At 39.7% G+C, this 72,089-nt stretch overlaps 1 protein-coding gene and 1 long non-coding RNA gene across 2 annotated transcripts; one reads left to right on the forward strand and one right to left on the reverse strand.

The window, feature by feature from the left end:
• Positions 1 to 8,881: 8,881 nt before the first annotated feature.
• On the reverse strand, positions 8,882 to 10,482 carry LOC104104831 (glycine-rich protein-like). The gene is made up of 2 exons (XM_009613018.4): positions 10,274 to 10,482; positions 8,882 to 9,301 (listed from the first exon to the last, which is right to left on the reverse strand). The coding sequence occupies exons 1-2, from the start codon at positions 10,386 to 10,388 to the stop codon at positions 9,003 to 9,005; spliced, it is 414 nt and encodes a 137-aa protein (XP_009611313.1). The 5' UTR covers positions 10,389 to 10,482; the 3' UTR covers positions 8,882 to 9,002.
• On the forward strand, positions 9,205 to 17,694 carry LOC138899412 (uncharacterized). Its single transcript, XR_011410998.1, has 2 exons — positions 9,205 to 9,324; positions 17,445 to 17,694. It is a non-coding gene; the product is annotated as an uncharacterized lncRNA (long non-coding RNA).
• The last annotated feature ends 54,395 nt before the right edge of the window (positions 17,695 to 72,089 follow it).

A 72,089-nucleotide genomic window follows, 5' to 3' on the forward strand; every position in this document is an offset into this window, starting at 1 on the left:
GACCTAGTCCTGAATATAATCAACTCCAAGGCTCCGTTAGCACATAAACGCCCTCTCAAAGAAGCACCCGGCTGAATCACCTCTCAGTACATCACATCTACACGAAGCATAAATCTCGAGTTTTCCCAAATCCTGAACATGTATTGATAAGGCCAATTATAGCACATATTCCTCATATCCTTTGCTCAATTCACCATTGACGTTATCTTTCCTTAGCCGTAATAACCCACCAATATGCCTATAACTAGAAACCTCACAAGTAGACAACTATGCAATCCAATAGTAGGCGGTGGGGCCCTCCCACTTAGCTTGAAGCTACCATTACATAACCCTAGAACCTACCAAGGTTCCTTATCCCCTATTGACATGACCTCACACAATCGACCCGCCAAATTCCTCGAAATCTTCTTGTTTACCATTTCATGAACATTCTGAATCACTAGCCATATTCACATGTTTGACCTCTCACCGGGTAACCAGTAAAATTCTTCGTAGAAGCTCCATCAACACCACGCAACCGTTAACCTGCTCAACGGAGATAAGCTACATGTGGAAATTCCATGCCGACACCTTCCAACAATGCCGCACCGAGTATAATTACCATGAAACCAATAAACCATCATGAGCCCGTGCTCATTCACCAGCTGTACAAGTCCGTTCACTCCTCATGGACATAAACTAAAGGTGCGAAAATACATTCCAATCCAAAGTCATGTTGTATCCTGCTTCCTATTAAACAACTCCCTCCTGTCATACCAATCTTCCTCAATATAGTAGCCAATATTCCAAATTAAGCCTGCAGACCTAGTCACTATCCACCATGAATCCCAAATCACTCCAAACTTTCCCTATGGCGTGTAACTATCATACCATAGAACTCATATGCTACTCTGCCACTCTTTCACTTTGGTCAAACCCTCTCCTTTAAGCAACTACTCGACTTTTGTTTCTCACACTTGGCCTTCTAGAATTTTAATCACCGCAAGACACCTCCCACATGTCCTTCCTCATCCTTCGCTTCCCAGTTGTTTCCTTAAATTAAAATCTATCTCTGTAGCACTTGACCCGATCGATCGCTACCAACTTTAAACCTTTCCGAAGATCATTTTTTCTCGAGCTATCAACCCTAGAAATACCGATTCGATCCCAAAATCGCTACACCCAATTATTTTTGACAACCGCTTCTCCGTCACCATTTCACAATACCTTGTCCCGAAGGCGAATTGAAGAAACTATAACACTAGCAAACTTAACACATTCAGCAAGGACAGCGACACCACATCACGGATGAAGATTCTAACACGCTCGAAAACACCAATTCTCGTTACTCCATCAACCCAAGCCTCAACATTTTTAGTCCGATTGCGTTTCAACAACAACAAAAACAACCCAGTATAATCCCACTAGTGGGGTCTGGGGAGGGTAGTGTGTACGCAGACCTTACCTCTACCCTGGGGTAGAGAGGCTGTTTCCGATAGACCCTCGGCTCCCTCCCTCTAAGAACTCCCCACCTTGCTCTTGGGGTGACTCGAACTCACAACCTCTTGGTTGGAAGTGGAAGGTGCTTAATCCGATTGCTTATCCTCCGCTGGAAATAAAACACTGAACCTCTAAATCAGGCATAGAGAAAAACCTCATTTCAAATCATTCACTGCCCCTACACATAGACAAGCATCCTATCATTACTTTAATATTATGCGATAATAACTCATGAACATCATAGCAATTGGTGCATAACCCCAAAACAATCAGAAAATACAGCTACTGAGCTGAGATGACAGAACATCCTTCCGCAAGGCGATGACATTAGCTCAATCGAATACGCAGGGAGAAACATCCTGCTCTACATCAGTAGTGCCATTAAAATTCCTCGATTCCAAATTTATAACAAATGCTTCACATCGTATAAGATCAAATAGGAAGGAAATGAAGGCATAATCCTCAAAGGATTCAAATCGCACGATGAGGAATCAAGAAAGGGAAGTGCTCCTAACAGTCCTGTAGCCTCTTGAAGATAAGTACAGATGTCTCCAAACCGATCCGCAAGACTCTACTAGACTTGCTCATGACTCGTGAGACCTACGTGAACCTAAAGCTCTGATACCATGTTGTCACGATCCAAAATCCATTAAAGGTCGTGATGGCGCCGGACACCACTATCAGGCAAGCCAAAAATAAATACTTCACTTGGTTCTCATTTTAATATTTTTGAAATCATATTTCCTTCAATTAAATGATAAAAGATGAAAATTACAAAATAAATAATAATATTTTTAACAATTCCAATACAGTGCAACCCATAATTGCCGCAAAATCAGTGTCACAAGTGCATGAGCCTCAACTAAGATTGTAAAATAAAATACAACATCTGTCCGAAATACAAATTGGACAAGAAAATATAAATATTCTGTGGGAGACTCTGCTGGCTGCGGACTCGTAATGTGGAATGCAGCTCACCTAAGTCCCCGCAATAACCGCGCCTCTGCACTCATAAGGCCACTAGACATATATGCACATGCACAAAAATGTGCAGCAAGTGTAGTATGAGTACATAAATCAACGCGTACCCACTAAGTATCCCGCCTAACCTCGAAGAAGTAGTGACGAGGGGTCAACTTCGATACTTACTATGTGCTATAAATAAATAAAATAATATAATTAAATTAGGCATGGATTAAATAATATGGTTGCAAGCCCAATATTTTGAAGTAAATAAGCAGTTCTTTTATAATTAAGAACTCTCCAAATTTATTTTCCATTATTTAACAATTTATCTCAGGCGAAGGAGGCAATATCATTTATTGTAAATTCCAAAAAAATCATTTAAATCATTCGCAAATCATGCTGAGGTCTTACGGCACGCTCCAACATAAATATTTAAATTGTGCACTGCCAAGGGTCGAATGGCGCGAACCATAGATGCATCTATTTAATCTGCTGAGGCGTTCGGCCCGCTCCAAAAAAGATAAACACATTCAACAGTCAATCAAGAATTCTTTAAGGAGCAATTATCCAAGAAATGTCAATTCTCATTTAACGGCCAAGAAAAGGGAAGTTTAACCTTTTAAAAATTCATTTACTAAGTTCAATATGTTTTAAGCAATTTATAACAATAAGGTTGCAAATATCACAAGTATAGCATGATTTGGGTCCTAAACTATCCGGACATGAGCATAATAGTAGCTACGCACGGACTCTCGTCACCTCGTGCGTACGTAGCCCCCACAAATAGAAGAACATATTAAATTAATTCACCTATGGGATTAATTCTCTCTTACAAGGTTAGAAAGGAGACTTACCTCGCTCCGAGATTCCATAATCGGCTCCAAAGCCCTTCCAACGGCTCACACCAATGCCCATCGCTCCAAAACTAGTCAATAAACGTGCAAATCCATAAATATACACTCTAATACTTATTATAATCCAATTTATAACAAATTCCTAACTCCGCTTGAAAAGTCGATAAAAATCACCCTCGGGCCCACGTGCCCGGATTTCAAAAATTTTCAAAGATAAACTTTACCCATGACACCACGAACTCAAATATATAATTTATTTCCCATTCCATGCTCAAATTCATGATCAAAATTCAAAATACCAAATTCTAGGTTTTCTACCAAAACCCCACAATTTCTACTAATTTTCATGCTTAAATCTTCATAGAATCCATGTATTTAACTTATAATAAGTGGGAATCACTTACCTTGCGATGCTTGATGAAAATCTCCCCTTGAAGCTCTCCAAAATCGCCCCAACGAAATGACAAATGAGAGAAAATGGGCCAAATACCGATTTTAAAAGAACCCTTCTTCCCAGATGACTTTCGCATCTACGGTCCACTAGCCGCTTCTACGGCTCCGCACCTGCGAACATTCTCCATCGCAGGTGCGGCTTTCCATCAAGCCCAGCCAAGTCCGCTTCTGCGGACAAAAACCAGCTCCTGCGGTCACGCTTCTGTGGAGATTTGACCGCTCATGCGGATGCACATCAGTGCCCCCAACTCCGCATCTGTGGCCCTTTTTCCCAAGTCGTCCAGGATCACTTCTGCGACCATAACGCCGCACCTGCGGCCCTTTCTCGCATGTGCGATTGTACCAGACACCAGCTGCTTCAGCTCTTTCTTCAACTCCAAATTAGATCCGTTAACCACCCGGAATTCATCCAGGCCCCCGGACCTTAACCAAATATACCAACATCTCCCAAAACACATTACGAAGTTAGTCTAGCCTTCAAATCACATCAAACAATGCTAAAATCATGAATCGCACCCCAATTCAAGATTAATGATCTTTTGAACTTCCAACTTTTATATCCGATGCCTAGACCTATCAAATCACGTCCAATTGGCCTCAAATTTTGCACACAATTCACATTCGACATTACAGACCTACTCCAACTTCCGGAATCGGAATCCGACCTCGATACCAAAAAGTCCACTTCCGGTCAAACTTCTCAAAAGCCTTCAAATTTCTAACTTTCCCCAAATGACCCCGAATTGACCTACGGATCTCCAAATCCACATCCGAATGCGCTCCCAATACCAGAATCACCATACGGAGCTATTCACAGACTTAAAAATCCCAAATTTATAAAATACTTCCAAATTTAAATGCACTCCAACCCAAATTTATAAAATCCTTCCAAAATGCCAACTTTCACAATAGGCGCCGAAATGTTCCCGAGTCATCCAAAATCCGATCTGAACATACGTCCAAGTCCAAAATAATCATACGAACCTCTTGGAACCTTCAAATCTTGATTCAGAGGTCGTTTACTCAAAAAATACCCTTTAGTCAATTCCCCAACTTAAAGCATCCGAAATTAGAATTTTCTTTCCAAATCAACTCCGAACTTCCCGAAATTAAATTCCGACCACGCGTACAAGTCATAATACCTGAAGTGAAGCTGCTCAGGGTCTCAAACCGCTGAATGACACCATTGAACCTCATTCCTTCCACCTAGTTCCGCCCATATATTAGTGAATTTAAAATACACTAACAACTACTTGTAAATTAGTTGTACTTTTTCCCAATGGTGGAGCTACATAGGTCAAGGGAGGCCAGTTAAACACCTTTCGCTTAAGAATTGTACTGTGTATATAGGTCAAATATTACTTTGTATACATTATATTGAATGTGGAATACTCCTTAACATTCTTGACGAAATTCCTCGCTTTGCCATTATTTTCTCTTATCTTTTATTTTTTGCTGAAAAAAGGAGAGTCTATTATTTTAAAAGCATAGGAACAATTTAGTTATTATATAGCATAGGGATACACCGCATTGCGGTTTTTCCTAATTTGTCTTTAATAAAAACTGGTTAAATAAAAGCTAGAGGTGTTTCCCAGTACATAATGTTATCGTCCTCCGTTGATACATGTTGTCTGGTGCTTCCATACTTGGCCAAGGTATCTGCTACAGTGTTGCCTTCCCAGTATACATGTGTCATTTCTGCCACTCCAATAGCATCAAGAAGAAAACTGCAGTCATGAAGAAGATATGAGTAGCGAAGTTGTTTGTCTTTAAATAAGTTACATAATACCTGTGAATCTGTTTCCACTACAGTGGGAAAGACTCCCTTGGTTTCACACATGTGCTAGAAAATTCCAAATAAGTACATAAAAGATGTCTAAGAGTCTAGACCGCTTAATTTCCACAAATAAGCCCGAGTACGTACACGTCACCTTGCATACACGGCTTCCACATGACACAAATAGCACAAATGACTCAAGTCCTAAGGGGTAGATCCACCACATAAAGTTAGGCAAGATACTTACCTCAAAGAAGCTAGACCGATACTCTAAAATGACCTTCTCGTGTGAAACAACCTCCGGATGGCTCAAATCTAGCCTAAATAACTTAATATTACAAATAAAAACCATAGGAAACAATTATGGATAATAAAGCTTCGATCTTTAAGGAAAACTAAAAAGTCAACCCCGGGCCCGCACCTTGGAACCCGATAAAATTTATAAAATTTGAACCCATTATGATACGAGTCCAACCATGCCAAATTTATCCAATTCCGACATCAATTCGTCCTTCAAATCATCATTTTACATTTTTGAAAGTTTTCACAAATTTTTATTTTTCCCCAACTTAAACCACTAATTTAATAATTTATAAAAATAAAGATGGAATCATGAAATAAAATCATATACGGGTAAATAACAGTTATCCCAACCAACAAGTGAAGAACCCCAAAATAATCGCTCAAATCCGAGGTCTACAACTCAAGATATGATAAAAATAGTCAAACCCTCGGAATAGAATTCTTTATATTCTGCCCAGTGAATTATGCATTGCGATCGGATCATCCATTGCAATCGCGAAGAGCAAAACATTCAATTGCCAAAACGTGCTTTGCGAATGTGACATAAAGGTCGCGAACGCAGTGACCAAGATCTTCAGACTCTACACGAGCGCGTCTGTGCACTCGCGAATGCGAAGAGAAATAATGCATGATGCTCCTTCTAGCCTTACCTCTGCGCGATCGCGGACCACTGCATGCGAATGCGAAGACAAAAGTCTTCCAACCTTCGCGAACGCGTTCTCCTATTCGCGAACGCGAAGAAGCCGATGTTACCCCCAGAGTGGAAATTGATTCTATCATAGATGATGTGGGTGAACACTAGAGGGGTGAGGATATTCCCCCAATTACTACACCGCATGGTTCTACTATTCCTGCTCAGGCTGCACCAGTTCCTACACCTGATGAGGGTGCGACAAATCCTCCAACTGATATTCCGGTTCCACCTCCAGCCCCAGCTTCTGGTCCCGGTGTTTCTGATGGGGATCTTAGGGAAGCCATACAGATGTTGGCTCAGATAGTGGCTTCCCAGGCCTAGAGGTCGAATGTTACTCCCATTTCTTCTAGTCAGCAAGGGGACTCTATTGGTTCCAGGGTTAACAGGGTTCTTCAGTTAGATCCTCCAGTGTTCACGGGTACTGATCCCGAGAAGGATCCCCAGGATTTCATTGATGAGATGCACAAGACCCTCAGAGTTATGCGTGGTACTAAAATAGAGGGAGTGGAGTTGGCCTCCTACCACCTGAAAAGGGTGGCCTATTCTTGGCTTGAGATGTGGGAGGACTCCCGTGAGGAGGGGAGCCCTCCAGCGAGGTGGACTGAGTTTGCGGGCGCTTTCATGGATCATTTCTTGCCTGCCGAGACTAAGGCAGCCCGTGTCGTGGAGTTTGAGAACCTAAAACAGGGTAGCAATAGTGTGTCGGAGTACCATATGGAGTTCGTGCGCCTGTCCAAGTATGCTATTCACATGTTGCCCACTATGGAGGCTAGAGTGTGCAGGTTTGTGCAGGGCCTTAGCCCCTTGGTTATCAATGAGGCCGCTACAACTGCGTTGAATTATGACATGAACTATGGAAAGATGGTAGCATTTCCTCAAGCTACAGAGAACCGTAAGTTGAAGAACAAAATAGAGCGAGATGGTAGCAATAAGGCCCGGTCCGTGGGAAACTTTGGGAATTCATTTTGTGGCGGTAGGTCAGCATTCGGGGAAGGGTCATCAGGGCTATCCCCGTCTTTTGCTCAGTCTTCAGCTAGTGCACCACCATCAGGGCCAGTCAACAACAGTAGAGTCATTTCAGGCCCATGTAACATGACTCTCTTGGCTTCAATATTGTTGCTTCAATTCGTTGCTGCATCAAAAGTTTATGTAGAGCATCGCGTTAGTCAATGGCGAAAGCAAACTTTTTACCAAGGGGATTCAAAAAATTTTAAAAAGTAAATACCTAAAAACGTTAAGGAGATTCAATACCTTATATATTGTATTTTTTTAAATCTTATACGGTGTAATTTTCGGCGAAGGGGGTTCTGCCGAACCTCATTCCCGCCACCAAGTTCCGCTCCTGTATAAGGGAATTTAAAAGATACTACAGAACTGTCACACCTAGTATTTGTAAATGTAATAAAATAACTTTTAAACCTCTTTTACCACTATACTAAAATCTTCTCTCATGTCACAAGGATTCAATAGTATATAGCCAGAAAAAAAATAATTTATTCCGTATTTGCACAATACAATTATTCGGCGAAGGGGATACCGTCTCGTGATATCCCTTTAGCTCCGCCATTAGTATTCGTTATAGGTTAATCTAAATTATAGGAGGAAAGAAAAAAAAAAAAAACAAAAGAGAATACAAAATTCTTTTATTTTAAATAACTTTTCGAGAAATGTTAAAGTAAAAATAACTACTAATAGATGGAGGAAGTAAATAGACTTTGGGTCAGTGGAGCAGGTGGCTCAGAGTACATCTCCATTGAATTCGTATCAACTCGTAATTAACATCCCATATCCGCCCTCTCTGTGATCTTCATATTAAAGGTCTTGGTTTCGATTCGAGTCTTGAATATAGAAAACTTCTTGATAAGAATCGTTTTGTCCTTAGTAAACTTACCCGACGTCAATCCAAATTTTTTAATGACGTGATATTTTGCCGCAAAAATTACATGCATTAAAACTTTTTCTTTTTCTAGAGAACCTCAAATCGACACCAGGGCTCGATCTTTTCGTCACAAATCAGAAGTAGTAGTAGATGCACGAATCCAATTGAACCCAATATTCTCGATTTTGAGCATAGTTAAAAATATGTTAAATCATAAAAGTTACTAAATTTTGGACCAATAATTTCAGAAATGTAATGGTGCAATGAAAACCTAAAGTCTGAAAATAATTAATCAGATTTAAATTCTGAATCCGCCTCTAATTAGAAGTCTTTGAATACATTAGTTATGTGTATATTTAACTCTTGTATGTCTTGTGCAAATTTTATATTTTAAGGAAGCTATGACCAAAGACAGAAGGGGAGGTTTTTTTTCCAGGAAATGAGAAAGAACACTAAGGAAATATATTATCACGCAATTGTGTAACAAACATATTAGATAATGGCTTTTATTCATACTTAATACAGCAAGCTCTGAAGTAGAAAGAGCATTACTATTACAGCTTTGCCATTACAAAGGTTTTATATATTACACGATGATCAGTGTTGAGGCTTCCCTTCAGTCACTTTATCCATGGCCTCACCTTTGTAGTAGCAACACCTGCTGCAGCCGTAGTAATTGCGGCGGCCGCAACAACCATAGCGGCAGTATCCTCCACGTCCACCACCGCGGCCGCCACCTGGGTATCCACCACGGCCGCCACCAGGGTATCCACCGCCACCACGGCCGCCACCAGGGTATCCGCCGCCAGGGTATCCACCGCCAGGGTAGCCACCACCGGGGTATCCGCCACCATATTGAGCTTCATGCACTTCATTCTTGTTATCGGATTTCTTTGCTGCATCAATTGTGTGAAAAAAGGTATGTTATTTTTATTAGCTGTTTTATTCTTGTACTAACTCTAAACTAGCAAAGGACAGCCCGGTGTATAAGGCATCGACATTCACGCAGAATCCGGAGAAGGGTCGCACCCCAAGGATGTGACGTAGACAGCCTATCCTAGTGCAAGTATTCGCGGCTGCTTTCACGGTTCGAACCCGTGATTTATAGGTCAAAGGGACAACTTCACCTTCTCTTTCAACTCTAAACTAGAAAATTAACACAATTTTGCCGTAATCCATAATCTTACAAGTTTAATTTCTACACGTCGATGGTGAAATTGTTTTGTAGTATTAGGTCGAATGCAGATCAGATCACATAAGATTCTTTTATACTGTTAAATCCTTTACTTATATGTAATTTTTCGTGATACAAGCACATTTATAATATTTGCTATGTTAAGGTCAAATGAAATACTATAAAACTTGCTAAGATTCATGATCAAGCTAGCATTAGGAACACCAGACGTGTAACTCTAAGGGGTCGTTTGATAGGGTGTATTAGGAAAAATAATACATGTATTAACTTTAGTACTGTTAATTTCTTGCTCTGTAGTGTTTTTTAACTTATATTTATATTAGTTATACACCATATTCAGTATTATTCGTATATATAACAAAAATCATAGCATTAGCAATACCATAGTCTTTAATACATAGATAAGCATGTATAAAGACAGAATTGTCATTTCAAAACCTTTAATACACCAAATCAAACAACCACAAAAAATAATCCTAACATAACTAATCTCAGCATTACTGATACACAATATTTAGTACTATTCTTATACACCTTACCAAACGAAACCTAAGTACTTGCTTTAGAGGAAATAATACCTTTACTACAAGTTGCACGTACGTTAACCACTAATTTGAAAGGTTAAATAATTATACAGATAATAATAGGGAGAAAATAATGAGAGGGTTCTTACAGTCCTCTTCTGAAGTGGTGGAAGTCTCAGACAACTCCCTAGCTAAAACCTCAGAGCTTATCATTATAAAAATGGCCAAACAAAGGCCAAGAAACAGAAATGCCTTGGAACCCATTTTTCTTTTTTGTAGCCAAGCTTAGTTATGATACTTTGAAATTTAAGGATGGAGAAACTGATGCATAATTGGTCTCTATTTATAGTAAGAATTGAATGCATTTCAGATAAAAGAGAAGGACATTATTTGGAGGTGTGAGGGGACAAAACAAAGGGGTGCATTTATGGAGTATATGGACCAGTATTTAGTTGGGAAGTGAAGAGAGTAATGAATAGTCTTGATTTCACAATTGAGTTGGACAAAAATTATTAGTAGGATATTACTCGTTATGTACACCATATATGAAAGTATAATATTGTTTCCTTTTGGATATAAGTTAGATACACGAGTAAAGAGCTGTGATTTGATCTGTTATAGAATATTATTTATCATTTAATTTGGATTCCTTTTGAATATAAGTTAGACACACTGTAAATAACTCTAATTTGATCTATTATAGAATGTTATTATCATTTAATTTGGATTACGAATCAATACTTATTATATATATAAATAACTTGCTATTACTTATTAAATGATCTGATCTACTAGTGGCAAAATTCGTTACACCGACATTGCATAAAAGTAAACACATTCGATTTTTTAAAATTAAAGTAACATGCAAATATGCAATAACATATAAATGTTTAGATAAAATTTTGGCAGAATACATTAATTGGAGACCCACAGAAGTTGTCAAAGTTTTATTTGTATACGTTATCTAGGAGTTCAACCTATTAATTAATAAACACCAGAAGTTTAGAGAAAACATGCCTACTAAACAACTCTTGCAATTTTGACAAGGTTAGAAGGCCGTCTATAAATTAGATCAATACGCTAAAATGCACAGATATGGTATATGTTTTACGGGAGAAAATCAAAAATAGTCATATTTACAAGTGGTCATTCAAAAATAGTCACAGTTTCAATATTAATCGAAATTAGTCACTTTTCATGTAAAGATAAATTTGAACGAAAATACAGTTCAAAATACGGAAAAATACTCCAGCATAATATACTGGAATTCCAGTATAAGTATATTGGAACTCCAACATATTATACTGGAGTTCCAGCATAAGTATACTGGACTTCCAACATATTATGCTGGAGTTCCAGCATAAATATATTGGACTTCCAGCATAATATACTGGGGTTCCAGTATAATATACCGGTCTAGCATAATATGCTGGAAGTTCATACACAGGTGCACCGATCTTCAGTATATTATGCTGGAACTTTCCGTGTTGTAACAAAATAGTAACTATTTTTCAATGACTTTGCAAATGCTGGTTATTTTTGAACGACCAGTTCGAAATCAGGCTAGCCCGTGCTATTTTTACAATTTTTACAGTATATATAAGTTAAATCATGTGTAATCAGATACTCAGAAGCCCAAGTCTGCTTTACCACTGTTCTCTTTCAAAATTCTAGGCCTCCCTATGTCCAAACTATTTGTTAAGTCGGATTGAACGCTAGCTTACTTGGTGAATTCTCTATTTTTCACACTTGAGATAAAAAGTTCAAACTCTGTCAGTAACGTAGCATTCCTTTCGGCTTTCCTTCTCCCCTATACTAATACATTAAATTTTTTATTTAAAAAAACTACAGGTTGGGTCTCTATTAGGGCCTGCCGCTTGCCAAATTGCAAATTAGATAATTAAGAATCCGTGGATCGGATATACTCCTAAATATAATATGAGACTATGAATTGTATGGGATCTGATTTAGACGCACCGACGTATAGCCTGTTTGGCGAAACTTCTAAAATCAACTTATTTTGTGAAGTATTTTTTTCAAAAGTACTTTTTAAAAAAGTGCTTTTGGTGAGAAGCAGTTTATATTTCGCTAATTAATTTGAAAAACACTTTTGAGTAGTAATTAGTCTTTGACCAATCTTTTGAAAACTGCTTCTAAGTTTATTTTTCTCAAAAGTACTTCTCAGAAAAGTATTTTTGGAGAGAAGCTACTTTTTTCTGCTTCTTAAAAACTGCTTCTGTTTCTCCTCAAAAATAATTTTTTTCCTTCTAAAAGTTTGGCCAAACACCTCAATTTTTGGTCAAAAGTACTTTTGGCGAAAAAAAATATTTTTGGCCCAAAAACAAACTTGGCCAAACAGGCTAGTAGTCTCTGGATCCACCACTGCATGGTGAATTAACATATAATATAAACCTTTTTAGTTTGGTAAATTATTATCTTGATAATACTTAGATAAAAGTTTTCATTCTTTAGTTTTAGGTGGCTGAGGGAAAGTATATCCTAACCTAGCTAGTATTACAAAGGTCTCCAATTTGAGACATGAAATATAATTGTGTTTGATACTGAATACTTTACTTCCAAAATAAAGATACAAATGCAAATCTAAATTAATCGGACCTAAAAAAAAAAAAACGCACACTAAATGAGTCAAAAAAGCCACGTACATATTGTTGCTGCCCGACGAATTAAAAGCATGGGACAGATTTGTCAGTTGACTTAGCAAAGTTTTCTTAGACCCACCACCCAACCACTTGTCATTAATACCCAAGTTACAAAATAAAAAACATTCTTTTAGAGAAATGTGATAAGAATTTGAACCCCATATTTGTATTCCTTCGGCCTCAAATTATATGTCGTGATTTCTAAAAATAATTATTTTAAATGATTTGTCATTATAGAAATTTAGGATAAAATTAATTATTTTTTTACATTTTACCCTTAATATTAATTATTCTTGAAGAAGGAGATGAACATAAATAGAATAAATATTTAATAAAAATAGATTATATTTTAAGATATAGATAAGGGTAAAATAATTCAAAATTCCTTCTAATTAATGTTTTAGGTTTGTAAAAGAGAAACATGATAAATAATTTGAGATGAAGTGAGTAGTAAAGTAAAACTCTGTATTCAATATAAAAAACCCTTCAATTCATACGTATCATATGTTTTATTGTGTAAATAAATTGCTAGCACTAGTGAATCAACACTTCTATGAAAACAATGTAAGATGCTCTTAAAGTAATATATTGAGGAGACACTAAATAACTCTAAGACACTAGGTTAGGTTTTTTCATGGAAAAAAAAATTTAAATGAAAGACAAAAGATGTTTGCTGATAGATAAATGCAAATATAGCATGATATGTTCAATTCTGAACCACATATGCATCGCCCCTCAAGAAAAATGCAACAGTTATTTAATTAATAGAGAGAACCACCAAAGATTGTGATGGTACGGGAACTATTCCTTCCTCTTTAGCTAGAGGTTTCATGTTCGAGCATGGCCGGATGGATGTAGTGTACTAGTAACGAATTCAATTGAACCCATAAATTTCGACCCGAAATAAAATTTATGTGTAAAAGTTCATTAAAATTATAAAAGTAGTCGATATGAACCTATGACTTTAAAAATATAATGCGTTCAACGCTAAAACCTTAAGGGTTCGTTTGGTTGCCGGTTAGAGTTATGCAGGTATTAGTTATGCATGTATTAATTATGTATCTATTAGTTATGCAGGAATAAGTAATGCAGGGATTAGTTATGCATGTATTAGTTATGCAGGGATAAGTTATGCAAGGTTGAGTTATGTTGGGATTAGTTATGCGATAGTTATATAAGGATTAGTAATATAAATGTAATGTGAGTGTTATTTATTATTAGCTTACTTTATTTTATTAAAATTGTTAGTATAGTTTAAATATATATTTTTAAACAAAAAAATACAAGTTTGAATAAAGGGTATTCTTGTCATTTTATGTTTTAATACAAGTATTATTAATACATGTATAAGTTATTCACCTTCTACCCTGCATAAATAATACATAGATTACCTCATAACTTATAGATGTATTAGTTATGCGGAAAAGAAAAATATGAACCAAACATTGTATTAGCAATGCTACATTTTATGTGAAAAAGAGAAAAAAACAATCAAACATTGTATAACTTATGCTAGCTTCTATGTGGAGATTATTTTTTCTCCTTCTTTTAACCAAACAATATATAAAGTTATCCTAATTTTAATAAATGGATAGCTTGTTTGAACTCCAATATTTTAGGCCCAACAAAACGAATACCATTTTGTGACGTCAGGTGGGCATGTGAAGACCCACAAGTTCATCTCAACTTTATGGCATATGGCATACGTCAGTTGTAACAATTCGGCCGGTCGTTTTGAGTATTACAGCCTCGTTTTCCCATTTACTGCTCCATTTGTACTTTATAGTTGTATTATGACCTATCAGATTAGTTAGTTCGGGTTCGGAGAGATTTCGGAATAAATTGAGACACATAGTCTCGTAATTGAAAACTTAAGTTGGAAAAGTTAACCGAATATTGACGTATGTGTAAACGACCTCGAATTTGAATTATTATGATTCCAATAGCTCAGTATGGTGATTTTAGACTTAGGAGCGCGTCCGAAAAATTATTTGGAGGTCCGTAGTAGAATTAGGCTTGAAATGGCGAAAGTCGAATTTTTGAAAAGTTTGACCGGGGGATTGTCTTTTTGATATCAGGGTCGAAATATGATTCTGAAAATTGAAATAGCTTCGTTATGTCATTTATGACTTGTGTACAAAATTTAAAGTCATTCCGGATTGAATTGATGTGTTTTGGCACAAGATATATAATTTGAAAGTTTCAAAGTTCATTAGGCTTGAATTGGGGTATGATTCATGGTTTTAGTGTTGTTTGAGGTGATTTGAGGGTTCGACTAAGTTCGTATGATGTTTTAGGACTTGTTGGTATGTTTGGTTGAGGTCCCGGGGGCCTCGGGTGAGTTTCGGATGGTTAACGGATCAAATTCGCACTTAAAACCAGTGCTGGAATTTTTGCTTTTGGTATTTTTGCACCTGTAGAGGTTTGATCACAGGTGCGAAGCCGCATGTGCGCACCAGCCATCGCATAAGCGACCAGACGTGAAGAGGGGCAGTGGTCACAGGTGCGAAAAGGAAAGCGCAGAAGCGGAGGGAGCATTTTGGGCGATCGCAGATGCGGATATTTCGTCGCACCCGCGAGACCGCAGATATGGCTAACTGGTCGCAGGTGCGACAAGCCCTGGACAGAATAAAATTGGAGGAGTTCCGAGCTTTTGCTATTTTTGGGCATTTCAAGCTCGGGTTGGGCGATTCCTGAGCGAGAAATCACGGAAAATCTTGAGGTAAGTCACTTGTGATCATTTCTACTCCATAATATTGAATTATCATCGAATAATCCGACTAGATTACGTGTTTTTGAGGTGTAAATCGGGGATTTGAACTTAGGGATTTGAAAATAAGATTTGAGGGTTTGGAGGTCGAGTTAAGGTCGGATTTGGTAAAATTAGTATGGTTAGATTCGTGGTTGAATGGGCTTTTGGATTTTGTAAGTTTTGTCAGATTCCGAGACGTGGGTCTCACGGGCAATTTTTGGAGTGTAATTTCCTATTTTGTGGGAAAATATTTATATTTTGATATAGAATTAATTTCTATTTATTATGTGGACTGAATCAAATTTATTGTGGCTAGATTCGAGCCGTTCAGGAGTTGATACGCGCAGGATGAAATTTCTAGAGCATTGTTTAGCTTGCTCGGCATTGGTATTGGCTTGTTCGAAGTAAGTAACTCTTCTAATCTTGGAGCTGAGGGTATAAACCCTGAATATATGTATTATGTGAATTGTTTGGAGGTGATGCACATGCTAGGTGACGGGCGTGTGGGCATGCACCATAGAAATTATGACGTAACAGTTTCCGTGGAATTTTGTAGTCAAATAATCTTGGCATTTTCCGTGCAGTTTTATGTGTTAAAGAAATTGAGTTGAGAATCATATTAAAAATCATGCCAAGGCTATTTGCCAGTATTATTGAGGCCCATAGAGGTCATATTGAGTGAATTATTTGTTTAAATTGAAAATTTATACTCAGTCATATTTATTTCATTGCATATCATATCTCAGTCTCTGTTGTTATTTATCGATACATCATATCATCATTTTTGGGCTATTTTCATGACATTGTGAGCCCATGAGAGAGAGACTGGAGAGATTGATGACTGAGGGAGGCCGATGGTCTGACTGTGAGGATATATTTGGGATCGGACTGCACGCCACAACAGACCATGTTGGCTTTATATATATATATATTATTATTATTATTATTATTATTATTATTATTATTATTATTATTATTATTATTATTATTATTATTATTATTATTATGTGGATCGGGACTACCCTCCTGCAGCAGGCCTTATAGGCTTTATATAGCATGTGAGTTGTCCGTGCAACACGTTAGTTGTCCGTGCGGTTTATAACGCTTGGGCTGAAGGAGTCCCTCCGAAGTTTGTACACCCCCAATGAGCGTGGTTGTTATTATTGAGGGATGGATCTTCCCTAGAAATGGATCTTGTCCGAAGCATTATATACTTAGAGATGGATTTTCTCCATGGGCTGGATTGGCCCTACTCGGTACTGAGTGACTGATGATCAGTTGATGTATATATTCCGGGATGGATCTTCCCTAGGCCAGATTGGCTATATACAGTACCGAGTGATTGGGCATGATGAGTGAAATGCGTGAGAAAGTGAGATTGAGTACTCTGAGAGTGTGAGTACATGAGTTCATCTCTGAGATATATTGCATTGACATGCACACATGACATACGAGCATAGAGATGTATTTTTGCTCATGTTGTACGGTATCACATCATTCATGATTTCTCACACATGTTGGCAGATGGGCATAGTGATGCATTTGTTTTACACTGGTTACCTGGAAGAAAAATGAAACATCTTATTTATTTTGAAAGGATTTTTGGGAAAATTATTGTTTTCAAACTTATTTATATTTTTGGCAACTCCGGTAAACGATTTGGATTTTCACTAATATACTTGAAAGACAGAACTATTTTTAGAAATCATGATTTAGCTGGGCATTTTATCTCTGAGTTACTTCGAGTATTACTTGTTTTATATTGTTATGAACTATTGTTGGTTATGGGAGTTGGACTCTGACCTTGGTACAAGCTCGTCACTACTTTCAACCTAAGGTTAGATTTGTTACTTATTGAGTACATGGGGTCAGTTGTACTCATACTACACTTCTGCACCTTGCGTGCAGATATTGGCCGTTGATGTTGCTGCGTTCGTTGGAAGCTGGATCCGAAGATGTACCTGCGTTCCGGTTGTAGCTGCCTCTTGTTCATGGTAGCCTTAGATTCATAAAACTCTTTTATATACTTTTCAAACATATGGTGTATTACTTCATACTAGTTTTGTATACTCTATTCTTAGAAGCTCATGATTTGTACTACAAGTTCTTGGAGAATGTATAAGATTAAGATTTTTCTTTACTTAAATTGCTTTAATTATTATTATTGGAATTGGATAGTTAATAATTGGCTTACCTAGCAGGTTGGGTTAGGTGCCACCATGACTAGCTGGATTTTGGGTCGTGTTTCAAAGTTCATTAGGCTTGAATTAGGGTAAGATTCGTGGTTTTAGCATTGTTTGAGGTGATTTGAGGGTTCGACTATGTTCGTATGATGTTTTAGGACTTGTTGGTATGTTTGGTTGAGGTCCCGGGGGCCTCGGGTGAGTTTCAGATTGTTAACGGATCAAATTCGAATTTAAAACCACTGCTGGAATTTTTGCTTCTGGTATTTTCACACCTGCGGAGGTTTGATCGCAGTTGCGAAGCCGCATGTGCGCACCAACCATCACAGAAGCGACTAGACATGAAGATGGGTGGTGGTCGCAGGTACGAAGAAATTTCCGCACCTGCGAAAAGGAACGCGCAGAAGCGGAGGGAGCATTTTGGGCGATCGTAGATGTAGACATTTCGTCACACCTGCGAGAACACAAATGCGGCTAATCTGGTCGCACATGCGACAGGCCCTGGACAGAATAAAATTGGAGGAGTTCCGAGCTTTTGCCATGTTTGGGCATTTCAAGCTCGGGTTGGGCGATTCTTGAGCGAGAAATCATGGGAAATCTTGAGGTAAGTCACTTGTGATCATTTCTACTCCATAATATTGAATTATCATCGAATAATCCAACTAGATTGCTTGTTTTTTAGGTGTAAATCGGGGATTTGAAAATAAGATTTGAGATTTTGGAGGTCGAGTTGAGGTCGAATTTTTGTAAATTTAGTATGCTTAGACTCGTGGTTGAATGGGCTTTCGAATTTTATAACTTTCGTCGGATTCCGAGACGTGGGCCCTACGGGCAATTTTTGAAGTGTAATTTCAGATTTTGTGGGAAAATATTAATATTTTGATATGGAATTATGTAACGACCCGGCCGGTCGTTTTGAGTATTATAATCCCGTTCCACCATTTACTGGTAAATTTATGCTTTACAGTTATTTTATGACTTACCGGGTTAGTTAGTTCGGGTCCGAAAGGATTTTAGAGTGAAATGAGACACTTAGTCTCTTAATTGAAACCTAAGTTGAAAAAGTTGGCCGGATATTGACTTATGTGTAAACGACTTCGGAATTTAATTTTGACGATTCCAATAGCTCTATATGGTGATTTTGGACTTAGGAGCGTGTCCGAAAAATTATTTGGAGGTCCGTAGTGGAATTAGACTTGAAATGGCGAAAGTCAAATTTTTGGGAAGTTTGACCGGAGGATTGACTTTTTGATATCGGGGTCGAAATTCGATTCTTAAAATTTTAATAGATCTGTTATGTCCTTTATGACTTGTGTGAAAAATTTGAGCTCAATCGGACATAATTTGATAAGTTCCGGCGTCGTTTGTGGAAACTTGAAATTTCAAAGTTCATTAAGCTCGAATTGGGGCATGATTCGTGGTTTTAGCATTGTTTGATATTATTTGAGACTTCGATTATGTTCGTATGATATTTTAGGACTTGTTGGTGTATTTGGTTGAGGTCCCGAGGGACTCGGGTGAGTTTCGGACGGCTAACGGATCATTTTTGACCTTTGGGAGATAGCTGATAGCTAATGGTATTTTTCTTCTAGTTTCCTTATACACGATCGCATAAGTTCATCCGCAATCGCATAAACTAATTTGGGACAGAGATGACTTTGTTCTATGCGATCGCGTGAGGTGGTTTGCGATCGCGTAGGCTTGTTTGAGGCAGTGATGATTTTGTTCTTTGCGATCGCGTAGCTATGGGATTTTGTGATTCGTGAATGCGTGGCTATGGTTGTGTTCGCGTAGAGGAAATGGAGCAGAAGTGGAGATCACGCGTTTGTGCTTCGCGATCGCGTGGACGAGTCCGCGATCGCGTAAGCCTGTGAGAGTGAGCTTCATGATCGCTTGGAAAAGTACGCGATCGCGTAGGTTTAAATCTGGGCAGTGCAAATTTGTGCTTCGTGATTGCGTGTGGTTGTCCGCGATCGCGCAGAGCAAATGACTGGGCAGGGAGTTTAAGTTCTCCATTTTTGTCGATTTAGAGATCGAGAAGAGACGATTTTTGGGAGATTGTCAAGGAAATTAATGGGGTAAGTGTTCTTAACTCAATATTTGTCAAATTACCCGAATCCATGGTTGTTTTTAACATTTAATTGGTGAATTTAGTTGGAAAATTGTGAAAACCCTCTTGGTTTAATTTGAAGATTTGAGGGTCGAGTTGATGTCAGATTTGAGTAAAATTTGTATGGTTGGATTCGTGGTTGAATGGGCGTTCATATTTTGTAACTTTTGTCGGGTTCAGAGATGTGCAATATTTGAGCTAAATTTTGAATTTTATTGGAAAATTAGTATTTTCTAATGAAATTAATTCCAATAAATTTTGTTGACTGAATCGAATTATTAGTGGCTAGATTCGAGGCATTTGGAGGCTAATTCATGAGGAAAAGGCATTGCAGAATAAAGAATTACACGGCTTGAGGTAAGTAATAGTTCTAAATTTGGTTCTGAGGGTATGAAACCTCGGAATATGTATTATGTGATTGGCTTTGAGGTGACACATATGCTAGGTGACAGGCGTGTGGGCGTACACCGTAGGAATTATGACTTGATAAAATTCCATGAAACTGTGTAGTTGAATTATTTGTTGATATCCGTACATTCTCTACGTGTTAGGGAAAATTGAGCGGAGACTCACATTAATAACCATGCTTAGACATATGTTGTTATTATTGGTACCCACTTGGGTTATTTATGTGGTTGAATTATATGTGCAAATTGTAATTTCACACTCAGTCATGTTTATTCAGTTCATATCATATCTCAATCTCTGTTGCTATTTATTAAAACATCATATTATCAATTTTGGGCTGATTATCATGATTTCTGAGAGCCCAAGAGACTGGAGAGGTTGATGATTGAGTGAGGCCGAGGGCCTAATTGTGAGGATATTTATGGATCGGGCTGCACGTCGCAGCATATTTTATTGATTTATGCCATGATTGGCTTGATATAGAGCTTGGGCTGAAGGAGCCCCTCTAGAGTCTGTACACACCCCCAGTGAGCGCAGATACCTACTGAGTGCTAGTGCCGAGTGCCGAGTGATGAGCGACTGTGAGGAATGAATGACTATGAGGAAAGAGTGATTGCGAGGTTGGAGTGAATGGGAGGACTGAGTGACTGTTACTCTGAGAGGATGCATTGATATCATTATTTGCTGCATTTCAACTGTCATATGTCACTATTTGTTTTGAAATTTTGGAAAACCATTATTTTCTGTTTCGGTCAAACTTGATATGAAATGTCAGTGAAATTTTAAATGTTGAACTTGAGAGCATGCGTACCCTTTTATATTGAAAAGTACTGTATTTGGACTTAGCTGAGAAGCTCGTCACTAATTTTAGTTCTTTATTTATTATTATTACTTACTGAGTTGGTTGTACTCATACTATACCATGCACTTCGTGTGCAGATCCAGGTGATCCCGGATACAGTGGGTGTTGATTCTTTCACACAGTCGATTTTCCGAAGATTCAGAGGTAGCTGCCATGTTTCACAGACCTTGTCTCTCCTTCCCTATCCTTTTGTTTATTTTATTTGGTCTCAGATTATTATAGATCACGTTTTCTAGACTTGTAATGTATAGATTCTCATGTACTCAGTGACACCGAGTTTTGGGAGTGTCTTTATTTCCAATGTTTGTGGGATTTACTCTTAAACTTAATTATTATGTTTTTAGTATTTAAAAGAAATTGTAGGTTATTGGTGTTGTCGGCTTGCCTAGTATTGAGATAGGTGCCATCACGACAGGTTAGAATTTTGGGTCGTGATAAGTTGGTATCAGAGCCTAGATTACATAGGTCTCACGAGTCATGAGCAGGTTTAGTAGAGTCTTGCGGATCGGTACAGAGACGTCTGTACTTATCTTCTAGAGGCTACCTAACCCTTAGGAAAATTTCACTTTCTTGTATTCTGTCGTGCGAATTGTTGATTCCGGAAACTAAATTTCTGTTATTCTATTCTCTCAGAAATGGTGAGGACACATACTACCGAATCAGACGGTCAGGCACCAGTGCCACTAGCTAGGGCCGCGAGAGGTCGGGGCCGTGGTAGAGGCCTGGGGCCCAGGTAGAGGTCGAGGTGTAGCTCGTACAACAGTTGGAGCGGCACCTGTAGCACCACCAGTTGCTCCAGCTCAGGAGCAGGTTCCAGATATAGCTGAGCCGATAGGACCAGGTTAGGCACCAGCTGTGCCCATTGAGATTCCAGGCCTTCAGGAGACTTTGTTCCAGATATTGACAGTTTGCACTGGTCTTGCTCAGGTGGTTTCGGCTCAGGCCGCACCTGCCATTTCACAGGCCGGGGGAGGTACTCACACCCCTGTTGCCCGTACTCCAGATCAGGTAGTACAGAGACTTCAGATACCGGGGGCACTACCAGCCCAACCGGCTGCAGCTGTTCAGGCTCCGGTAGTCCCCGTTATGGCAGATGGTGAGTAGAGGAGACTTGAGAGATTTGGGAGGCTTCGACCTCCATCATTTAGCGGTGTTGAGTCAGAGGATGCTCAGGGTTTTTTGGATAAATGCCAGCGGATGCTTCGGACAACAGGTATTTTGGAGACCAATGGGGTCTCTTTCACTACTTTTTAGTTTTCTGGAGACTTTTGAGAGGCATAGGACGGTCAGTGTTGTACCACTTACATGACAGGAATTCTCCGTTCTCTTTTTGGAGAAGTTTGTGCCGCAGTCTCGCAGAGAGGAACTGCATAGACAGTTTGAGCAGTTATGTTAGGATGGTATGTCTGTGACGCAGTATGAGATGAGATTTCTTGAGTTGGCTCATCACGCAGTTTGGTTGGTTCCCACTGATAGGGAGAGGATTAAGAGGTTCATTGACGGCCTCACATATCAACTACGATTACTTATGACTCGGGAGAGAGTATATGGTGCTACTTTTGATGAGGTAGTTGACATTGCTCGGCAGATAGAGATGGCTTGTAGCCAAGAGCGTGGAGAGAGGGAGGCTAAGGGACCTTTTAGTCCATGTGATTTTAGCGATGTTCCTTCAGGGGGTCAGTTTTACCGCGGTAGGGGTCGTCCTTACAGACACGCTCAGGCGGGTTGTCCAGTTCACCGTGGTGCATCATCCAACCAGGGTTCATATAGTTCTCATCAGGGTCAGTCATCTCGCAGTGCCATGCCAGCCCAGAGTTCGTCCCGTGCTCTTTCAGCTCAGGGTTCATTTGCATCGGGAGCTTCTAGCAGTTATTCTTGTTCTTGGGGCCCGATTCAGTCAGCACCACCACCAGTACCGGGGAGCTACTTTGAGTGCGGGGAATTTGGGCATATGTGGAGATAATGTCCTCGTCGTTCGGGAGGTTCAGTGCAGCAGAGAAGTCAAACTACGACTTCAGCACCAGTTACTTCACCACCCGCCCAGCCAGCTCGAGGTGGGGTTCAGTTCGCTAGGGGTCGCCTAAGAGGGGGAGGCTGATCAGGTGGTGCTCAGGCCAGATTCTATGCTTTTCCTGTCAGGCCATACGTCATTGCCTTAGATGCAGTGATCACAGGTATTCTCTCAGTGTTCTATAGGGAAGCTTCTATATTATTTGACCTTGGTTCCACTTATTGATATGTATCATCGTATTTTTCTTGTTATTTGGATATGCCCTATGAGTCCTTAGTTTCAACTGTTCGTGTATCTACACCGGAGGGCAATATTATTACTGTGGACCGTGTATATCGGTTGTGTGTGGTAACTATTGAGGAACTAGAGACTAGAGTTGATCTTTTATTACTCGGTATGGTTGATTTCAATGTAATTCTGGGTATGGATTGGTTGTCTCCATGTCATGCTATCCTGGACAGTCGTGCAAAAACTGTGACATTGGCGATGTCGGGGTTGCCGAAGGTTGAATGGAGAGGTTCTTTAGATTTTGTTCCTAGCAGGGTAATTTCTTATTTGAAGGCCCAACGTATAGTTGAGAAGGGGTGTTTGTCATACTTGGCCTTTGTGAGAGATGTTGATGCAGATACTCCTACTATGGATTCAGTACCGGTCGTGCGAGACTTTTCGGATGTATTTCCTGCAGACCTGCCAGGTATGCCACCCGACAGGGATATCGATTTTGGTATTGACTTGGTGGAGGACACTCATCCCATTTCTATTCCTCCATATCGTATGGCACCAACTGAGTTAAAAGAATTAAAAGAGCAACTTCAGGAACTACTTGATAAGAGGTTTATTAGGCCTAGTATGCCACCTTGGGGTGCACCGGTTCTGTTTGTGAAAACGAAAGATGGTACTATGCAGATTTGCATTGATTACAGGCAATTGAACAAAGTTACAATCAAGAATAAATATCCTTTGCCGCATATTGATGACTTATTTGACCAACTTCAGGGAGCGAGGGTATTCTCCAAAATTGATTTGAGATCGGGGCATCACCAGTTGAAAATTCGGGATTCGGATATTCTAAATATGACATTCAAGTCTTGTTATGACCATTATGAATTTCTTGTGATGTCTTTTGGGTTAAACAATGCCCCAGCAACATTTATGCACTTGATGAATAGTGTATTCCAACCGTATCGTGACTCATTTGTCGTGGTATTTATTGATGATATCCTGGTGTACTCACGTAGCCAGGAGGAGCATGCACATCACTTGGGTATTGTATTATAGAGGCTGAGAGAGGAGAAACTTTATGCCAAATTCTATAAGTGTGAGTTCTGGCTTAGTTTCGTCGCTTCGTGGAGGGATTCTCCTTTCAGAAGCTCAAGACAGCTTTGACTACAGCTCCAGTATTGGTGTTGCCTATAGGTTCAGGGTCTTATACTGTGTATTGTGATGCGTCATGTATTGGTCTCGGTGCGGTGCTTATGCAAGACGGTAGGGTGATTGCCTATGCATCCAGACGGTTAAAGGTATATGAGAAGAATTATCCGGTCCACGACCTTGAGTTAGCATCTATTGTTCATGCCTTGAAAATTTGGCGGCATTACTTGTACAGTGTCCATTGTGAGGTATATACCGATCATCAGAGTCTACAACATCTGTTTGAACAAAAGGATCTTAATTTGTGGCAGCGAAGGTGGTTAGAGTTGCTTAAGGATTATGATATCACCATTCTTTAGCATCCCGGAAAGGCCAATGTGGTGGCCGATGCCTTGAGTCGTAAGGCGGAGAGTTTGGGCAACTTAGCATACTTATCGGTAACAGAGAGGCCTTTGGCCTTGGATGTTCAGGCCTTGGCCAACCAGTTTGTTAGATTCGATGTTTCTGAGCCGAATTGAGTTCTGGCTTGTGTTGTTTCTCGATCTTTTTATATGATCGCATCAGAGAGCGCCAGTATGATGATCCACATCTACTTGTCCTTAAAGACACGGTTCAGCACGGTGATACCAAGGAAGTCACTATTGGGGATGACGGTGTATTACGGATGCAGGGCCGGCTATGTGTGCCTAATGTAGATGATTTGCGTGAGTTGATTCTCCAGGAAGCTCACAGTTCGTGGTACTTCATCTATCCAGGTGACGCGAAGATGTATCAGAATTTGAGGCAGCACTATTGGTGGAGGCGAATGAAAAAAGATATAGTTGAGTTTGTAGCTCAGTGTTTAAATTGTCAACAGGTGAAGTATGAGCATCAGAGACCGGGCGGATTGCTTCAGAGACTTGAAATTACGGAGTGGAAGTGGGAGCGCATTACCATGGATTTCGTAGTTGGACTTCCACGGACTTTGAGGAAGTTTGATGTTGTTTGGGTGATTGTGGATCGATTGACTAAGTCTGCGCATTTTATTCTAGTGGGTACTACTTATTCTTCGGAACGGTTGGCTGAAATTTATATCCACGAGATTGTTTGCCTACATGGTGTTCCAGTGTCCATCATTTTAGATCGGGGCACGCCGTTTACCTCACAGTTTTGGAGAGCAGTACATCGAGAATTAGGTACACAGGTCTAACTAAGTACAACATTTCACCCTCAGATGGACGGACAGTCCGAGCGCACTATTCAGATATTGGATGATATGCTACGCGCTTGTGTCATTGATTTTGGAGGTTCTTGGGATCAATTTTTTCCACTGGTAGAGTTTTCTTAGAACAATAGCTACCAATCGAGCATTCAGATGGCTCCGTATGAGGGTTTATATGGGAGACGGTGTCGGTCTGCAGTGGGTTGGTTTGAGTCATGTGAGGCTAGGCTATTGGGTACTGATTTGGTTTAGGATGCTTTGGAGAAGGTTAAATTGATTCAGGAGTGGCTTCACACGACACCATCTAGACAGAAGAGTTATGGTAACCGGAAGGCCCGTGATGTTGCTTACATGGTTAGGGAGAAGGTACTGCTCAAGATTTCACCCATGAAGGGTGTGTTGAGGTTCGGGAAGAAGGGCAAGTTGAGCCCTCGATATATTGGGCCTTTTGAGATACTTAAGAAAATTGGAGAGGTGGCTTATGAACTTGCCTTGCCACCTAGTCTATCAGGTGTTCATCCAGTATTCCATGTATCCATGCTCCGAAAGTATGTCGGGGATCCATCTCATATTTTGGATTTCAGTACAGTGCAGCTAGATGGTAATTTGACTTATGATGTGGAGCCGGTGGCTATTTTAGACCGGCAGGTTCAAAAGCTAAGGTCAAAGAACATAGCATCAGTGAAGGTACAGTGGAGAGGCCAACCAGTCGGAGAAGCTACTTGGGAGATTGAGCAGGAGATGCAGAGCAAATATCCACACCTAAACCCGTTTGAGGAAGAACGTTTGTTTAAGAGGGGGAGAATGTAACGACCCGGCCGGTCGTTTTGAGTATTATAACCCCGTTCCCCCATTTACTGCTCAATTTATTCTACTCAGTTGTTTTATGGCTTACTAGGTTAGTTGGTTCAGGTCCGGAAGGATTTCAGAGTGAAATGAGATACTTAGTCTCTTAATTGAAAACTTAAGTTGGAAAGGTTGGCCGGATATTGACTTATGTGTAAGCAACCACAAAATTTAATTCTGACGATTCCAATAGCTCTGTATGGTGATTTTGGACTTAGGAGCATGTCCGGAAAATTATTTGGAGGTCCGTAGTGGAATTAGACTTGAAATGGTGAAAGTCAAATTTTTCGGAAGTTTGACCGGGGGTTGACTTTTTGATATCGGGGTCGAAATTCGATTCTGAAAATTTTAATAGGTCTGTTATGTCATTTATGACTTGTGTGCAAAATTTGAGGTCAATCAGACTTGATTTGGTAGGTTCCGGCGTCGTTTGTGGAAACTTGAAATTTCAAAGTTCTTTAAGCTTGAATTGGGACATGATTCGTGGTTTTAGCGTTGTTTGATGTGATTTGAGGCTTCGACTAAGTTCGTATGATGTTTTAGGACTTGTCAATGTATTTGGTTAAGGTCCCGAGGGACTCGGGTAAGTTTTGGACGGCTAACGGATCATTTTTAACCTGTGGGAGATAGCTGATAGCTGCTGGTAGTTTTCTTTTGGTTTCCTTATACGCGATTGCATAGGTTCATCCGCGATTGCGTAAGCTAATTTGGGGTAGAGGTGACTTTGTTCTATGCAATCGCGTAGGCTTGTTTGAGGCAATGATGATTTTGTTCTTCGTGATTGCGTGAAGAGGGTCGTGATCGCGTAGCTCTGGGATTTTGTGATTCGTGGAAAAGTCACGCGTGTGTGCTTTGCGATCGCGTAGGCCTGTGAGAGTGAGCTTCATGATTGTGTGAAAAAGTCCGCGATCGCGTAGGGTTAAATCTGGGCAATGGAAATTTCTGCTTCACGATCGCGTGTGGTTGTCCGCGATTGCGTAGAGCAAATGACTGGGCAGAGAGTTTAAGTTCTGAAAATGGGACTTCGTCCCATTTTCCATTTTTACCGATTTGGAACTCGAAAAGAAACGATTTTTGGGAGATTTTTAAGAAAAACAATGGGGTAAGTATTCTTAACTCAATATTGGTCAAATTACCCGAATTCATGATTATTTTTAAAATTTAATTGGTGAATTTAGTTGGAAAGTTGTGAAAACCCTCTTTGTTTAATTTGAAGATTTGAGGGTCGAGTTGATATTGTATTTGAGTAAAATTTGTATGATTGGACTCGCGGTTGAATGGGCATTCATATTTTGTAACTTTTGTCTGGTTCTGAGACGTGGGCCCTATGGGCGATTTTTAGCTAAATTTCAGATTTTGTTGGAAAATTAGTATTTTCTTATGAAATTAATTCCAATAACTTTTTTTAACTGAATCGAATTATTTATGGCTAGATTCGAGGTGTTTGGAGGCCAATCCACGAGGAAAAGGCATTGCATAATAATAAAATAAAACGGCTTTGAGGTAAGTAACAGTTCTAAATTTGGTCTTGAGGGTATGAAACCACAGAATTCGTATTATGTGATTGGCTTTGAAGTGACGCACATGCTAGGTGATGGGCGTGTGGGCATGCACCGTAGGAATTATGACTTGGTCAAATTCCATGAAACTTTGTAGTTAAATTATTTGTTGATATCCGTACATTCTCTACGTGTTAGGGAAAATTGAGTTGAGACTCGTATTAAAAACCATGCTTAGACATATGCTGTTATTATTGGTACCTACTGGGGTCATTTATGTGGTTGAATTATATGTGCAAATTGTAATTTCACACTCAGTCATGTTTATTCAATTCATATCAAATCTTAGTCTCTGTTGCTATTTATTAAAACATCATATTATCAATTTTGGGCTGATTAACATGATTTCTGAGAGCCCGAGAGACTAGAGAGATTGATGACTGAGTGAGGACGTGGGCCTAAATGTGAGGATATTTATGGATCGGGCTGCACGTCGCAACATGTTTTATTGATTTATGCCATTATTGGCTTGATATAGCGCTTGAGCTGAAGGAGCCCCTCCGGAGTCTGTACACACCCCTAATGAGCGCAGGTACCTACTGAGTGCGAGTACCGAGTGCCGAGTGATGAGCGGTTGTGAGGAAAGAGTGACTGTGAGGAAAGAGTGACTGTGAGGTTGGAGTGAATGGGAGGACTGAGTGACTGCTACTCTGAGAGGATGCATTGATATCATTATTTGCTGCATTTCAGCTGTCATATATCACTATTTGTCATCTTAATATTTGGGAAATAGGCTGTTGATTCAAACAAATCTATTCTAGTATCAAACAGAATAGTTTTCACAATTTAGTTTTACATAAAATTAGTTAACTAATTTTTACTTCTTATTGTTACAACACACTCCTCATGAGGTTTTACTAACTATGCAGTTTTGTATTATTCTGCTGCTGAAAATTATATGCAATTAACGATTGATGATTTAGCAGCTTCCACTGCTTATGTTATGAATATAAAACTAACGTCTTGTTTCATTAATTACATTTTGCAGGTTGAAACTTTTTACGTCGAAGGAGAAATTTTGCTACCTGAGCATTTCCAACGATTTTATGTGCTAGGTTGTTCAGAATGTAACCATCTTGTTTGGAGCAAAATAAAAAGAGAGGTTCAATGAATAAACTGCAAGCTGCAACAAATGTTAATTCCAAGGTAACAACTGCTACTAATAATATGATTCCATTGATAATATTTCATACTGAGTACCATCTATTCTACCTTAACTAAAATAGTTTACAAAATACCACATCATAGGTGCCACGCTTTGAGGTAAAAGTTACAGACGAAACTGGCACAACTAGAACAACAATGTCTAAAGGCTTGGCAAAAAGACTGTTGTCAATGATGACTGAACAGATATATGAAATCGTCAATGCTAAGGTACATAAACATACAATGCTGTAGTTAATATAAGCCAACAAAGTTAATATATTACTCTCGTGGTTAACACGTAAAGGTTAGCTTTGACGAGTCCATTGTTTTTGTTATCTGTTTGCAGAATGAGTCATTCCTTGTTACCCATATCTATCGACAACTTGCAGATAAACTGTTCAAGCTTCAGTTGCAGAGGTCATCATCCAGAACACCAGATGAAAATGCAGGTTCTCTGGTCCTTTTATCATACAGTGAAAAACTAATCATGTTTCTCCCAGAAGAGTCAACAAATGTGGCTGGTGCCGATGGAACTATGGAAGAAGAGTCAATATTTGTGACTGATGCGGAAGGAACTAAGAAACAAAAAATGGAACCAACTACTCCACCAAAGCCACACTTAAGGCTAAAAATTCAAATACCATATTTTACAATGTACTAAATTTCTTAAAATGAATATTTTATTTGTACAGTTTGCCGAGGCAGTGATGTTTGCCCAGATGGTTTTGTCACGACCCAAAATCTCCCCATTTGGACCGTGATGGCGCCTAATATTTTACTTGCTAGGCAAGCCAACGTTAGAATAATATTATCCATTTTAGAACAATTTTTAAATTTATTAATAACGAAGAAACAAATGCGGAAGTAAAGTCTGAAATATAGTGAATAATCCATAAAAATAACGGTGTCTAAATACCATCCCAGAATTGGTGTCACAAGTGCACTAGCTTCTAGAATAATACAAATAAAGGTTTGAATCAAATAAAGCTGTCTGAAAACAAACATACAACTAAAGTAAAGTAGATGGGGAATTCAGAACTGCGGACGCGGTACAGTTATACCTCAAGTTTACTCTGGTAGCTGAAATCCGAGCAATTATATGATACGCCGCTGGGACCAACTCCGAAATCTGCACAAAAAGTGCAGAGTGTAGTATCAGTACAACCGACCCCATGTACTGGTAAGTGACGAGCCTAACCTTGATGAAGTAGTGACGAGGCTAAGGCAGGTCACTTACATTAACCTGTACACAATAATAGTAATAACCACAATAATAGAATTAAATCAGGTAATCCATTTCTAATAGTTTAAGCTAACTCAGCAGTCATAACCAATTATTATTTCAATCAATTTCCGTTGCAATGTGTAACCCGCTCCCACAACATATTCATTTTCAATCCTCCCATATATATATTTTAATCAAGTATATATAGACTTTTAAATAAGTCTATTGCGGCGAGCAACCCGATCCCCCAATATGGACTTTTAAACAAGTCTGTTACGGCGTGCAATCCGATCCCCCAATATTAACTTTTAATAAGTCTGTTGCGATATGCAACCCGATCCCCCTATATGGACTTTTTTAATAAAGTCTGTTGCGGCGTGCAACTCGATCCCCCAATATGGACTTTTTAATAAAGTCTGTTGTGGCGTGCAACTCGATCCCCCAATATATATCCATTTACCAATTCTTATAGAAGAAATTTCCCCAATAAATGCAACAATTAATATAAAATTTTTCAGAAAACAAGAATACAATAATTATGATTTAATTATGAAACAAACAATGATAAATAATAATTTATTATGGAAATCAGGGAGAAAATAGGCAGTTTACTATTTAATATGCTAAATGTCAAGTAACAATCAATGCACATAAATCAAATCAGCATGTAGCAATTATTGCAGGAATTCAAGAAATAATATTTGACAAAGAATAGGAGAGAAACAATTATCATAACAATTAATTTGTAAATTAAAATAAATTTAGGATTTTCAAATAATTATGCAAACAATTAATTTGACGACGTATAGATACTCGTGACCTTGCCTATACGTAGTTCACATGCATTTCACATAACAAATAATTTAAGGGTTCTATTCTCTCAAGTCAAGGTTAACCAGGACACTTACCTCGCTTTGAAATTTCAATCAATTATTCGACCACAACTTTTCATTTTAAATTTGTCTCCAAAAGCGTCAAATCTATTCATAAACAATTCGATATACTCAATACGAATCATAGGAATTAATTTCATATGAATTTACTAATTTTCCGGATAAAATCCGAAATTCACTTTAAAAATTGGTAGTGGGGCCCACGTCTCAAATCTCGGAAAAGCTTACGAAATCTGAACACCCATTCCGAGACGAGTCCAACCATACAAAAATTATCAAATTTCGATGTCAAATGGACCTTCAAATCTTAAATTTTCGTTTTTGGAAGATTTTATAAAAAATTATTTTCTCCCAATATTTCACGGATTTATGATATAAATGAGTATGAAATCATGAAATATAATCAATATAGGATAAGGAACACTTACCCCAATGTTTTTCCGTGAAAATCGCCCTAGAATCGCCTTACCCGAGCTCAAAAATGGACGAATCCCATTTTCCAGAGCTTAAGTTCTGTTTCTCGGATTTTTACTCATCGCGATCGCGGAAATTCGTTCGCGATCGCGTAGAACAACCTTTTCCCAGGTTCGTTTAACTCTACGTGATCGCGTAAATGGCCATGCGATCGCATAGAACATTTTCTCAACCTTACGCGATCGCGTACAGACTTATGCGATCGTGTAGCACAATTTCAGTGCTTCAACTTCTGCTTCATTCCTTCTATGCGATCACAACTTGGTCCTCGCGTTCGCAGTGCCTTAGCTTTTCCAACTGTTCGATCGTGTACAATACTATGCAATCGCATAGTACAGATTTTTATCCGTTATCAACAAGCCTTCGCGATCGCGGATGAAGCCACGCGATCGTGATTAAGGAAATCAGAACTGCAAATACCAGATTTTTCCAAAGTTTCAAAACACCCGTAGCCTATCCGAAACTTACCCGAACTCTCGGAGATCCAAACCAAACATGCACACAAGTCCTAAAACATTATACGAACTTGCTCGCGTGATCAAATCACCAAAATAACACCTAGAACTACGAATTGAACACCAAATCGAATGAAACTTTCAAGAAAACTTTAAAACTTATATTTTCACAACCGGACGTCCGAATCATGTCAAATCAACTCCGTTTCTCACCAATTTTGACAGACAAGTCATAAATATTATAGTGGACCTATATCGGGATTCGGAACCAAAATACGGACCCAGTGTCAATAAATCCAACATCAGTAAATTCTTAAAATTTATTAAGCTTTCAAACTTTTAATTTTTCATCAAAATTCCATATCTCGGGCTAGGGACCTCGGAATTCGATTCCGGGCATACGCCCAAGTCCCAAATCACGATACGGACCTACAGGAATTGTCAAAATATTTATCCGAGTCCGTTTTCTCAAAATGTTGACCAAAGTCAACTCAGTTGAGTTTTAAAGCTCTATTTCACATTTTAATCCATTTTCACACAAAATCTTTTCGGAAAATTATACGGATTGCGCATACAAGTCGAGGAATGATAAAAAGTGCTTTTCGAGGTCTTAAAAAATAGAATTACTTATTAAATTTAAAGATGACACTTTGGATCATCACATTCTCCACCTCTAAAACAAATGTTCATCCTCGAACAAAGTTAGAAAAAGTACCTGAGCTGGAGAAAAGGTGTGGATATGCCTCTACCGGCTGACCTCTTCATTACACCCGAACTGAAGGATAACTCTTAGACCTCATTTGCCGGACCTACCGGGCTAGAATAGCCACCGGCTCCTCCTCGTAAGTCCAATCTTTGTCCAATTGGACTAAGCTGAAATTTAACACATGGGACGGATCACCATGATATTTCCAGAGCATAGACACATGGAACACCTGATGATCCGCTGATAAACTAGGTGGTAATGCAAGCCTGTAGGCTACTTCACCCACCCTTTCAAGAATTTCAAAGGGTCCGATATACCTGGGGCTCAACTTTTCCTTCTTTCCGAACCTCATTACACCTTTCATAGGTGAAACCCGGAGCAATATTCTTTCTCCAACCATGAATGAAATATCACGAACTTTACAGTCGGCATAAATCTTTTGCCTAGATTGAGCTGTGCGAAGTCGATCCTGAATAATCTTGACCTTATCCAAGGCATCCTGTACAAATCAGTACCCAATAACCGAGCCTCTCCCGGTTCAAACCAGCCAACTGGCGAACGACATCGCCTTCCGTATAATGCCTCACATGGAGCCATCTGAATGCTCGACTAGTAGCTATTATTATAAGAAAACTCCACAAGTGGCAAGAACTAATCCCAAGAACCTCCAAAGTCTATAACACAAGCGCAAATCATATCTTCCAATATCTTAATGGTGCGCTCCGACTGTCCGTCTGTCTGTGGATGAAATGTTGTACTCAACTCAACCCGCATGCCTAACTCACGCTGTACAGCCCCCCAGAAGTGTGAGGTAAACTGCGTACCTCGATCTAAAATAATAGACATGGGCACACCGTGAAGGCGGACAATCTCACGAATGTAAATTTCAGCTAACCTTTCTGAAGAATAAGCAACTGCCACTAGAATGAAATGTGCTGACTTGGTCAACCTGTCCACAATGACCCAAACTGCGTAAAATTTTCTCTGAGTCCGTTGGAGTCCAACAACAAAATTCATAGTGATACACTCCCATTTCCACTCAGGAATTTCTAACTTCTAAAGCAAACCACCAGGTCTCTGATGCTCATACTTAAGTTGCTAACAATTCAGACACCGAGCTACATATGCAACTATATCCTTTTTCATTCTCCTCCACCAATAATGTTGCCGCAAATCTTGATATATTTTGGCGGTACCTGGATGAATAGAATTCCTGGAACTGTGTTCCTCTTCAAGAATTAATTCACGAAGCCCGTCAACATTAGGTACACAAATACGACCCTTCGCAGAACTCCATATTTCCCTACAACAACCTGTTTGGCATCACCGTGCCGCACCGTGTCCTTAAGGACAAGTAAATGAGGATCATCATACTGTCGCTCTCTGATGCGCTCATATAAAGAAGACTGAGGCAAGCTAGAACCCGAATGGGTTCTGAAACATCTAACCTCACGAACTGATTAGCCAAGGTCTGAACATCTACAGCTAACAGCCTCTCACCAATCGGAATATACGCAAGACTGCCCATACTCATAACCTTTCTACTCAAAGCATCAGCCACCACATTGGCCTTTCTGGGGTGATACAAAATGGTGATATCATAGTCATTCAACAATTCCAACCATCTTCTCTGCCTCAAATTAAGAGTTTTTTGTTTGAACAGATACTGAAGGCTATGATGATCAGTAAATACCTCACACGAGACACCGTAGAGATATTGCCTCCAAAACTTCAGCGCATGAACAATGGCTGCCAATTCTAAGTCATGAACATGATAATTATTCTTGTGAACTTTTAACTACCGTGACGCATATGCATTCACCCTGCCATCTTGCATTAATACTGCACCAAGCCCAATGTGATATGCGTCACAATTTATCGTATACGATCCTAAAACTGTGGGTAATACCAACACTGGCGCCGTAGTCAAAGCGGTCTTGAGCTTCTGAAAGCTCAACTCACACTCGTATGACCATCTGAATGGGACACCTTTCTGGGTTAGTCTGGTCAATCGGCTTGCTATAGATGAAAATCCTTCCATGAACCGACGATAGTAACCTGCTAAACCCAGAAAACTCCGGATCTCTGTAACTGAAATAGGTCTAGGCCAATTATGAATAACCTTTATCTTCTTAGGATCCACCTTTATGCCTTCTGCCGATACAACATGCCCCAAAAAGGAAACTGAGTCTAACCAAAACTCACATTTTGAAAATTTGGCATATAAATGATTATTCTTCAAAGTATGACGCACACTCCGAAGATGCTGCTCATGCTCCTCTAGACTGCTGGACTAAATCAAGATATCATCAATGAATACAACCAGAAAAGAATCCAAATAGGGATTGAACACCCAATTCATCAAATCCATAAATGCTGCTGGAGCATTTGTCAATCCAAATGACATCACTAGGAATTTGTAATGCCCATACCGAGTCCGAAAAGCTGTTTTAGGGACATCAGATGCCCTAATCTTCAACTGATGGTAACCAGACCTCAAATCGATATTCGAAAATACCTTGGCATCCTGAACTTGATCAAATAAGTCATAAATTCTTGGCAGCGGATATTTGTTTTTGATAGTGGCCTTGTTCAACTGTCGCTAATTTATACACATCCGCTTAGAGCCATCTTTCTTCTTTACAAATAGTACCGGTGCACCCCAGGGCGAGACAGTGGGTCTAATGAATCCCTGATCAAGAAAGTCTTGTAACTGCTCCTTTAATTCTTTCAACTCCAGCGGGGCCATACGGTATGGTAGGATAGAAATGGGCTGAGTGCCCGGAGCCAAATCAATACAAAAGTCAATATCTCTGTCGGGTGGCATTCCCGGCAAATCTGCAGGAAATATTTCTTGAAATTAACGAACCACTGGTACTGAGTCCATAGAAGGAACATCCGCGCTGTGATCGCGACTATAAGCCAAATATGCTAGACACCCTTTCTCGACCATACACCGAGCTTTCATATAAGAAATAACCCTGCTGGCAGAATAGCCAGAAGTTCCTTTCCACTCTGACCGAGGTAACCTCGGCATGGCTAGGGTCACTATCTTGGCATGACAATCCAATATTGCATGATAAGGTGACAACCAATCCATACCCAAGATGACATCAAAATCTACCATATCAAGAAGTAGAAGATCCACACTAGTCTCAAGACTATCAATAGTAACCACACATAAACGATAGACATGATCTACTACAACAGAGTCTCCCACCAGTGTAGATACACACATAGAAGTACTCAAAGAATCACAAGACACAACCAAATATGAAGCAAAATAGGAGGACACATAGGAATAAGTAGATCCTAGATCAAATAGAACTGAAGCATCTCTATGGCAAAATGGAATAATACCTGTGATCACAGCATCAGATGACTCGGCCTCAGGCCTAGCTGGAAAAGCATAAAATCGGGGCTGAGCCCCACCACTCTGAACTGTGTCCCTAGGACGGCCTCTAGCTGGCTGGCCTCCACCTCTAATGGTCTGACCTCTACCTCTAATGGCCTGACCTCCACCTCTATTGGCCTGACCTCTACCTCTAACTGCCTGACCCCTACCTCTAGTTGGCTGAGCAGGCGGTGAAGTAAATGGTGCCGGTATGATGGCACGTAAATCCTGCTGAGATCTGTTACTTGCCAACCTAGGGCAATACCTCCTGATGTGACCAATGTTCCCACACTCATAACACCCATCCTGATGCCGTGGCTGCTGAAGCTGAAGTTGACCCGAATGGGCCGGATAACTGTTGTAGTGACTCTAGAGTGGTGGTGCACTGATAGGAGCTGAATATGCACTATGCGCTGGCTGCCCAGAGTAAGGCATAATAGGACTATGACTCCTTGAAGCACCGGGAGATGCAGAAAGTGCTGAATGAAATGGTATGGGAGGATGACCCCTACCAAAATTGCACCTGCCTACAGGCAAGGCACTACTAAAACCACCGAACTGACAAGGCCTCTTATCAGACCTCTGCCTTCTCTCCTTTGCAAGAACCATCTCGATCCTCCTCGCAACATTAGCAGCTGTATGAAAAGAAATCTCGCTTCCGGTGTCCTTGGCCATCTGAAGACTAATAGGGTGAGTGAGTCCCTCAATAAACCTCCTCACCCTCTCTCCCTCAGTAGGTAGTAAAAGGAGAGCATGACGGGCCAAATCTACAAAATGGGACTCATACTGAGTAACAGTCATACTGCCCTGCTGTAGACGCTCAAATTGCTTGCAGCAATCCTCTCTTAGTGTGATAGGAAGGAACTTCTTCAGAAATAGCTGAGAGAACTACTCCCAGGTAAGTGCAGGCAATTCGACTGGTCTGGTCAATGTATAATCTCTCCACCACCTTTTGGTGGAACCCGTCATCTGAAATACAGCAAAATCAACCCTATTGGTCTCAACTATATCCATGTTCCGCAGCACCTCATTTCAACGGTCAAGATAATCCTGTGGATCCACAGAAGGTGTACCACTGAAGTGAATTGGAAAGAGCTTAGTGAACTTATCCAGTCTCAATAAGGCCTCAAAAGACATGGCGGGCCAATCACCAGTCTGTGCCGCAACAACTGACTGAACTACCCCAATTAGCGGGGCTGCTGGAGCATGATTCTAGCGAGCCATCTGCTCTGGAGTGGGAGTAGTGGGAGTTTGTGCTCCTCCCCCAGCCTATAAGATGACCGGTGCCACTGAAAATGTACCATTCTGGGCCACGCCCTCCATAAGACTCACCAAATGGACTAGAGCATCCTGAAGTACTGGAGTAGTTATGAATCCTTCCGGAACTTGAACTGGTCTGACTGGTACCTTCTGAACTGGAACCTCATCCTGAAGATCCATTTGAGGTTCTACAACAGGTGCAGCTGCTCGAGCTCTAAACTGAGCTCTACCACTGCCTCTGCCTTGGACTCTAGCACGACCTCGGCCTCGACCTCTACCCCTGGCCATAGTTGCCACCGGGGGCTCTGGTCCCTGTCCATCGGTAGATGTATTACGTGTTCTCACCATCTGCGAGTGAATAAGAGTAGAATGGTCCAATCATCGATGATAGAATAATATCGCACAACAGAATAAGCAAGAAGTGATATTGTTCCTAAACTTCATAACCTCTGAGAGATAAGTACATACGTCTCCGTACCGATCCTTCAGACTGTATTAAGCATTCTCGTGACTCATGAGACCTATATAACCTAGCGCTCTGATACCAACTGTCATGACCCGAAATTTCCACCTTCGGACCATGATGGCACCTAACATTTCACTTGCTAGGCAAGCCAATGTTAAAATAATATTATCCATTTTAAAATAATTTTTAAATTTATTAATAACGAAGAAACAAATGCGGAAGTAAAGTCTGAAATATAGTGAATAATCCATAAAAATAACGGTGTCTAAATACCATCTCAGAATTGGTGTAACAAGTGAACGAGCCTCTAGAATAATACAAATAAAGGTTTGAATAAATTAAAGTTATTTGGAAACAAACACACAACTAAAGTAAAGTAGACGGGGACTTCAGAACTGTGGATGCCGTGCAGTTATACCTCAAGTCTCCTCTGGTAGCTAAAATCCGAGCAATTCTATGGTACGCCGCTGGGACCAACTCCGAAATCTGCACAAGAAGTGCAGAGTGTAGTATTAGTACAACCGACCCCATGTACTGGTAAGTGCCGAGCCTAACCTCGACGAAGTAATGACGAGGCTAAGGCATGCCACTTACATTAACCTGTATGCAATAATAGTAATAACCACAATAATAGAATTAAATCAGGTAACTCATTTCTAATAGTTGAAGCCAACTCAGCAGTCATAACCAATTATTATTTCAATCAATTTTCGTTGCAACGTGCAACCCTCTCCCACACCATATATATTTCAATCCTCCCATATATTTATTTTAATCAAGTATATATAGACTTTTAAATAAGTCTGTTGCGGCGAGCAACCCGATCCCCCAATATGGACTTTTAAACAAGTCTGTTGCGGCGTGCAACCTGATCCCCCAATATGGACTTTTAATAAGTCTGTTGCGGCGTGCAATCCGATCCTCCAATATAGACTTTTTAATAAAGTATGTTGCGGCGTGCAACCCGATCCCTCAATATGGACGTTTTAATAAAGTCTGTTGCGGCGTGCAACCCGATCCCATAATATATCCATTTACCAATTATTATAGAAGAAATTGCCCCAATAAATACAACAATTAATATAAAATTTTTAAGATAACAAAAATACAATAATTATGATTTAATTATGAAACAAACAATGATAAATAGCAATTTATTATGGAAATCAGGGAGAAAATAGGCAGTTTACTATTTAATATGCTAAATGTCAAGTAGCAATTAATGCACATAAATCAAATCAGCATGTAGCAATTATTGCAGGAATTCAAGAATTAATATTTGACAAAGAATAGGAGAGAAACAATTATCATAACAATTAATTCGTATATTAAAATAAATTTAGGATTTTTAAATAATTATGCAAAAAATTAATTTGACGACGTATAGATACTCGTCACCTCGCCTATACGTCGTTCACATGCATTTCACATAACAAATAATTTAAGGGTTCTATTCCCTCAAGTCAAAGTTAACCACGACACTTATCTCGCTTTGCAATTTCAATCAATTATTCGACCACAAAAGAGAATCTATTCACAAACAATTCGATATACTCAATACGAATCATAGGAATTAATTCCATATGAATTTACTAATTTTCCCGATAAAATTCGAAATTCACTTTAAAAATTGATAGTGGGACCCACATCTCAAATCTCGGAAAAGCTTACGAAATCCGAATACCCATTCCGAGACGAGTCCAACCATATAAAAATTATCAAATTCCGATGTCAAATAGACCTTCAAATCTTAAATTTTCGTTTTTGAAAGATTTTATAAAAATCTGATTTTTCTCCCAAACTTTCACGGATTCATGATATAAATGAGTATGGAAGCATGAAATATAATCAATATAGGATAAGGAATACTTACCCCAATGCTTTCCCGTCAAAATTGCCCAAGAATCGCCTTACTAGAGCTCAAAAATGAAAAATGATTGAAAAATGAACGAATCCCATTTTACAGAACTTAAGTTGTGTTTCTCGGATTTTTACTTATCGTGATCGCGGAAATTCGTTCACGATCACGTAGAAAAACTTTTGCCCAGGTTCGTTTAACTCTACGTGATCGCGTAAAAGGCCATGCGATCGCATAGAAAATTTTCTCAACCTTACGCGATCACGTATAGGCTTATGCGATCGTGTAGCACAATTTCAGTGCTTCAGCTTCTGCCTCATTCCTTCTACGCGATCGCAGCTTGGTCCTCGAGTTCGCAGTGCCTTAGCTTTTCCAACTATGCGATCGCATACAATACTATGCAATCGCATAGTAAAAATTTTCATCTGTGCTCAACAAGCCTTCGCGATCGCGGATGAAGCCACGCGATCGCGATTAAGGAAACCAGAACTGGAAATACCATATTTTTCCAAAGTTTCAAAACACCCGTAGCCTATCCGAAACTCACCCGAATCCTCGGGGCTCCAAACCAAACATGCACACAAGTCCTAAAACATCATACGAACTTGCTCGCGCGATCAAATCGCCAAAATAACACCTAGAACTACGAATTGAACAACAAATCGAATGAAATTTTCAAGAAAACTTTAAAACTTATATTTTCACAACTGAACGTTCGAATCACATCAAATCAACTCCGTTTCTCACCAATTTCGACAGACAAGTCATAAATATTATAATGGACCTATACTAGGCTCCGGAACTAAAATACGGACCCGGTGTCAATAAATTCAATATCAGTAAATTCTTAAAAATCATTAAGTTTTTAAACTTTTAATTTTTCATCAAAATTCTATATCTCGGGCTAGGGACCTCGAAATTCGATTCCGGGCATACGCCCAAATCCTAAATCATGATACGGATATACCAGAATTGTTAAAATACTGATCCGAGTTCGTTTGCTCAAAATATTGGCCAAAGTCAACTCTATTGAGTTTTAAAACTCTATTTCATATTTTAATCCATTTTTCACCCAAAAACTTTCCGAAATATTATAAGGACTGCGCATGCAAGTCAAGGAATGATAAATAGTGATTTTTGAGGTCTTAAAATATTGAATTACTTATTAAATTTAAAGATAACACTTTGGGTCATCACAAGTTTGCAATGTACAAATGCATTGTGATAGATCGTACCAATCTTTTAACAAGGTTTAGATAGTTGGCTGCCTTAACAAGGAGTTCCACATTTTTTGTGTAAATAGTTGTAAGTAGTGTGTGCCTATATCTGTGAAGGCAATTGGTATTACTTTTGGATACTGGTGCGGCCTCCTGATGTTCTGCAATCAACAACAACAACACCACATCTTATAATTAGAATACATGTACATTTCTGAAAGTTTACTGCATTTACCGCATGGAGTTTCCCTTTATACTACTGATGTATACTCTTACTATTTAACAAAATAATTATACATGTATCATTTACATAATTTTAATTTTAGTTCAGTTATAAAAATCCGTGGCAGTGTTTAAACACAATTCACTATCGCTAAAATGTTGATATATAAGATTTTTTGGTTATCTGAAGTATTTATTATTGAGCATCAGCAAATACTTTAAAGTTTATGTTATACAAACTACGTCATTGTGCGTAGGCTATACATGGGCAACGACCAGCTAGCCTATATTCAAAGTGCAAATTAACAAGTAAGACATGCGGTCACTTTTCCTTCAGATTTGGCTACCTTCGTTTCTTATTCGTATAATATTTGTGTGTTTGTCAAAGCTACATTTTCAGACAGAAGCTAAAGGCCAAAGAGCTTCAACGCATCTTACGACAGCTTATGGTGGAGTAAAGGTAATGTCCAATAGATTGCCTTTATCTCAGGTTTGTTGAGAAAGTAAATTATTTCTTAAATTATCTTACGATCAAGGTTTGTTAGCTATGATTATAATCATATTTATCGGTTTAATACAAATATTTGCTAAATTTGTACGCTATTCAGATGAAAAACAAGGTTTAGGTGGAATCATTTGGTCATCTTTTGGCAATATTGGTGACATCATCTTTCGCTAGTTGCGCTTTTACTCTGTCTAGGTAAGTACATGAGTTTAAAAAGTTCTCATGCTGCTACGTTGTGTCTACTACTAAAATAAAACCAGACCTAAATCCGTTTGTGTACTAAAAAGAAGTGAATTCAAATACAATGTTGCTTCCCACTAAAAACCAATATAAATAAAAAGCCTTTTTGTTTTGTTGGGATCATTGAAATGAAAAAGTTTTTGGTTTCTATCATTACTAGAAGTACAATAGAAGTAACCGACTTCCAATATGCTAAATTGTTTCCCCATCTCTGTTGCATTTCTTAATTTTCTATTGAATATCTCAGTATATTATAATGATCTGATCAATTTTACTAATAGGATATTAGAAAGTATCTCAAATAGTTGTTAAAAGTATTGTTATTCATGTTATAACACAAGCAACTCTCTCTTGCTTCATTCCTATTTTCATCATCTTTCTCAATTTATCTTCCGCTCCTACTTCTAAGATTTGATCCCCACCTACTGCTTTTGTCAATGGCCTTCTGTAGTGATCATATTTGCTTAGTATTGTTTTTCATTATATAATTTGATGTGTTTTCTAGATATATTAGAGAGATCTTAATGAAACATGCCCAAACATTCAATGTCTGGAATTGCTCAGAGGTACCAACGACAGTTTCTCCTTTTACTTCCTATGCAACGCTTAATTACAATTCTTTTAACAATATTGCTAAAAGGTTATGTATGTTTTTTTCGGTTATTATTTTCGGTTGCATTGCAGTTGTTCTCATACTTACACCATTTCTTTGAAAAACTGGTTTCTTACTCTATAAGGAGTAATGATGTCTTACTAGCTCTTTGCTTTTCCGATAGATTCGAAGAATCATATAACTTAATTTCATAACTTTCTTTTACCATACTTTAAGTATAATACAAAGAATTATATTTCTAGTCTATCTTTCAAAGATAGGATATTTCAGTAAATGTGATCACTTGTCAGACCCTAAATCCACTAGTCGTGATGGCTCCTAACCTAACCCGCTAGGTAATCCAATTAACCACTAACAAGTTCCAATAACAATTTATAAAGCGATTAAGTAAAGAAATATCTGAATCTTATACATTCCCCAAGGACCGGTAGTACAAATCATGAGCTTCTAAGAATCGAGTATACAAAGCTGGTGTGAAGTAATACATCATCTGTTTGAAAAGTACATAAACTGATTCTTATAAATCTAAGGCTACCATGAACAAGAGGCAGCTACAACCGGAATGCAGGTACATCTTCAATTCCAGCTCTCGTTGAGTACAGCAACATCAACATCCAATATCTGCATGCAAGGTGCAGAAGTATAGTATGAGTACAACCGACCCCATGTGTTCAATAAGTAACAAACCTAACCTTAAGTTGAAAGTAGTGTCGAGCTCATACCAAGGTCAGAGTTCAACTCCCATAACCAACAACAATTCATAATAATATAAAACAAGTAATACTCGAAGTAACTCAGAGATAAAATGCTCAGCTAAATCATAATTTCTAAAAATAGTTCTGCCTTTTAAGTACATCAGTGAAAAACTCAAATCGTTTACCGAAGTTGCCAAAAATATGAGTAAGTTGAAAACAATAATTTTCCCAAAAATCCTTTCCATAATAAATAAGATGTTTCATTTGCTTTCCAGATAGCCAGTGAAAAATGCATCATTATGTCCATAGGCCAGTATGTGTGAGAAGTCATGAATAACGTGATACCGTACAACATGAGAAAAATACATCTCTATGCCTGTGTCACGACCCAAAAATCCCACCACAGGCGTCGTGATGGCACTTAGTCTCTAAGACCAAGTAAGCCGATTATAATTATAATTCAAGCTATTTTTTAAAAATATATAATTTAATACAACCTCCCAAGACTGGTAATACTGAGTCATGAACTCTAACTGAATGCATGGAATTACCTCGGGGATCGAATATACAGTACTGTTCAAATAAGAAATTAACAATACAATAAAATGAAAAGACTCTAAGGGACTGCGATGACCAAGCAGTCCTACCTTGAATCCTTGCGATCATACTCTAATCTCTGTCCGAATTCGATATCTTCAATACCTGGCTCTGCACAAAAATGTGCAGAAGTGTAGTATGAGGACACCAGGTCGATACCCAGTAAGTATCAAGACTAACCTCAATGGAGTAGTGACGAGGTACAGTCAAGACACTCACTAGTCAAATAACCTGTGCAATATAGCATACAAAAATAATAGAAAATAAATAGTAGTGATAGCCACACCAATCAACTAGTGATTTAAACAGCAAGGCAACAGGAAAACTTGCTCAAACGAATAATAAATACAGATACAACCAATTAATCAAGTCCTTCAAAATATACATCTTTTATCTATAAGTTTTTCAATAAAAGTTTCTAGAATATAATCATTTTCGATAAATATATTTCGAACATACTTCCTTCAAATAAATATCTTTCCATTATAATTCTTTCAAATAAATATCTTTCGAATATAAATCTTTCAAATAAATATCTTTCGAATATAATTCTTTCAAGTAAATATCTTTCAAATATACTTCTTTCAAGTAAATATCTTTTTAATATAATTCTTTCAAATAAATATCTTTCTAACATAATTCTTTCAAATAACAGTCATCATGTGACACCTCATGTAAGTTTCTTGGCGTGAAAAATATATTCAACATATCACATCAAATGGCACGGCAATACCTTCGTGCACTTGTCTCATTCTCACACAATATTTATATGCAGATCAAATCAATTGGCACGGCAACACCCTTCGTGCATTTATCTTTTTCTCATCGTACTTACATATAACAATATTAACTAGGTGGGGGAAATGCAAATAACAATAAAAGAAATAAAGTGGAGGCACACAGGAAGCAACAACAGCTACAAGTCTCATAGAAAACATGGGCGCACAATAACATCTTAAGATAAAGGCATGAATGTACACACAACAAAACGATATCACAATATAATGTATGTCTCTCGTCCTCGCCTGCACAGAAACACCCTTTGTGCCATGAATATATGGTAATATAAAATAATGGCACGACATCACCCTTCGTGCTTTTACTCTCATTCTTACCTAATAATATAAATGAAATGGCATCACCCTTCATGCTTTACACTCTCAATGGCACGACATCACCCTTCTTGCTTTACACTCTCAAATGGCATAGCATCAACCTTCGTGCTTTACACTCTCAAATGGCATGACATCACCCTTCGTGCTTTACACTCTTCCTTACCAAGCACATGTATATCATTAGCAAGCAAGGTAAGAAGCATAAATAACATGAAGGAGAGTGTTTAAACTACAACATAATACAACAATTCATATTACAATTTGCCACTGACCACAACCAAATTCCAAATATGTAGCAGAATGAATAAAGTTTTCAACAACTAGCCCAAGACTCCATGCAATATTTATAAAACCTCAAAACAATCAACAGGGATGAAAAATACTCAGTATAGGGCAACACCTTCATTAATCTAAATTCTTAATAATTGTATAAACACCTCTTCTTAAGCTTATTTAATTAATTATTTACAGATGGAAAATCCATAATAAAATTAATTTCAAGGAAATATCAAATAAGATCAAATTTTCATATAAAAATAAATTCAACAAACACGAATTGAGGCATGGCAAAATACATGATTTAATAAATGCCAACAATTATCTATTTTTCTACACAATATGTCTAAGACCTTAACCCAATATATTTTGCGCATATAAGCGTGAGTAAAGCATGAGTATGTACTCGTCACCTCACGTACACGGATTTTCATATTTCACAAATGGAACATAAGACTCGATGCCTAAGGGGTAATTCCCTCACTCAAGGTTAGGCAAGATACTTACCTTTTTGAAGTTATGCCGATATTCTAAAATTGCCTTCTTACTTGAATTGACATCCGGACAGCTCAAATCTATCCAAATTAATTGTAAAACTTCATTAAAATTCATCGGAAACAATTCCGGATAATAAAACGTCGACTTATAATTTTATTCTAAAAGTCAACCAAAGTCAACGTGGGGCCCGACTCTCAGAACCCGACACAATTTTCATGAAATCCGAACACCAATTCGGATATGAGTTCAACCATACCAATTTTATCGAATTCCAATAAAAATCGTCCTCTAAATCTTAAATTTTTATTTTTGGAAGATTTTGCAAAAATCTTGATTTTTTCCATTTAAATCTGAAATAAATGATGAATATAACCATAGATTCATGAAATATAATCATTTTAAAATATAGAACAATTACCCCAAAAAATCTTGTGAACAATCCCTCCAAAATCGCCCAAATCCGAGCTCCAAAAATTCCAAAACAAAATGGCAAAATTGACCAAGTTCAATCCTTATGTTTCTGCCTAGTTTCGCTCCTGCGGAGTGCTTCCACGCTTCTGCGTGCTCGCTTTTGTGAGTAAAATCACGCTTCTGCGAAAGTGTACTGCCAAGTCGACCCTCGCATCTGAGGAAACATTTTCGCTTCTGCGAGAATCGCAGGTGCGATGCAGTGTCCGCTTCTGCGTGCATGGCCACTTCTGTGGTTGGCTTTGCGCTTCTGCGCTTGCGCTTTTGCGCACCAGTTGCCGCTTCTGCGGGCTTCTCAGCTCCCCCTCTTTAGACGCTTCTGCGAGAAGCATCTCGCTTCTGCGATGGTCGCACCTGCGCCCATAATTCCGCAGGTGCGATTCCAACAGTTGTTGCCATTTTCCAGCAGCTTCCTTCAAGTCCAATTTGCTCCGTTAACCTTCCGGAATCCACCCGAGACCCTCAGGACTTTAACCAAATATACCAACATGTCCCAAAATACAATACGGACTTAGTCGAGGCTTCACACCTCGTCAAACAACGCCGAAATTACGAATATCGAATCGAATTATGAGTTTTCAAATCTTCCAACTTCTATATTTTGCACCGAAACGTATCAAATCAATCCAGAATGACTTCAAATTTTGCAAACAAGTCATAAATGACGTAATGGAGCTATTCCCATTTCCGAAATTGAAATCCGACCTTGTTATCAAAAATTTCACCTTCAGTCGAACTTTCCAAAATCTTCTATTTTCCAACTTTTGCCAAAATGCATCGAATTGTCCTACGGACTTCCAAATCTAAATCCGGACACAAGCCTAATTATGAAATAATCATAAGAAGCTATTGCCATTATCAAAATTCCATTCTGGGGTCGTATGCTCAAAAGTCAACTCTCCGGTCAACTCTTTCCATTTAAGCTTCTAAATAATAATTGTTCTTTTAATTTAATTCTAAATCTTCTGAAAATCAAACTCGACCACACCGGCGGGTCATAATACATATTTCGGAGCTGCTCGAGACCTTAAGTCACTGAACGAGGAGTTAATTCTTAAAATGACAAGTCGGGTCGTTACATTCTCCACCTCTTAATCATACATTCGTCCTCGAACGTGCCAAGCATCTTTCTAAGGACATTAAATTACTAAGTGTATTCTTACACATATACTCGCAGGTGATTCTATGTTCCGCAATTTAACATGGGTCTGACTACATCATCTCAGTTGAGATTATTTCTTTTATCTATACTTATAAACTTTAAAATTAATTTCTTACACTCCAAACATTTTCAAAAGGCTTGATTTTCACATCAACATACGGTATTAGTCTCAACTTGCTATAGCAACTCGTGCCTATGCACACATCGACTTTCTTGATAGTGCTGAAGTACCTCGACATTTTTCGAGGTGTTACATTCTCCCCCACTTAGGATCATTCACCCTTGAATGAGAAGTAGAGTCCTCCCTCAAATACATAACATAACTTATCTCTTCTTTCACATGTCTCCCAAATTTTACAGAAATTTCGGCAGAGTCTCCCTTGTAAATGGGGTTGTCACGACCCAATTTCTCCCTCCGTGAACCGTCATAACGACACCTAGTCTCTACGACTAGGAAAGCCTAACACTTTGCGGAAATGAAAGAAAAACACGAACATTAACTACTAACAGTAACAAATATCTAATAAGAACCTGAATGCCACTCGGCATATACAATTATCACATCTGAAAATGTACAAAACAATCCCAAAACCAGGAATACCGTAAGTCACAAGCTACTAAGAAGTCTTAACCGTTCTATACATTATTTCTATAGAAAGAAGGAAAAATGAACATAGGGGGATAGAGGGGGACTCCGAGGATCTGCGGGCCCGAGCATATGTACCTTGAAGTCTCCAATAATCAGCAGCGACTGCAACTAGTGATGAGGCTGGTAAGATGAACCTGGATCTGCACACGAAAAACATATGCATGAAAGGGCGTGAGTACACCACAACGGTACCCAGTAAGTGCCAAGCCTAACCTCGGTCGAGTAGTGACGAGATCATGTCAGGGCCCTACTGGTATAAATATAATGAAATAAGACAGAATGAAATATCGCAGTAAAATAAATACGAAAATCTAATAGGAATAGGATCAATGAAAGACAACAGCTAAGAACAAAGTGATAACAACAGGGGGGATCTCCCGAGATACCGCCTCGTAGTCCCAAACGTAAATGTGCAGGGGGATCTCCCGGAATACCATTCCGTAGTCCCAAAATAAATATGCAGTACAGGGGGATCTCCCAGAATACTGTTCCATAACATAAATGTGCAGGGGGATCTCCCTGAATACCGTTCCGCAGTCCCAAAATAAATACGCAGTGCAACCAACCGAAATAACAATTACAACAAGAAATTCTATAATTTAGACTAAGTTCAAGTCAAGGAAAAGTAGGTAATTTCACTAAACATGCTGTACAAAGTTCAAATAGGCAGTTAAACAAGTAGGCATACTATTCTAGTCTAAACAGGATAGTTACATATGCTAGTGTGTTTCAAATAAGGAGAAAACAAGTTATGACTTAGTGAAAAATGGAGTTTTACAACAAATAGACCGTGTAGGTACTCGTCACCTCATGTACATGGTGTTCACATATCAAACAGTACCAAATCCTAAGGGGAGTTCCCCCACACAAGGTTAGGCAAGCCACTTAACTCGAACTAAGTATTCCAAAACACTCCAAAAACCAAAACGAAACCTCCCGGCAAGTCACAATAGCAGAAATAGACATGTGAGAAGCAGTAAATAGGGGATCGAGACTATTACTCTCAAAACAACCGGCCGGGTCATTACATCCTCCCCCTCTTAAAACAATCATTCATCCTCGAACAAGCATAGAGACATACTTGAAGTGGTGAAAAGATGAGGATAACGGCTATGCATATCCTGCTCGGACTCCCAAGTCACCTCCTCGACCGGTTGGCCCCGCCACTGAACCTTTACTGATGCAATGTTCTTTGACCTCAGCTTCCGAACCTGCCTGTCCAAAATATCCACTGGCTCCTCAACGTAGGATAGATCCTTGTCCAACTGGACTGAGCTGAAATCCAACACATGAGACGGATCGCCGTGATACCTCCGGAGCATCAAAACATGAAATACCAGATGAACTCCTGCTAGGCTGGGAGGTAAGGCAAGCTCATAAGCAATCTCCCCAACTCGCTGCAACACCTCAAAGGGGCCAATAAACCTTGGGCTCAGTTTGCCCCTCCTTACGAACCTCACAACGCCCTTCATAGACGAAACCCGAAGTAGGACCCGCTCTCTAACCATGAATGCAGCATCGCGAACCTTTCGGTCTGCATAGCTCTTCTGTCTGGACTGGACTGTGTGAAGTCTGTCCTGAATCACCTTCCCCTTCTCCAAGGCATCCTGAACCAAGTCCGTACCCAATAATCTGGCCTCGCCCGGCTCGAACCAACCCATTGGGGACCGATACCGCCTACCATACAGAGCCTCATATGGTGCCATCTGAATGCTGGATTGATAACTATTGTTGTAGGCGAACTCCACAAGTGGCAAGAACTGATCCCAAGAACCTCCAAACTCCATCACACATGCACAGAGCATATCCTCAACAATCTGAATAGTGCGCTCGGATTGCCCGTCCGTCTGAGGGTGAAAAGTTGTGCTCAACTCCACCCGAGTACCCAACTTTTGCTGTACGGCTCTCCAGAACCGCGATGTAAACTGCATGCTCCGGTCAGAGATGATAGATACCGGTACGCCATGAAGTCTGACAATCTCACGAATGTAAATTCGAGCTAGCTGCTCGGAAGAATAGGTAGTCATCACCGGAATAAAATGAGCTGACTTGGTCAGCCTGTCTACAATCACCCAAACTGCATCAGACTTCCGTTGAGTTTGGGGAGTCCAACAATGAAGTCCATAGTGATCCGCTCCCATTTCCACTCCGGAATCTCTATCTTCTAAAACAACACACCCGGCCACTGATGCTCATACTTCACATGCTGGCAATTTAGACATCTAGCCACATACTCTACTATGTCCTTCTTCATCCTCCTCCACCAATAATGCTGCCTCAGGTCCTGATACATCTTCGCGACACCCGGATGAATGGAGTACCGCGAGCTGTGAGCCTCCTGGAGAATCAACTCACGTAACCGGTCCACATTGGGCACACATAACCTGTCCTACATCCTCAATGAGCCACCATCCCCAATAGTGGCCGCCTTAGCATCACCGTGCTAGACCGTGTCCTTAAGGACAAGCAAATGGGGGTCATCATACTGACGCTCCCTGATACGATCATAAAGAGAAGACCGAGAGACCACACAAGCCAATACTCGACTCGGCTCAGAAATATCCAATCTCACAAACTGGTTGGCTAAGGCCTGATCATCCAATGCTATAGGCCTCTCTGCTGCTGGTAGATTTGCTAAACTCCCCAAACTCTCTTCCCGACGAATCAAAGCATCGGCCACCACATTGGCCTTCCCGGGATGGTACAAAATGGTAATGTCATAATCCTTAAGCAGCTCTAAAAACCTCCTCTGACACAAATTAAGATCCTTCTGCTTGAATAGATGCTGCAAACTCCGGGGATCAGTGTAGATCTCACAAGGAACGCCGTGCAAATAATGCCTCCAAATCTTCAAGGCATGAACAATAGCTGCTAGCTCAAGGTCGTGGAAATGATAGTTCTTTTCATGCACCTTCAGCTGCCTGGAAGCATAGGCAATCATCCTGCGGTCCTACATCAACACCGCGTTGAGGCCAACTCGCGATGCATCATAATAAACTGTATAAGACCCTGAACTTGAAGGTAATACCAATACATGTGTTGTAGTCAAAGCTGTCTTGAGCTTCTGAAAGCTCTCCTCACACTCCTCTGTCCACCTTAATGGAGTACCCTTCTAGGTCAGCCTGGTCATAGGTGCTGTAATAGAAGAACATCCCTCAACAAACCGACGATAATACCCCGCCAACCCAAGAAAACTCCGGATCTCTGTAGGTGAGGACGGTCTGGGCCAACTATGCACTGCTTCCACCTTCTTCAGATCCACCTTGATCCCCTCACTCGACACAATATGACCCAAGAATGCCACAGAATCTAACCAGAACTCACATTTTGAGAACTTTGCATACAACTTCTTTTCTAGCAAAGTCTGAAGCACTGTCCTCAGGTGCTGCTCATGATCCTCCCGAGTTCGGGATTACACTAGAATGTCATCAATGAATACGATAATGAAAGAATCAATATAGGGCAGGAACACACTGTGCATCAAGTGCATAAAGGCTGTTGGGGCATTGGTCAACCCAAATGACATCACAAGGAACTCGTAATGGCCATACCGAGTCCTGAAAGCAGTCTTCGGGATATCTGGCTCCCGGATCTTCAATTGATGATAACCTGATCGCAAGTCAATCTTGGAAAACACTTTGGCACCCTGTAGCTGATCAAATAGGTCATCAATACGAGGCAATGGATACATGTTCTTCATAGTGACTTTGTTCAAATGGCGATAATCAATACACATACACATAGAACCATTCTTTTTCTTCACAAACAAGACAGGAGCACCCCAAGATGACACACTGGGCCGAATGAAACCCTTATCAAGAAACTCCTGCAACTGCTCCTTCAACTCCTTCAACTCAGGAAGGGCCGTACGGTATGGAGGAATAGAGATGGGCTGAATGCTCGGCAACAAATCAATGCCGAAATCAATATCTCTGTCAGGCAACATGCACGGAAGATCAGCTGGGAACATATCTGGATAGTCCCTCACTACTGGAACTGACTCAACTATAGGGGTATCAATACTGACATCTCTCATATAAGCTAGATACGCGTCACACCCCTTCTCAACCATTCGTTGAGCTTTAAGAAATGAAATAACTTGGCTAGGAGTGTACTCTAAGGTATCTCTCCACTCTAATCGCGGTAAGCCTGACATAGCCAGCGTCACGGTCTTAACGTGATAATCAAGAATAGCATAATGGTGCGACAACCAGTCCATGCCTAAGATAACATCAAAATCTACCATGCTGAGTAATAATAAGTCGGCTCTGGTCTCAAAACCATTAAGAGCAATCAAACACGGCCGATACACGTGGTCCACAACAAGAGAATCTCCCACAGGAGTAGACGCATAAATAGGGGAACTCAAAGAATCTCGAGAAACACCCAAATATGGGGCAAAATAAGAGGACACTTATGAATATGTAGAGTCTGGGTCAAATAATACCGACGCATCTCTATGACATACTGGAACAATACCTGTAATAACAGAGTCGGAAGCAACTGCCTTTGTACAAGCCAAAAGAGTGTAATACCTGGCCGGGCCTCCCCCTCTAAGGTGACCTTGACCTCTCTGACCTCCACCTCGAGCTAGCTGAGCAGGTGGGGCGGTAGCTGGTGCTGGAATCATGGCCTGAGGACCCGGTGGAGCACGTGGTGGCTGAAAAGTATATAGAGGTGCAACCCTCCTAAGTCCGGGGAAATCCCTCACCATATGGCGGGTGTCGCCACACTCAAAATAACCCCTCGGAGGGCGTGGCTGCTGTGACTGACTCGGGCCAGGTTTACTGGACGGGCCGCTGAAAGTACCCCGAGCAGGAGGCACACTAGATACTGGCAGTGCATAATAAGGCTCCTGGGGCCTAGAAGGGGCTGGAACACCACTGGCGGCTGGAAGAGCTGAATGAACGGGGCAACCCACATAACCCCTACCATGGCGGGCTGCTGGGGCATGAGCTCCAGAACAAGAACCAGTCTCTCGAGACCTCTTGGCCTCTCTCTCCTCTCGGTCCCGGGCAAGCATGCTCTCCAATCTCCTAGCAATACTCACAACCTGCTGGTAAGGAATATCCATCTCCAGCACCCTGACCATACTAATCCTGATACTGGGGTGAAGTCCCTCAATAAATCGTCGAACCCTCTATCGAACTGTGGCAACCAAGGCCGGTGCATTTTGGGCCAAATCACTGAAGCGGACTGCATACTCTGACACAGTCATAGCACCCTAGCGCAGCTACTCAAACTCCATGCACCATGAGTCCCTGAGGGACATACTCTCTCAAAAACATGTCCGAGAATTGAGTCCATGTAAGTGAAGCTGCCTCATCCGTACTACTCAACTCATAAGCATGCCACCACTGATAGACTGCTCCTCTAAGCAGGAAAGTGGTAAAAGAATCCCCACTCGTCTCCGCTACGCCCATAGTACGGAGAATACGATGACGCTCCTCCAGAAAACCCTGAGCATCATCTATAGCCAATCCACTGAAAGTACGTGGGTGGTACTTCTGGTACCTCTCAAGTCTGAGCTGCTCAGCCTCAGAAGTGGTTGTCCTAGTCTCATGCAGAACCGGGGCTACTGGTGGCATAGGAATGAACTCTAGGGCCTGATCAACCTGGACCCTTTGCTCAGGATTGTAGGCTACGGGAGTCTGTGCCCCTCCCTTGGCCTGAGATGTGGCGGGAGCTAACGAAATCAATCCATCCTAAGCTAAGGTGTTTAATATGCTCATGAACTAGGCTAGAATCTCCTGGAGGGCTGGTGTAGCAACAGGAACCTCTGTTGTCTGCCCTCCAGCTGGAACTGCTGGGGGCTCCTCTGTCGCAGCTCGCGCGGGTGCAGTGACTCTGGTTGCACTGCGTGGCCATACTCTACCCCGGCCCCGGCCTCCGGCGGCTCTAACAGGGGGCGCGAGTGCCTGGTCGTCAGATCCTCCGGTACGGGTCCTCACCATTTGTGAGAAAGAATAGAATAGAAAAGTTTTAGAATTTAATGCCAATAACTCTCATGACAAAGAAATCAAAGAAGTATGTTTGTTCCTAACAGTTCCATAGCCTCCCAAAGATAAGAACAGATGTCTCTATACCGATCCGCGAGACTCTAATAAACTGGCTTGTGGCTCACGACTCCTATGAACCTAGAGCTCTGATACCAACTTGTCACGACCTAATTTTCTCCCTCCGTGAACCGTCATGACGGCACCTAGTCTCTACGACTAGGTAAGCCTAACACTTTGCGGAAATGAAACAAAAACACGAACATTAACTACTAACAGTAACAAATATCTAATAAGCAACTGAATGCCACTCGGCATATACAATTATTACCTATGAAAATGTACAAAACAATTCTGAAAACCCAGAATGCCGCAAGTCAGAAGCTACTAAGAAGTCTTAACCGTTCTATACATCATTTCCATAGAAAGAAGGAAAAATGAACATAGGGGGATAGATGGGGAATCCGAGGATCTGCGGGCGCGAGCAGATGTACCTTGAAGTCTCCAATAAGCAACAGCGACTGCAACTTATGATAAGGCTGGTATGATGAACCTAGATCTGTACACAAAAAACATGTGCAGGAAAGGGTGTGAGTACACCACAACGGTACCCAGTAAGTGCCAAGTCTAACCCCGGTCGAGTAGTGACGAGATCAGGTCAGGGCCCTACTGGTATAAATATAATGAAATAAGACAGAATGAAATATCGCAGTAAAATAAATATGAAAATCTAACAGGAATAGGATTAATGAAAGACAACAGCTCACAACACAGTGATAACAATAGGGGGATCTCCCGGGATACCGTCTCGTGGTCCCAAAAGTAAATGTGCAGGGGGATCTCCCGGAATACCGTTTCATAGTCCCAAAATAAATATGCAGTACCGGCGGATCTCCCGGAATACCAATCCATAGTCCCAAACGTATATGTGTAAGGGGATCTCCCGGAATACTGTTCCGTAGTCCCAAAATAAATATGCAGTGCAACCAACCGAAATAACAATTACAACAAGAAATCCTACAGTTTAGACTAAGTTCAAGTCAAGGTAAAGCAGGTAATTTCACTAAACATGCTGCACAGAGTTCAAATAGGCAGTTAAATAAGTAGGCATGCTATTCTAGTGTAAACATGATAGTTACATATGCTAGTGTGTTTCAAATAAAGAGAAAATAAGTTATGACTTAGTGAAAAATGAAGTTTTACAACAAATAGCCCATGTATGTACTCGTCACCTCACGTACACAGTGCTCACATATCAAACAATACCAAATCCTAAGGGGTGTTCCACCTCCCCCCCCCCCAAGATTTGGCAAGCCACTTACCGCGGACCAAGTGCAAATCAATCCGTCACAATGCTCTTTCCATGAATATCCGACTCCGAATGGCCCAAATCTAGCCAAAACCAATTACATAACATAAATATAGCTACAACAAACTAACCTAGCTAATGAAATCAATGCTAACGTGTAACGACTTGGCCAGTAGTTCCGAGAGTTATAGATCTGTTTCCCCATTCCTTCTTCTTTATGTGTTGTTCAGTGGTGTTGAGTTGTATCAAGTTGGTAGGTTTGGGTCCGGAGTAGTTTTGGAGTGAAATGAACATTTAGTCTCTTAGTTAGAAAGTTAACTTAGAAAAGTCAACCGGAAGTTGACTTATGAGTAAACGAATTCAGATGTGGATTTTTATGATTCGATTAGCTTCGTTGGGTGATTTTAGACGTAGGAGTGTGTCCGGAATGTAATTTGGAGGTCCGTGGTAGAATTACGCTTGAATTGGCGAAAGTTGAAAGTTTAGAAGTTCTTAGGCTTGAATCCGAGGTTGATTTGGTGTTTTGGTGTTGTTCTGGATGTTTTGAAGGTTCGACTAAGATCGGGTAGTGACATATGACTTTCTGGAATTATTGGTTGAGCTCCCGAGGGCCTCGGGTGAGTTTCGGATAGGTTTGGGTTGTGTTGCGCTCGTTTTTCTTATGTTTCGACGCCGTTTTCTTCAAGCATAAACGATATCATATTGAAAATATGAGCTCCAATTTCTTTTTTGATTTAAGAATTAGATTCGTATCGTAATTACGGACACGTAGCAAAAATAATCGTCAAATTTGGACATCGTATGAGGATTTTATGGTCATTTTACTAAGAATTATGTTGCCAGATTTTTCAGATTAATTACGCAATTACCACTGACGGTGTATTTAAAATTCTGCACGATTTGCAAATATTAAAACCTACATATCTCCTTCATTATAAGGTCAAATTGAGTGATTCAAAAGCCTAACTTGACTAAATTCTCACAAGGAATCCATTGGAGGCATATAAAGCGAGTTTCTGGATCATTTAGCATGAGAAACGAGGCAGAATAGCAGGTAGAAAAATATATAAAACGAGAGTTTGTTCATTCGGTCATATTTTGAGTCGGGGAGCTCGGATTTGGGCGAATTTGGGAGCAATTTTCACCTTAAGGATTGGAGTAAGTGTTCTCTACTCACTTTTGGTTATATTTCATGAATCCATCTTTGTTTTTGGGATTTGATTGATGATTTCAAAGTGAAATTGAGGGAGTTAGGGTTTGAGTTTTGGAGAGTTTAAGTGAGGATTTGAGGGACCAAACGGAGTCTGATTTTGATGAATTTTATGTGGTTAGACACGGGATATGACGAGGTTTATTATTCTGCCATTTTTGACTGATTTCGAGATGTGGGCATCCCGGAGTAGGAGTTTACGCTGTTTGATTATGGTTAGATTTGGAGCTTTTGGAGACCGAGTCCAGAGACGAGGGCATCCCGGAGTAGGAGTTTACGCTGTTAAGGTAAGTAACAGTTTTAACTTTGAACTTGAGGGTATAAACCCAGAGAATTTGATATCGTGTGACTGTTTGGAGGTGATACCCACGCTAGGTGACGGGCGTGTAGGTGTATAACTTAGGGATTGAGACTTGGTCCGTCCCGTGAGGCTTCATGGCCATCATTTGTGTTTACATAATTACTTATTGTTGAACTTGTCTGCCTTCATGTTAGAGATCATGCTTAGGCTTTATTCATGCTCACATTATTTGTTCTCAGTCATAGAAATTATTGTACATGTTTAACTCAGTCTCTATTTTTATATAATATGTTGTGATACTTGATGTGGGCTGTGTTTCCTTATTTGTTGATGATGGTAAGGCTAGTGAGGTACATGATTGAGTGAGGCCGAGGGCCTGATTATGAGAATATTAATACCATAGCGCGTGCGTTGTTTGCGTAGCACATGAGTTGACCGTGTGGGTCTAGGCATTGATACCATAGCACGTGAGTTGTCCGCGTAGCACGTGAGTTGACCGTGCGGATCCATGTATTGATATGATGGCACGTGAGTTGTCCGTGCTTAGCGCTTGGGCTTTGGGAGCTCCTCCGGAGTCTGTACACAACCCCAGTGAGCGTAGAGTGTTGAGTGTTTTGAGTGTTGAGTGCTGAGTGCGAGTGATGAGTGGTGGAGTGACACTGCTGTGAGGTTGTATTTATTTGTGTTGTTGCTGCATTTATCTGTTAAACTTCTTTGTGGCATTTACTGAGTTATAGAATTTACCTGTTTATTTCTGTTTGTTTTTAAATTATGAAAATAAATAATTGGACCGTTTTACTTAGCTCGTCACTACTCCTCAGTTCCTTAGTTATTTCTGTTACTACTGAGTCGGTTGTACTCATAATACACCCTACACTTTATGTGCAGATCCAGGTGAGTTAGAGCGCGACGATCGTTGTGTTCAGGCCAGCTATCTGTGGAGATTGCAAAGTAGCTGTTAGCGTCCGCAGGACTTTGTTACTCCTTTTGTCATTTCTTCTTTTGGACAGTTAGACAATTTATATATCTTAGTTTATAGTTTTAGACGCTCATGACTTAGTGATACCCCGATGTTTGGGGCTCGTTTCCGTATTTTTCTATATTATATTTAGAGTTGATTTAGTTTATGAAAAATTTAAATGTTGAAATATTTTATTAAATTCTTATAATTGGTTTAGTAGTAATATTTTGTGAAGTAGGCTTGCCTTGTAACACGATAGGCGCCATCACGACAATGGTTAGATTTTGGGTCGTGACATAACGCAAGAAATTGAAAAATCGCTCAAAAAGACTCCCCGGGCCCACGTCTCGGAATCGGGTAAGAGTCACAAAATACGAACACCCATTCACTCACGAGTCTAACCTTACCAAATTCACTCAAATCCGAGACCAAAATCTCGATTAGAACCCCAAAATTTGGTCTAAGAACTCTTCTAAATCTTTCCTAATTTTTCACCCCAAATCCGAAATTTAATGATAAAATTAGTGATAGATTAGTGGGTTATAATCAAAATCAACTTAAGAATCATTACGCAATTCATATCTCTGAAAATCCCTCAAAATATCGTCCAAATCCGAGCTCCCAAACTCAAGTTTTGATAAAAATGGCTAACCCTCAATTTTGAAATGTTTAAGTACTGCCCAGGTGATCCTTCTTCGCGAACGCGGTCAAAGCCTCGCGTTCGCGAAGCACAAGCTGCTTCAGACCAAAAATATACTCATCGCAAACGCAATGCACTGGTCGTGAACGCGAAGCTCAACTTGCCTGACCCTACACGAACGCGAGACATTTATCGTGAACGCGTAGGCTAACATGCATGGAACCCATCTGACCGTTGACTCTACACGAACATGAGGTCCTTATCGCGAACGCGTAGCCTTAGTGTTCCATACCTTTGTGAATGCAAGAATGACGTCGCAAATGCGAAGAACAACTCAGTTGCCTTTCCTATATGCTCTACGCGATCGCGAGACCTCTCTCGCGAACGTGGTGAAGTATTGTCTGCAACAAAAACACCAGAAATCTGCTATCTTCTAAGTCCAAAAACTAGTCCGTTAAGCACCTGAAACTCACCCGAAGCCCCCGGGACCTCAACCAAACATACCAACCAATCCTAAAACACCATACAAACTTAGTCGAGCCCTCAAACCGCATCAAACAACGCTTAAATCACAAATCATCCTCCGATTCAAATTTAAAGAACTTGAAACTTCCAAATTCGACAACCGATGCCGAAACCAGCCAAACCACGTTCGATTGACCCCAACTTTTGCACACAAGTCATATTCAACCTTACGGACCTACTCCAACTTCCGGAATTGGAATCCGACCCCGATATCAAAAAGTCCACTACCGGTCAAAATCTCCAAAAATCGACTTTCGCCATTTCAAGCTTAAATGGGCTACAGACCTCTGAAACACAATCCGGACATGCTCCTAAGCCCAAAATCACTCAACGAAGCTAACGGAATCGACGAAACTCCATTCCAGAGTCGTCTTCACACAGTTCTGACTATGGTCCAAATCCTAAGGCTTAACCCTCCATTTAGGGATTAAATGTCCCAAAACACTCCAAAAACCAAAACGAAACCTCCCGGCAAGTCACAATAGCAGAAATACACATGGGAGAAGCAGTAAATAGGGGATCGGGGCTATTACTCTCAAAACGATCGGCCGGGTCGTTACAGGGGCCTATCCACCTGCTAGAGTAACACCAATACAATCCTAACAACACATCCACAACCCAACAAAGTACCACAATGTATATATCAATAACACTAATCGCAGCATTACAAGCACCGCATTATCATAATGATATCAGAACATGAAGAACATCATATGTATGCCCATTACCACATCTCTGGTCTTAATAGTTGTTCATAATCGATTACAACATCGCCAATTAACCTCATATTAACCAAAACCTCGTTTTGAATTTTCACAACACTGACAGCAAAATGTGAGGCATGAAGACCTCATAATCATTTACCCGACTTACCGAGTCACATTTAATACCGCCTGGGCACTCACCTCGTAGGCTAAAACTCAATATTTGCCTCACAATTATGGATAAATATGTACAGAAACAAATAAAAGAATTATCAAATAAGCCTAACAGGTATGACTCCTTATTAATACTATAATACAATTTTTAATTTCACAAAGGGAGAATTTAAACACATAAACTTTCATCACAAGTATTTTGCACATTGAGACAACTGAAATTTTCAATTTCCTTTCTTCCTTCTTTTCAATAAATTTCGTAAAGCATTTTTCTCAATATATAATGAACCCACATATCGGTAGGGCATATAATTAGTAAAATTGAATTCAATTATTCTGAAATCACATAGAAACCCACTGTAGAGAGTAATAGAAAGTCACCTTTGGACTCATAGCCTACAATAATGTACAAAACAAAAATGATACACACGGACTAACACCATAAAATCTCCCAACAGGGATAAACACTGGAGTGGAGTACAAATTCACTAATCCACCATGTATAAGGAGCATGAAAGGCGTTCTCACCTCAATAATTGGAATCGAATCAAAATAAGAATGGTGCTCCTTTTATTATAAATTAAATCATACCTGTAACTACACCATCTGGTGTATCGGCCTCAGCCAATTCATAGCAATTATATCAACGAGTCGTGCCTCCACCGCTTAGGCGCCCTCTACTCGCCTGTCCTCCATCCCTAACTGGCTATACATGTGGAGTATTAACTGGAATAAAGCTTGTAGCCTGAGTGTTCTGATGAAATCCACCCCTCCCAAGTCTAGGACAATTTCTCTTGATGTGTCTAGTATCACCACTCTCATAACAACCCCTCTGCGGGCGCGACTGCTCATACTGAGTCTCTGCCGGATAACTGGAATAACCACTGTAAGAACCCCGTGCCGGTGGTGCATTAAAAGAACTTACTGTAGCACCCCAAATATTTCTAAAATTGTTTCTGTGACCCCGCTGGTACAAAAATATAGAATTATTAAGGATGCGGGAATACTGCAAAACCCAGCATCATCCCATACAAATCTCACCTCTTAATAATATACAAGTTCCGGAGAACCTTTCAATACCACATAAATATATCTCAGGCCAAAACTGATATAACACATGACCCCGCAATCTGATCGTTGATAGTGGACTCCCCTCACTTGGCGCGAAGCCATAGGACATATTCCGATGATCCACATTACCAACCTTCATCGATCGTAGGTGTAACGACCCGACTTATCGTTTTAAGAATTTATGCTCCGTTCAGTAACTTAAGGTCTCGAGCAGCTTCGCAATATGTATTATGACCCACAGGCGATTTTTGAGCTAAATTTCGGATTTTTATGGAAAATTAGTATTTTCTTATGGAATTAATTCCAATAAATTTTATTGACTGAATCGAATAAATTTGGATAGATGTAAGCGGTCCGGAGGTCAATTCAAGCAAGAAGACGATTTTGGAATATCGGCATAACTTCAAAAAGGTAAGTGTCTTGCTTAATCTCGAGTGGGGGAATTACCCCTTAGGCATTGAGTCTTATGTGCCATTTGTGAAATGTGAAAAGCCGTGTACGTGAGGTGATGAGTATGTACTCGGGCTTATATGTGCAAATTATATTGGGTTAAAGTCTTAGGCATATTGTGTAGTAAATTGGGTATTGGTCGGCATTTATTTAATCATTTATTTGCCATGATTCAATTCGCATTTATTGAATTTATTTTTGTATGACAATTTGAGGTGATTATTACTTGTATAATTATGTGGATTCCGTGAATTTGATGATTTGATATTTCTTGGGATTTAATTTCATTATGAATTTTTCCTCTACAAATAATAAATTAAATGAGCTTAAGAAGAGGTGTTTATATAATTATTGAGAATTTGGATTAATGAAGGTGTTTCCCTATGTTGAGTAATTTCTATCTCTGTTGATTGTTTTTGAGGTCTTATACACATTATGTGGAGCCTTCGGCTATTTGTTGTGAAATTAATTGAATTGTCATATCTTTGGAATTGGTGGTGGCCATTGGGCAAATTGTGTTATGAATTGATTTTTGTTATGTTGCCGTGATAATATTCTGTGTAAATTTTTGAGTTATTATTTTGAGGATATAAGGGTGTCATTTCACTGTTGATATTATGTGGGTATAAGGGTGGCATTTCACTGTTGTTGTGTGTGTGTGTTGGGATATTGTCTGGGCGGAGCGATAAGGGTGGCTATAGGAGAGATAAGGGTGGCTATAGGAGCGATAAAGGTAGCTATAGTAGAGATAAGGGTGGCTATAGGAGAGAAAAGGGTGGCTATTGATATTGTCAGGGCGGAGGGATAAGGGAGGTGTAATGACCCAAAAGGTCATCTTATGTTTTAGAACTCGAATCTGTGCTCTTAAGCCTTAAAAATCTCATTTTTACTTTCCTCGTTGTGCGTGCGTAGTCCAGGCGTGTTTCCGAAAAACTTTTATGTTGAAAATTGATGAAAATAAGAATTTTTGCCTTAAAGGTTGATTTTAGTTGACTTCGATCAATATTTTTGGTAAACGGACCCGGATCCGTGTTTTGACGGTCCCTGTGGGTACATATTGAATTATAGGACCTGGGCGTATGCCCGGAATCGAATTCAGAGGTCCCTAGCTCGAGTTATGAATTTTTGATGAAAAATTAAAAGTCTGAAAATTTAATTATTGTTAAGAATTGGTTGATGTTTTGTCTTGTTGATACCGGGTCCGTATTTTGGTTCCGGAGCCCGGTATAGGTCCAATATAATATTTATGACTTATTTGTGAAATTTGGTGAGTAACGGAGTTGGTTTGACGTGATTCGGACGTCCGGTGGTGAAGATAGAAATTTTAAAGTGTCCTTGAGAATTTCATTTGATTTGGTGCTAAATTCGTAGTTCTCGGTGTTATTTTGGTTATTTGATTGCGCGAGCAAGTTCTTATGATGTTTTCATACTTATGTGCATGTTTGGTTTGGAGCCCCGAGAGCTCGGGTGAGTTTCGGATAGGCCACGTGATGTTTTGGAGTTAGGAAAATCTGGTTTTCTGCAGATTCTGGTGTTCTGGCATGTCCCTTCTCTTTCACGAAGGTCCTCTCGCGAAAGCGAAGAGTAAACTAGTGAGACTGAAATCTCTTCTTCGCGAACGCGGACACCTAGTCGTGAATGCGAAGTGATGGGGATTTACCCTTCGCGTACGCGAAGCACTTGGGGACCTGGGGGAGGATAGTCGTTCCTTCATCGTGAACGCGACGACCGGGGGGAGGGGGGTAGCCTACGCGAACGTGATGGCTTGGCAGCCTATACTCTTCGCGAATGCGATAGTCCTCTCGCGAACGCGATGAACACGGACGCCCAGCATTTAACAGAATCCAAAAGCGGGAATTGGCCATTAACTCATTTTCTGAAAAACCAAACGGGCTAGAGGCAATTTTCAAGAGTTATGTTCTTCCCCAAAGTGTTTATAAGTCATTCTAAACCATTTTCTTTCAATTACCCATTACATTTCATGAATTTTCAACCTAAAATCTAGAGTTTTCATGGTAGAATTAAGGGTTTGGGTAGAAACTAGGGATTTCGGAAATTTGAGGATTTAGACCTCAATTTGAGGTCGGATTCCAAAACAAATTATATATCCGGACATAGGGGTGAATGGGTAAATGAATTTTGGTCCAAACCTCGGGTTTTGACCAAGCGGGCCCGGGGTCGATTTTCGACCTTTTGGAGGAAACTTTGGGAAAAATTAATTTATGCAATATAATTGATTCCTTTAGCAATATTTGATATTATGGAGTCATTTTTGAATATATACGAGTGGTTTGGAGGTGAATTCTAGAGGAAAAGCTGTGATTGAGAATTAAGTGGCCTTCGGAGCATGGTAAGTGTTGTGTCTAACTTTGACTTGAGGGAATTAGGAACCTCAGATTATTTGCTATGTGAAATTCATACGAGCGGCGTATATGTGAGGTGACGAGTACTTATGTGCCACCAATTTACCTGTTTTTCCTGTTTTCTCCTGTTTTTCTTATATTGTCTCTTTCTTATGCTTAATAACTGCATGTTTATAGTAGTGTTGTTAAATTGATCGTTCTTATCATGCTTACGTATTTTCTGGTGATAATCAAATATTTATTTCAAAGTTGAGAGTGATATTGTGGAACCAAATGTTGAAATAAGGCTTGTACTTGTTATTCTATCTCCCTGTTGTTATTTATGCATTGCATTATGGTAAGGGAGAGTGTTAATGCACGAAGGGTGATGCCGTGCCATATTGTGAGTGTTAATGCATGAAGGGTGATGTCGTTCCATATTGTGAGTGTTAATACACGAAGGGTGATGCCGTGCCATATTTTGAGTGTTAATGCACGAAGGGTGATGCCGTGCCATATTGTGAGTGTAAAAATACGAAGGGTGATGCCGTGCCATATTGTGAGTGTTAATGCACGAAGGGTAATGCCGTGCCATGATATGAGAGTTAATGCACGAAGGGTGATGCCGTGCCGTTTCTATTGTTTTATGGTGAGATTGAGAGTAAAAACACGAAGGGTTATGCCGTGCATTTTTCATTTACTGTATTTGTTGTTTCTGTTGATTCATAGTATATTGGTTATTCCAGTTATCATTCTGCTATAGTTCCTTATCTCGTATTTCCCCCAGCATGTTTCCCCATCCCGATATTTCCTGTCTAGCTCTACTGTTTTTTGTATATACACTGTTAAATTGTACAGGTTGATTGCCTTGCCTTAGCCTCGTCACTACTTCATCGGGGTTAGGCTCGACACTTACCAGTACATGGGATCAGTTGTACTGATACTGCACTCTGCACTTTCTATGCAGATTTTGGTACCGGCTCGGGTTGATCGAGATTTTGGTATTGGACCGCTATCCGGAGACTCAAGTTAGATCTGTCGGCGTTCACAGACCTTGATGTCCCCGTCTATCTTTTCTGTTCTACTGTTTCTTTCATTCAGATAGTTGTATTTCTTTCAGACTATTACTGTAGTGAATTCTAGAATGCTCGTGAATTGTGACTCCATATGCGGGTGGTAGCAATTAATACAGTTTTTATATTATTTCACACTTATTATATTTCATCTTAGCTAATTCTTGTTATTTACTGAACGGAAATAAGGATTTGGTTTAATGATTATCTAACGTTCGCTTGCCTAGCAAGTGAAATGTTAGGCGCCATCACGGTCCCGACGGTGGGAATTCCGGGTCGTAACAGGAGGCTAGTATAGGAGTGATAAGGGCAGCTATAGGAGAGATAAGGATGGCTATTGTCAGGGATTATATGTGATGATGTGGAGTGGTTGCATTGGTGATTTTCATGTGATGTTGTGATTTTTCTTGTGTTTATTTTTATACCTTGTGCAATTTGTCTTGTTGTTGGAAAATTGATAATAGTCTGATTTATGTTGAAATTGGGAGCTTGTGGCTATTGCCAGGTAGATTACAAAATGAATTGTGGGTACGAGGTGCCGTGAGTAAATAATGATGATATTAGCACGTGAATTGTCCGTGCAGTTGTGATATGAAATGAGGGCACGACGTGCCGGAAAAAAATATGATGGTTTATTTATTGGAACGTGAACTGTCCGTGCAGTTGTAATATATAAAGTGGGCATGAGGTGCCAGGGTAATATGATGATTTAATTATGGGCACGAAGTGCCGTGGAGATATGAAAAAGGGCTAAGACCCGTATTTATCAAAAATATGAAAATGGGCTGAGACCCGTAGTTGTATGACTATGAAATGAAGTGTCACATGGTGACTTTTTAATTGAAAGAATTATATTAAAAATATTTATTTGGAAGGAGTTTTACTCAAAAAGATTTATTTGAAAGAATTACATTAGAAAGGTATTTATTTGAAGAAATTATATTTGAGAGAGATTTATTTAAAGGAACTATATTTGAAAGATATTTATTTGAAGGAACTACATTTGAAAAAGGTTTAATTGAAAGAATTATATGTGAAAGATATTTAATTGAAGGACTTGATTTAATTTGGTGTACTTATATTTATTAATCGTTGAACGATATTAATGGTGTTTTTGTTGCCCTGCTATACATTTTACTGGTTGTTTTGTGTTGTCCTTATTGTTATTTGTTTTCTATTATTTGTATATCATATTGCACATGTTTTTAGACTAGTGAGTGTCTTGACTGTACCTCGTCTCTACTCCACTAAGGTTAGTCTTGATACTTACTGGGTACCGACCATGGTGTACTCATACAACACTTCTGCACATTTTTGTGCAGAGCCAGGTATTGGAGATATCAGATTGGACAAAGTTAAAGCGGGCTCATAAGGATTCAAGGTAGAGCTACTTGGTCGTCCCAGTTCCTTAGAGTCTTTCCATTTTATTGTACTGGTATTTATTATTCAAACATTATTGGGTATTCGATCCTTGAGATCATTTCATGTATTCAGTTAGAGCTCGTGACTCAGTACTACCAGTCTTGAAAGGTTGTTATATTCATATTTGTTCCGCTGTTAGTTTCTATTTAAAAAAAATGACTTCGAAATGTAATGAAAATCGGCTTACCTAGTTTTAGAGACTAGGTGATATCACGATGTCTGTGGCGGGATTTTGGGTCGTGACAGTAGAACATCGGTCATAAGACACCTCAAGTCATTTATTTGGCGCATGTCATCCTCGTGACAGTTAAACTCGCTTTCTCCAGTGCCTTGGCTGCTAGTATGTACCCTTCGCTAAATAGAAATCCCATACGAACTACATAGTTTCTAATACCACCAACTATCTTCATATCTACATCCACCTCGTGAACCTGCCACGATTGTGACGATTAGGCAATTAATTAAACATTCTTAAGATTATACTTATCAACCAGATGTGAGAACCTGTTGCACCCCCATGTGCACAACTGAATGATCTCTAAATACTTCCACATCCTCGATCTGGAAGACACGTTGTAACAATGGTTGAGCAACCCTAGCACCCTTATAACCCCTCTGTAGTATCACAAACTGTTGACGCATAGTTGATACAGAGTGCGCGATTTCATACACGAGTGGATGCAAAAGAACATAAGATATATGCTTCAAGCTGAATAAATGCAGCACGATAAGGAATGAAAGAAGTGAATTTTTCCTACTAGCTCTGTAGCCTCTCGAAGATAAGTACAGACATCTCCATACCGATCCGCATGACTCTACTAAACTCGTTCATGACTCGTAGAACATATGAACCTAAAGCTCTGATACCAACTTGTCACGACCCAAAAATCCCACCACAGGTATCGTGATGGCACTTTGTCTCTAAGACTAAGTAAGCCGACTATAATCATAATTCAAGCCATTTGTTTTTAAAACATATAATTTGATACAACCTTCCAAGACTGGAAATACTGAGTCACGAATTATAACTGAATACATGGAATTACCTCGGGGATCGAATATACAATGTTGTTCGAATAAGAAATTAACAGTACAATAAAATGGAAAGATTCCACCGGACTGCGATGACCAAACAGTCCTACCTTGTATCCTTACGATCATACTCCAATCTCTGTCTGAATCTGATATCTTCAATACCTGGCCCAGCACAAAAATGTGCAGAAGTGTAGTATGAGTACACCACATTCGGTACCCAGTAAGTATCAAGACTAACCTCAGTGGAGTAGTGACGAGGTACAATCAAGACACTCACTAGTCAAATAACTTGTGCAATATAGTCTACAGAAATAATAGAAAATACATAGCAGTGATAGCAACACCAATCAACTAGTGATTTAAACATCAAGGCAACAGGAACACCATAAATATTGCTCAAATGAATAATAAACACAGATACAACCAATTAATCAAGTCCTTTAAAATATACATATTTTATCTATAAGTTTTTCAATAAAAGTCTCTAGAATATAATCTTTTTCAATAAATATATTTCAAACATACTTCCTTCAAATAAATATCTTTCCATTATAATTATTTCAAATAAATATCTTTCGAATATAAATCTTTCAAATAAATATCTTCTGAATATAATTCTTTTAAGTAAATATCTTTCAAATATACTTCTTTCAAGTAAATATCTTTCTAATATAATTGTTTCAAATAAATATCTTTCTAACATAATTCTTTCAAATAATAGTCGTCATGTGACACCTCATTTAAGTTTTCTGGCGTGAGAAATATATTCAAGATACCACATCAAATGGAACGGCAATACCTTCGTGCAGTTGTCTCATTATCACCCAATATATATATATATATATATGTAGATCAAATCAATTGGCATGGCAACACCCTTCGTGCATTTATCTTTTTCTCACTGTGCTTACATATAACAATATCAACTAGGTGGGGGAAATGCCAATAACAATAAAAGAAATAAAGTGGAGGCACACAGGAAGCAACAACGGCTACAAGTCACATAGAAAATATAGGTGCATAATAACATCTCAAGATAAAGGCATGAATGTATACACAACAAAACGATATCACAATATAATGTATGTCTCTCGTCCTCGCCTGCACGGAAACACCCTTCGTGCCATGAATATATAATAATATAAAAAAAATGGCACGGTATCACCCTTCATGCTTTTACTCTCATCCTCACCTGATAATATAAATGAAATGGCACCGCATCACCCTTCGTGCTTTAAACTCTCAATGGAACGGCATCACCTTTCGTGCTTTACACTCTCAAATGGCACGGCATCACCCTTCGTGCTTTATACTCTCCCTCACATGATAATATAATTCAAATGGCACAGCATCACCCTTCGTGCTTTACACTCTCAAATGGCACAGCACCACCCTTCGTGCTTTACACTCTTCCTTATCAAGCACATGTATAGCATTAGCAAGCAAGGTAGGAAGCATAAATAGCATCGAGGAGAGTGTTTAAACTACAACACAATACAACAATTCATTTCACAATTTGCCACTGACCATAACCAAATTCCAAATATGCAGCAAAATCAATACATTTCTCAACAAATAGCCCAAGGCTCCACGCAACATATATAAAACCTTAAAACAATCAACTGAGATGGAAAATACTCAGTATAGGGCAACACCTTCATTAATCTAAATTCTTAATAATTATATAAACACCTCTTCTTAAGCTTATTTAATTAATTATTTGTAGATGGAAAATCCATAACGAAATTAATTTCCAAGAAATATCAAATCATCAATTCACGAAATCCACATAAATATACAAGTAATAATCACATCAAATTGTCATAAAAAAATAAATTCAACAAACACGAATTGAGGCATGGCAAAATAGATGATTTAATAAATGCCAGCAATTATCCAATTTTCTACACAATATGTCTAAGACCTTAACCCAATATATTTTGCACATATAAGCACGAGTACGTACTCGTCACCTCGCGTACACGTCTTTTCATATTTCACAAATGGCAAATAAGACTCGATGCCTAAGGGGTAATTCCCCCACTCAAGGTTAGGCAAGATACTTACCTTTTTGAAGTTATACCGATATTCCAAAATCGCCTTCTTACTTGAATTGACCTCCGAACAGCTCAAATCTATCCAAATTAATTGTACAACTTCGTTAAAATTCATCAAAAATATTTTCGGATAATAAAACGTCAACTTATAATTTTATTCTAAAATGTCAACCAAAGTCAACGCGGGGCCCGCCTCTCGTAACCCGATATAATTTTTACGAAATCCGAACACCCATTCCAATACGAGTTCAACCATACCAATTTTATCAAATTCCAATAACAAATCGTCCTCTAAATCTTGAATTTTCGTTTTTGAAATATTTTGCACAAATCTTGATTTCTTTCATTTAAATCCGAAATAAATGATGAATATAACCATAGATTCATGAAATATAATCATTTTAGGATATAGAACACTTACCCCAACTAAGCCTGTGAAAACGTCCTCCAGAATCACCCAAATCCGAGCTCCAAAAATTCCAAAACGAAATGGCAAAAATGACCAAGTTCAATCCTTATGTTTCTACCCAGTTTCGCTCCTGTTGAGTGCTTCCACGCTTATGCGAAAGTGTACTGCCCAGTCGACCCTCGCATCTGCGGAAGCATTTCCGCTTCTGCGAGAATCGCAGGTGCGAGGCAGTGTCCGCTTTTGCGCGTATGGCCACTTCTGCGGTTGCCTTTGCACTTCTGCGCTTGCGCTTCTGCGCACTAGTTGCCGCTTCTACGGCCTTATCAGCTCCCCCTCTCCAGTCTCTTCTGCGAGAAGCATCTCGCTTCTGTGATGGTCGCACCTGCGCCCATAATTCCGCTGGTGTGATTCCAACAGCTGCTGCCATTTTCCAGCAGCTTCCTTCAAGTCCAATTTACTCTGTTAACCTTCCGGAATCCACCCGAGGCCTTCGGGACTTTAACCAAATATACCAATATGTCCCAAAATACAATACAGAATTAGTCGAGGCTTCAAACCTCGTCAAACAACGCCGAAATTATGAATTGCTCATCGAATTGAATTATGAGTTTTTAAATGTTCAACTTCTATATTTTGCGCCGAAATGTACCAAATCAATCCGGAATGACTTCAAATTTTTCACACAATTCATAAATGACGTAATTGAGCTATTCCAATTTCTGGAATCAAAATCCGACCTTGTTATCAAAAATTCCACCTTCAGTCAAACTTTCCAAAATCTTTTATTTTCCAACTTTCGCCACAATGCGTCGAATTGTCCTACGGACTTCCAAATCCAAATCAGAACACACGCCTAAGTCCGAAATCATCATACAAAGCTATTACCATCATCGAAATTCTATTCCGGGTTCATTTTCTCAAAAGTCAACTCTCCGGTCAACTCTTTCCATTTAAGCTTCTAAATGAGAATTGTTCTTTTCATTTAATTCCGAATCTTCTGAAATCAAACTCGACCACACCCACGGGTCATAATAGATATTTCGGAGCTTCTCGAGACCTTAAGTCACCGGAGGGGGTGTTAATTCTTAAAATGATAAGTCGGGTCATTACAGCCTGTGTGTCATGTGTGCATGTTAATGCAATGTATCTTAGTGATAATACCATATGCATACTCTCAGAGAATCCCATCACTCAGTCCTCACAGTCAATAAATCCTCCCAATCGCTCGGCACTCGACACTTGCACTCAGTAGGTACCTGCGCTCACTGGAGGTGTGTAGACTCTGGAGGGGCTCCTATATCTTAAGAGCCATAATCCGCACGGACAACTCATGTGCTGCACGAACAACTCATGTGCCATAATATCAATATTTGGTATCGCACGGACAACTCACGTGATGCACGGGCAACTCACGTGCTATAGTAAGCCAATCTGACCCGCTGTGGCATGTGGCGTGCAGCTCAATCCCATAATCATCCTCACAATCAGGTACTCGGCCTCACTCAGTCATCAATCTCTCCAGTATCTCGGGCTCACAATGTTATGATACCAGCCCGAAGATAATGATATGATGCATCAATAAATACTTACAGAGACTAAGATATGATATGCATGTAAATGCGTATGACTGAGTATGTAATGCAATGAAAGCGGATTACTCAACAACATAAATGACCTCAGTAGGTCCCAACAGGATAAGCATGTAGCCTACACATGGTTTCTAACATAATCACAACTCGATATCTCTAGTACGTAGAGATTTCATGATTTCAGACAAGTTCAGGTAACTACATAGTACCACAGAAATAACAGAAATAACAGTTCACACGGTGCACGCCCATACGCCCGTCACCTAGCATGTGCGTCACCTCAAAATCAAACACATAACACGTATATTCAGGGTTCATACCCTCAGCTCTAAGATTAGAAGAGTTACTTACCTTGAACAAGCCAATACCAATGCCGAGCAAGCCAAACGATGCTCCAAAGATGCCATTCCGCGCGTTCCAACCTCCGAACGGTCCGAAACTAACAAAAAACAACTCAAGTATATCAAGGAACCAATCCCGATCGAAAAAGATCAAATCTTGAATCAAAAGCCCAAAATCGGCCAAAAGCCCAAACCGGGCCCTCACCTCGAAACTCGACAAAATTTACAAAATCTAGCAACTCATTCAATTACGAGTCCA

The sequence above is a fragment of the Nicotiana tomentosiformis genome, chromosome 9, assembly GCF_000390325.3.
Source record: "Nicotiana tomentosiformis chromosome 9, ASM39032v3, whole genome shotgun sequence".
NCBI classification, from domain to species: domain Eukaryota; kingdom Viridiplantae; phylum Streptophyta; class Magnoliopsida; order Solanales; family Solanaceae; genus Nicotiana; species Nicotiana tomentosiformis.

Bases quoted from the DNA above. Each gene is read 5' to 3' on its own strand.
- LOC104104831 (XM_009613018.4), bottom strand. From the start codon at position 10,388: ATGGGTTCCAAGGCATTTCTGTTTCTTGGCCTTTGTTTGGCCATTTTT. The intron at 9,302-10,273 runs GTAAGAACCCTC...CAATTGATGCAG, and splicing joins CACCACTTCAGAAGAGGACT to CAAAGAAATCCGATAACAAG.